General features: G+C 43.3%; 1 protein-coding gene across 1 annotated transcript; it reads left to right on the top strand.

Annotated features, from left to right (window-relative positions):
* The first annotated feature begins 23,096 nt into the window (after positions 1-23,096).
* On the top strand, positions 23,097-59,985 carry LOC121873912 (glutamate receptor ionotropic, delta-2-like). The gene is made up of 10 exons (XM_042377790.1): positions 23,097-23,257; positions 28,660-28,853; positions 32,912-33,040; positions 34,265-34,427; positions 45,324-45,562; positions 46,593-46,777; positions 47,503-47,739; positions 48,006-48,184; positions 48,324-48,486; positions 59,568-59,985. The coding sequence occupies exons 1-10, from the start codon at positions 23,097-23,099 to the stop codon at positions 59,673-59,675; spliced, it is 1,758 nt and encodes a 585-aa protein (XP_042233724.1). The 3' UTR covers positions 59,676-59,985.
* The last annotated feature ends 12,104 nt before the right edge of the window (positions 59,986-72,089 follow it).

The raw sequence follows: 72,089 nt of genomic DNA, 5'->3' as shown, positions 1-72,089 counted from the left end.
GCCCGCCCACCCTGACCGGCCGCCCGCCCGCCCGCCCACCCTGACCGACCCGCCCGCCCACCCTGACCGGCCGCCCGCCCGCCCACCCCTGACCAGCCGCCCGCCCGCCCACCCCGACCGGCCGCCCGCCCGCCCCACCCTGACCGGCCGCCCGCCCGCCCACCCTGACCGGCCGCCGCCCGCCCCCCTGACCGGCCGCCCGCCCACCTGACCGGCCGGCCGCCCGCCCACCCTGACCGGCCGGCCGCCCGCCCACCCCTGACCGGCCGGCCGCCCGCCCACCCTGACCGGCCGGCCGCCCGCCCACCCCTGACCGGCCGGCCGCCCGCCCACCCTGACCGGCCGGCCGCCCGCCCACCCTGACCGACCAGCCCGCCCGCCCACCCTGACCGACCGGCCGCCCGCCCACCCTGACCGACCGGCCGCCCGCCCACCCTGACCGACCGGCCGCCCGCCCACCCTGACCGACCGGCCCCCGCCCACCCCTGACCGACCGGCCGCCCGCCCACCCTGACCGACCGGCCGCCCGCCCACCCTGACCGACCGGCCGCCCGCCCACCCTGACCGCGGCCGCCCGCCCACCCTGACCGACCGGCCGCCCGCCCACCCTGACCGACCGGCCGCCCCGCCCGGCCAGCCACCCGGACCGCCCGCCCGCCCACCCTGACCGTCCGCCCACCTTCACCTCCACCACTACCTTGGCTGCTGGCCCACCCTCACCCACCACCATGCACCCTACCCTTCCACCCTCACCACAGCTCCTCCACCCAACCCACCCACTAACCGCTGGGAAATACCATCTGCCACCCTCTTCACACCTACCACATATGCTGCCACCCTCTTCACACCTGTACCATAGCTGCCACCCTCTTCACCTCTTAACACATATGCTGCCACCCTCTTCACACCCGTACCACATATGCCACCCTCTTCACACCTGTAACACATAAGCTGCCACCCTTTTCACACCTGTACCACTATGCTGCCACCCTCTTCACACCTGCAACACATAAGCTGCCACCCTTTTCACACCTGTACCCAGGGCCGGCGCTACCCACTAGGCAGACTAGGCAATCGCCTGGGGCGCAACATCTGGGGGCGCCACAAATTCAGGGCAAACTTGGATAAAATTAAAATAAAAGGAAAACTGTGGTGGACACTGGTGGAGCCGTGGAGGTCAGAGCAGGATGTTAGAAGGGGGGGGTCAGGAGAGAGGCGAGGGTGAGTTAGACAGTCGACTGTGTTTTCTTTTTAATATTATTCGTTAACCCCGGACTAGCGGGTCAGTGGCGTAGCTAGGTGTGTGCCGCCGGGGCAGCCTTGAGTTTGCCGCCGAGCGCCGCCAGTTGCCGCCCCGTGCCCCACAAAAATACATATTGCACAGTGACTCACTCTTATATATATATATATATATATATATGTATTATAAAATTCAAGTAATTTCAAATGCCCCTATGAGTGATACTGAGCGTTCAAGGTCATCTGAGGAGGGAGGCTGCCTGCTCGTAGCGAGACTGCGGAACTAGGCCTATATGATATTAAATGTAATTTACCGAATTAATAATGATCGATTCGAAGTTAAGGGACTATTGAATTTGAAATTATTATAGATCGTTTAGCAGTCTGAATAATGTTCACGGGTGTCCCAAGGTTAGTTAGGCGGTAAATATATCACGTAGACCTAAGGTAACGCCTTGAGGAGACGCGACGCTGGCTAGGCCCAGTCGGGAAGCATTCACACAGACAAGGCGTTCCGCGCGTCCATCAGAAATAGTCCGTGGCCTGGTCACCTGTGCTGTGCTATTGCAGTATAACAAGTAAGTCTCATTCGATCTCAGACAGGGTTAGATAGGGCGGTGATAAAAGTAAACTAGAGCTAACAGTGAGTTCATTTCAGGGTTCCGTCAGAACCCACTTGATTGGAGTTGATTGGAGTTGACCGGAGTTGATTGGAGTTGACCGGAGTTGACTGCGAGTGACTGCCGTTGATGATTGAGGGTGGCGATTGTCGCCATTGGACCGATCAGTGTAGGCCTGTCACTGTTTAGCGGGGTAGCAAAGGATCTCTTGGTGAGCGAGTGCTCCGACAACTAAAACGACCGCAGGACCAGCATCGGCAGTGGGTGATCATTCTACCACTCGGTGCACAACACCACGTGTCCTCGGTCAGCTAGTGAAACCCTCTTGCTAACAGAGCTAAAGTTTCTCTCAACTGCACAAGGTCTGATTGGCTCACTCTCGTCCTGCCCATGGGCGCACTGGGGAGACACTGAGGGCTATCTGAGTATATTAATGGTCACACACTGAACCGTGAGTCTAGGACTCTAGGAGATACCTAGAGGAACATTTTATCTTCATTATTGCAGGTTGTAGTTAACACCACTCCTCAGACTGATATTATCTTGACGTGTGTAGTTAATATTTCTTAAATAATTTTGATAATATTGTTTTTGAATGTTTGTGCCATTAAGTGGAACCAGAGTGATACTGTGATTGATTCTTTTAATGCATCTGATTGTTCTTCATAATTCTGATCTCAGGTATAACCTTGTTCCCCAGAGTAGTGGTTAAGTTAGGTTAGGAAGTGTGCATCTGTTGAGGTGCTATAATTTTGTTAGTGCCCTTAAGGCCTATTCATTATAGAGTATTTAATTTCTTAAATTTTATTACCATTCCTCAGTGACTGATATTATTTTGTTGAAGACCCTTAAGGCCTATTCATTGTGGAGTATTTAATTTCTTATTTTTTAGTACCATTTCCTAAGTGACTGATATTATTTTGTGAAAGCCTTAAGGCCTGTTCATGTGGGCGACAACATTTCTTAATACTTCAAATTTATTGTTGCCTGTGTTTCTAATAATTTCTATGTCATGTATAACTTTATTCCCCAAGTAGTGTTTAAAGTTTAAGTTAAGAAGATGCGCATATTGGTGTACCATTATTGATTGTGTTTGTAGTGTTGGAGGGAATATAAGTGTCTAAATTTTTACAGTGTGTCTCATTCATCCCAGTCACAAGCGCTATCCTTCCACGAGTCCACGGACAGTTCATTTGTGTAGTAGATTTAAGTGTTCTTGTGCTGGTTCAGGATTTTTCTCAAAGGGCGCTTCCACTGCCTTTACCATCTATTAATTTTAATAAACCCCAAGTCAAGTGAGAAATTAAGTCCAGCAAATTCCGACGGTTACATATATATATATATATATATATATATATATATATATATATATATATATATATATATATATATATATATATATATATATATATATATATATATATTAAATAGTTTGTGTACCATTATAATATTACTGTACTTTCACATACTCAAATATAGTATGCTTTAAATACACAAACATACTTAAACTTTATAAGTTTCCTTAATCCTCAACAGGTTACAGGTTGTGTGTGTGTGTGGGCAGGGGGGCGCACAGCAAGGGTGTAGCTCATGACGTGGCGTGATGATGTGGGTCAGGTGTTAGGTCAGGGCACGACAGGATTAACTTGCCGCCGATACAAAGGATGGATTAACGTCTCCAGTAGCTGCAGATATGGGTGATGAGCAGACCCAATGCCGCCCCAAAAGTGCCGCCCGGGGCAGACCGCCCCCCGCCCCCTAGCTACGCTAGTGACCCGGGTCATATATATATATATATATATATATATATATATATATATATATATATATATATATATATATATATATATATATATATACATATATATATACATATATATACCTTGATAAAATCACACAGGGAAAAGGGGGAAATAATGGAGCACCTTAGCTTTCGTCTTTATTCAAGGCACCTTCAGAGGCAACTTAATTACAAGGACTGAGAGAAGCTTATGTACACAGGATGACCTTGAATAAAGACGAAAGCTATGGTTCTCTATTGTTTCCCTTTGCCTTGTGTGATTTTATCAAGATTTATCTTATCCACGTTTCCGTTGTGGATCTATATTTACAAGAATTAGCCCACCCGGGCATAGGTCAAACGACCCACAACGGGGCCTGGGGGGGCGAAAACATGGGAACAAAAAGAAATTGAATATAGAGAAGAAAAAGGGCATACTGTGTTAATCTTCACCACGAAGATGCCGGAAAACCAGCTTTTAAAAGGGAGACAAATTGTATAAGTATGGAAACACAGAAGAAGGAAGAGCGTTCCACGGTTTGGTTGTGTGAGGAAAGAAGGATGCACTATAACTTGTTATTCTCGTGCGACCGACGTCCACAGAGAAACGGTGGGCACCACTGGTAAGATGTGTGTTACAAGCCCACGGCCTTGCCGGCGGTACACAGGATGCCAAATCCACCGAACATTGACCGTTAAAGTACCTGTAAAAGAGAGAGAGTGAAGCAACATTGCGGCGAAGAGAAAGGGAAGAGAGATTGACGACTAAAGGAGGAGAGTTAATAAAACGAAATGCCTTTGATTCCACCCTATCTAACAGTTGGACAGAATAAGAGCCACCCCAGATATGAGAGCGGTACTCCAAGTTAGGACGAATGACTCCCTTATATACTTCCATGGATCGGTTCTCGTGGAAGCTAGAGATTAGAAAGCAAAGTGGGGGAGGGAAACCAAAAGAGGGAAGTTTAGAAAGCAAAGACGTGCCATACCCTGTCAAATGCTTTGGATATGTCGAGGGCCACGATGAAAGTTTCCCCATAATCCGTAAGAGAGGATGACCAAAGATGGGTGCAATAGGAGAGCAGATCACCAGCAGATGTCGCCTGGCGAAAGCCATACTGGTGATCCGACAAAAGAGAAAGGAGTTCAAGGTGACGGAGAAAATGGGAGTTCAAGATAGTTTCGAAAATCTTAGAGAGAGATGAAGTCAGGGCAATGGGGCGATAGTTAGAGGGATTAGAATGGTCATCCTTCTTCGGGATGGGCTGAACCGAGGCATGCTTCCAAGAAGAAGGAAAAGTTTGGGTTTTGAGGCAGAGGCGAAAGAGGCGAGCAAGCACAGGGGACAGAGCTTCAGTACACTCCCTCACAACACGAGGGGCATTCCGTCCGGTCCATGCGCCTTACTCACATCCAACCTAGATAACACACCAGCAACCCTACGAGTGGAGATTATAGGAAATTGCATAGGTTCAATGGGAGAAGCAGGGGTAGAAGGGATAGAGTGGGAATCGTCTAAGGTGAAGTTAGAGGAGAATAAGGTGCCAAAGAGATTGGCTTTGTCAGGGGGAGAGTTGGCTATAGAGTTATCAGGTCGGAAGAGGGGAGGAAAAGAAGGAGTGCAGAAGTTGTTACAGATTTTTTTGGTTAAGGATCAGAAGGATTTACTAGAGGAAGAATTAGTCAGGACACCGATCTTTTTTTTTATAAAATTCCGCTTGGCCCTACGAAGAATAGCCTTACAACGATTCCTAGAAGTAATGAAAGAGGTGTGGGTAAAAGGAGAAGGAGATAGTTTCATAGCTCGATATGCCCAATCTCTCCCCCTGCAAGCAAGAGAGCAGGAGCGATCAAACCATGATTGTAATGTGAAAGTTTGGTAGAAGATGGGATAAATTCAGTCATACCGCCCTGTATAACCCCCAGCAATGCTGTCATCACATACCGAGGCGTCCCGAGTGGAAAAGCAACATTCATCCCAAGGAAAGTTGGTGAAGAATTCTCGCAAGGATTGTCAGCTTGCCCTCCGATAGTGCCATAGTTAACGTTTAGAGGGGGGTGGGGGAGGTGGTCGTGCCCAGTTTGATTTAATAGAAATAAGGTTGTGATCAGAAGACCCTAAGGGGGCAGAAATTGAGTATGGATAGTGTGAAGGGTTAGAGGTAAAACAAAGATCAAGAATGTTAACCCGTTGATCGTGTCGATCAGGAACGCGTGTAGGGTGTTTGATTATTTGTTCCAAATCATTAAGTTGGGAAAAAGAGAGTGCCTCAGCTCCACCTGGGCCATCCCTTGCAGAGCCAAGCCACTCTCTGTAATGTACATTGAAGTCCCCTAGGTAGAGGATCTCGGTGTTGGGGTGTATGGATAGTAACGACTCATGGCAAGAAGTGAGATAGTGAAAGAGTTCGAAATAATTGGTAGAGTTGGGAAAAGAGTATAGGGGAACAAAGAAAAATAGTCATAATTAGTAGATTTTTATTTTGAGCCAGATGGCATCATAAAGGGAAGATTCAAGATCCGTGAGTCGAGCTATAGGTGTATGTGTGTTGCAGTAGGCGCATACACCTCCCTTAGAACGGAAGGAGGTATAAAGGGTGTAGTTGGAGACTTGAAAAGGTTTGGGTGAAGCTGCTTTGGAGAGTTGAAGTTCAGATAGTAGTAAGAGGTCGGAGGAAGAGGTTAATAGATGACGCTCCACAGAAGGAAAATTGGTTCTCAGGCCGCGAATGTTGTAAAAATCAAGTGTGAAAAAAGCCGATCCTCCAGCAACCGCGGTCCACAGTTTTACCCACCAGTGGGACCCATCCGAGAAGGCCCGGCTTTAAAATTAATATCAACTGACATAGGAGAAAAAAAAAAATATATATATATATATATATATATATATATATATATATATATATATATATATATATATATATATATATATATATATATATATATATATATATATATATATATATATATATATATATATATATATATATATATATATATATATAGAGTATTATGGAAAACTTCAAGCAATGAATCCATTGAGAACTCTTGATACTGTGTACTATTTGATACTGTGTACTATGAGCGCTGTTCAGCTACTTAATAGTGTTCATTGGAAACCGATTTTCCATTGTATTCTGATATTTGACTGGATACTCTTATCACTATGGTTTTCTTCTTCTCGTAAGCAGTATATTAACACATCTTCATCATCCCTCAGCAGCAATGTTGAGCGATATTAATTAATATTCGTCCCACCTTTTTCTAATGAGTGTTCGTTCGAATCAAACTGTATTGTTTTCTGTTTTACTCGGTATGTCCAGGAAGCGTGCAACAGGCTATGGTCCCTTTACCGCGGGTGTGAAGCGTGCAACAGGCTATGGTCCCTTTACCGCGGGTGAAGCGCAACAGGCTATGGTCCCTTTACTGCGGGGTGTGAAGCGTGCAACAGGCTATGGTCCCTTTACTGCGGGTGTGAAGCGTGCAACAGGCTATATGGTCCCTTTACCGCGGGTGTGAAGCGTGCAACGGTTATGGTCCCTTTACCGCGGGTGTGAAGCGTGCAACATGCTATGGTCCCTTACGGCGGGTGTGAAGCTTGCAACAGGCCTGGTCCCTTTACCGCGGGTGTGCAGGCTATGGTCCTTTACCGCGGGTGTGGGCGTGCAACAGGCTATGGTCCGCTTCCGCGGGTGTGAAGCAAACAACAGGCTATGGTCCCTTTACTGCGGGTGCGGCGTGCAACAGGCTATGGTCCCTTTACCGCGTGTGTGAAGTGTTAACCTATGGTCCCTTTACTGCGGGTGTGAAGCGTGCAACAGGCTATGGTCCTTTAATACTGCGAATTGTGAAAGCAACAGGAGCAGCGGCTATGGTCCCTTTACTGCATGGTGTGAAAGCGTGCAACAGGCCTATGGTCCCTTTGCAGGTGTGAAGCGTGCAACAGGCTCAGACCGCTACCGCGGGTGTGGGGCAGCAGGTTATATGGTCCCTTTACGCTGGTGTGAAGCAAGCAACAGGCTGGTCCCTTTACGCCCAGGTGTGAAGCGTGCAACAGGCTATAGTACTACCGCGGTGTATTGAAAACGTGCAACAGCTATGGTCACTACGGGTGGCGTTGTGACGTAACAGGCTATGGTCCTTTACACATGGTGTTTATGGTCGCTACGCGGGTGTGAAGCAAGCAACAGGCTATGGTCCCTTTACCGCGGGTGTGAAGCGTGCAACAGGCTATGGTCCCTTTACCGCGGGTGTATAACGAACTTCTCAACGAAACTGTACATGATGACTGTCCGAAAACGTATTTAGAGTGTGTCAAACTTTCTGAATACTCCACAATAACTTACGAACTATGTAGGGGAGTTAGTGAACATACATTTTGCATAATAATAATAATAATAATGATAATAATAATAATAATAATAATAATAATAATAATAATAATAATTACGAGGAAAACCTCTTTATGATCAATGTAATCTAACAATTTATATTATAAAAGTTGAAAAACATGACCTGTGTATAGTACACAATTTGCGAGGGGGATTTCAAACGCAAATTCTTTCGCGGTATCGTTGTAAAACTATTTCTTACTGTCAATTTATTAAAATTGTGACATTAATAGAATTTGTGGCAGTTACAGTAAGTATGCACAATTCTTATGGCTATTCTGAAATTATATTGACTACACTCAATATTCATTTGATATAAACCGAATTTATATAGCCTGAGAGCATTCATGGGACGACCAATCAGAATTCAAACATTCTCTGACGTCAGAAAACATAGGCGTACCTACGCGTGCGCTTACTGTCCCACTGTTATAAATACTCAAGATTGGCGTGTGAACCATTCTCCCGAGACCGCACCTTCGAAAGGTTACCTCAGTGTGAGTATACTACCTGGAGTGAACTCTTGGGTTGGTTGGTTTTTTTGAAAGGCAATATTTTAGGATATAAGAAATATTCTGCATTATACTAATGATTTATTGTGTGTAAGTGAGATTGTAGAAGAGAAATTCAGGGAAAAAGTGATATCCAGTTATATTGTTGTCGTGCAAGTAGCTCGCTGTAAGTAATATATGATGCAGAGAATTTGGGACTCCGTGTCAACAAAACTAAAGTGACTAAACAATTTTACTTTTGCATTGATTCGATGGATAATCCTCAGAAGCTTTATTACAAGTAAAGTTCTTCGTAGTTACATAAAGAACACTGGAGCATAAAAGTGTATACGCTGCTGAATTTCCAAAAGGTCATGTGGCTCAGTTATAGATTATTTTTGTGTAACAGAACTCCTGGACGGTATAAATGCTATAATTGTTCCTCACCGATAATTGGGCTATTCAAAAATCCTGATTAAATAACATTGTTGTTCAATTTAATTCATATAGCAGAAGGAGAACGTCTTTTTCCCTTTCGCTTAATGACGCTCACTATACCCAACACCTTTTGGTGCACTGTGTTGGCAACACAGTGCACCAAAAGGTTTATCTAAGTAGCGTGCACACAAAAAGACAAAACAATGCGCCTCCACTTACCATTGTGGAAGATTACCCCAGCTAAACCATCACCTGTATAAAAGGAAGAGCGGCATACACTTACTGAAAACCGATACGGAGGTGAGGAGCTGCTTTACACAAGTATCACTGGATGCGAGCAGCCACCTGCCTCAAGATTGGCCCTTTAGCCACCCTGAGGTTAACTGTAGGGTTAATATTTAGGTGATCCACAAACGTTAAAATTACGAATGGTCTCGGTCTTGAAAGACTTGTTTCGGACTTGTCTTTGCCTCGGACTTACTGGTCACAACTACATTACTGCTATGAAACTTTCATAACTAGCATTATACACCCTCCATTTCTATCTCACTATATAGCATCTCATTCACCCGAAATTTCACGACATATAAATAACATTATAGTAATCATTTTCTACTACTCGACAACTACTCGACTGTATCTTATCCTTTATATCTTCACTCTGTCATTCATGTCTCAAATAGATCTAACTGCCTTGTCTCTTCAACGCTCGGTCTACACAAAAAAGCCGATTTTAGACTATTTATCACCATCCAGTGGACATTGTTGGTATCTCGGGAACTTATGCTAAAATTTCTGTTACCTTATCGCATTATCTAGGTACCTTTATAATTATATATATAATTCTTATTTTATAAAAGCAAACAACATAATCTTCATGTTAGTTAAAAGGAAATTAATATGTATACTTATTATACAATTAGAGTTTAATTATTATGAGTACATATTATATCATGCGGAACTTCATGAAAGAAGTAACTGGTAAATACAAATTAAAATGACAGTCTTTTCATATTTACAAAACTGAATAACAGCTTTCAGTTGCTGAAATTGTAAAGTATAATGCTCTTGCTTGACAGTCAACCAAATGGACAGACGAATATCACACAATCCAGTATTGTTAGCTGAGCGAAAATGGATCGTGAAGATGTGGTTGGATGGTATGTCAGCCCGGAGGATTTCCCTAAAAAGCAGAGTCAGCCTCTCCACAGTGTACAGGTGGATCCGTCGATGGAGAGAATACGGCACGGTGGAGACCCAACCATACCGCAGGAGGCTGCCCGGGAACTATCTTACCTACCTGCCATACCTCAATACCAGCATACACTGTTTTCCTTACTCTCACACTCTGATGCAGAAATGGAAATGACAAAAAAAATGGTTTGAATGGTGTTATGTCATGATCTTAATATCAAGCTGTTCGTTATATATATACATATATATATATATATATATATAGGTCAACATCTCACCTCACCAGGATTCGAACCCACAATCTTAAAATTGTGACCAAGAAACGCTACCTCTGGGCCACCAGAACACTAAAAGCATTTCTAGACTCTGTTATATTTCACACAAAGCCTGTTCAACGAGCTTATGGCGCCGTGAACCTCTAATGGGGACCACCCGTTCGAATCCTGGTGGGGTGAGGTGCTTTATTAGGCTAATGAAATATATATATATATACATATATATATACATATATATATATATATATATATATATATATATATATATATATATATATATATATATATATATATATATATATATATATATATATATATATATATATAACGAAGAGGAGAACCAGGGAAAACACAAAAATTTTGACTAAGTTGGGTTTCTTTAATTACTAACGTTTCGGAAAATCATTTTCCATCATCAGATCCTAGAAAACAGACAAAATATTTTACAAAATTACAGGTAATATACAATAAAAACGGAACATTATTATAAAATTTAACTTCCGCAAAATTTTATAAAGAGCATTATAATTTAAAACCAATAAAAATGACGGGAGACCTACGTACAAAGCTAAAATCAGAAGAAAAACAATTTGACTACAATATACTGGCATTACTTTAATTTTGACAAGCCTTTAGGTGAAAAAATAACAACAATTCATAAGAAGCCATATCACAAAATTTGTGATATGGCTTTCTGTGTAGCCATCCAATTAATGGATGGCCTTACTGTATATTGATACAAGGCTTCCTTAATGAGGAGGTCCGTCTCACAGTTGCTCCTCCCAAGAACTGAGAAATCAGACTGCGAAAACGGGTGATCATGTTGGTGGGCGTGGTTACAGATAACTGAATGTGGTGGTTGTGTGATTAACTGGCCCGTTAGGACGGAACGCCCCAAGTGTTCATGGATGCGAGTTATCAAATGTCTTTTTGTTTTACCCATATATGCCGCCCTACAGCATTTAGTCTTTTTTTCTTTTTGATTTTAGCTTTGTACAGTACGTAGGTTCCCCGTCATTTTTATAATAATGTTCCGTTTTTATTGTATATTACCTGTAATTTTGTAAAATATTTTGTCTGTTTTCTAGGATCTGATGATGGAAAATGATTTTCCGAAACGTTAGTAATTAAAGAAACCCAACTTAGTCAAAATGTTTGTGTTTTCCCTGGTTCTCCTCTTCGTTATATATATATATATATATATATATATATATATATATATATATATATATATATATATATATATATATATATATATATATATATATATATATATACACTAGCGGAATCTCCGCCCTCCGGGCGGCTCTTTCGCTAGGCCACGGTAGGACGCCACCCTCCGGGAGGCTCCACATTATTTCCCTGTAGTGCATTAAGGTGTCTGCTTTGATATACTGACTTTGTACTCGTCAAAAGGCATGTTTTCCAGGGCATTTTTAAATGACTGTATATACTTGTTGCGCTCATGCAGCATTTCTTTGATAGATAGGACAATGTCATGTCTGACACCTTGAATGTTGCCACACCTGATAGTAGTCTGCTTTTCATGATCTCCCATGAAGTAGATTTGGAGGAACTTTGCCTGCTCATCTTCCAGTGGTAAGAGGGATCCTACTTTGTGATAGACTTGACCCTGGACTATGAATGTAGGTATGTATCCGTGCTCATGAACTACTCTGGTAGCTCCAAAGGATGTCATCTGGAAGCATGAATTGTACTTCCGTATATTTTTCAAGAAGTCTTTTGACTCTGGTGTTGTTCCCAGCAAGAGAGTCTTCAATGCTTGTGGTGGTTTTACCAAATTTGGCAGTCGTACTTTCCCATGAAAGCATCACAGTCCAGCAGATTCTCCTTTGCACTTTTTTGCACAGCAGTATTCACATTTCATGTTGCCAATGACAACAGAGGGATACTTTTCATATTCTATATATAACACCATCCATCATCACTACAGATCGGTAAAGTAGTTTCCGAGATTCTTGTGCAGACACACAGACAGACAGACTTCTTTGTTTTATATAGATATACATCACCACTACATATAACACCACCCATCATCACTACATATAACACCATCCATCATCACTACATATAACAACATCCATCATCACTACATATAACGCCATCCATCATCACTACATATAACACCATCCATCATCACTACATATAACAACATCCATCATCACTACATATAACGCCATCCATCATCACTACATATAACGCCACCCATCATCACTACATATAACACCATCTATCATCACTACATATAACAACATCCATCATCACTAAATATAACGCCACCCATCATCACTACATATAACACCATCCATCATCACTACATATAACACCATCCATCATCACTACATATAACAACATCCATCATCACTACATATAACGCCACCCATCATCACTACATATAACACCATCCATCATCACTACATATAACAACATCCATCATCACTACATATAATAACATCCATCATCACTACATATAACACCATCCATCATCACTACATATAACACCATCCATCATCACTACATAACAACATCCATCATCACTACATATAACAACATCCATCATCACTACATATAACACCATCCATCATCACTACATATAACAACATCCATCATCACTACATATAACAACATCCATCATCACTACATATAACACCATCCATCATCACTACATATAACAACATCCATCATCACTACATATAACACCACCCATCATCACTACATATAACAACATCCATCATCAATACATATAAACCACCCATCATCACTACATATAACAACATCCATCATCACTACATATAGCACCGTCCATCATCACTACATGTAACACCATCCATCATCACTACATATAACACCATCTATCATCACTACATATAACACCATCCATCATCACTACTTGTACATATAACACCATCCATCATCACTACATATAGCACCGTCCATCATCACTACATGTAACACCATCCATCATCACTACATATAACACCATCCATCATCACTACATATAACACCATCCATCATCACTACATATAACACCATCCATCTACAGATCGGTAAAGTACTTTCTGAGATTCTCGTGCGGAAACACAAACAAACAAACAAACACACAGACATACTTCTTTGTTTTATATAGATAGAGAGAGAGAGAGTATATACATATATACATATATATATATATATATATATATATATATATATATATATATATATATATATATATATATATATATATATATATATATATATATATATATATATATATATATATATATATATATATATATATATATATATATATATATATATATATATATATATATATATATATATATATACACACACAAAGTGGTCCAGGGGAGAAAACCAAAGGGCAGCGGCTGCCTCCTGGCATATTGACCAATATTTGAACAATAAGCGGTCATTCGCAGACTAAGCCAGTCTTCGTATTAATCATTAATCTTCCTCATGAGGTAAAAGAAAATGCATGAGAAGAAGTGGCAATATGTCTAGTGGGTTACCATCTAGCGTTATCCAAGAAAGAATCACTATGTTACTTGATATAACATCTAATAATTTTAAATGCAAATGTTAGTTAATTATAGTCAATTTATGTATAACTGTGTTTTAAGACAATCCATTGCCCATTGCAAGGTATAATATATATTCACCATCATATTAAGAGGACAATCATATAGCACATAATATAATTGACTCTTATTATGACTGTTAGTAGAGTGTCCACCCACCTTCCTTCTTAATCACTGTCTGTGTCTATGTCTATGTCTGTCCGACAGAGCTGACGTGGTACCGGACGAGCTGTGTCTTGTTGTGGAACAGCTCCTACTGGGCATGAGTGTGGGCCAATAAGTTCGGTTGGTGTCCGCTCCCTACAGCTCACCATATTTGCTCATATATTTTCTATGGGGTTCATATCGCACCCCTTGCTGGGTAACTCTAGAATGCTGCAGGTCCTCTCGACCTGCGAACCACTGGCTGCATGGATGGGACAGTGGTCGTAGATAAAGAAGACGGGCCTGAAGGAATGGATAGTTCCGTTCCTGAATTGAGAGGAGGAAAAATTCTGGCAATATATCAATGTATTTTGCAGCAGTAAGCCTCGTCTCAATCCTGATAACGCCACGTATACCGTGGATGGAGAACCACTCTACACGTGTCCGCTGTGTCTCCTCGAAGGTGTTTCTAGGGTCGTATCTGTACGTGAATATAAATTAAATAAATACTTTGCTACTACTGCTTCATTTGGATCTTAAACCGTTCACTTTATATCCACTAGTTCGAATCGAATGAGAAATTAGCCACAGGTTGGTATGCAATATATATATTTTCTCGGTAATGGAAGGCCGAGTACTTTAGTAATCTTTAGTCAAATACAAGTACAGTATCACAATATACAACAAACGTTTGTTATGGCAACAAACTGATATAATAAAATATAAGATATATGTTATTATATTTATCATACTCTAGTTGCGGGATGAAGGGATAATAGCAGAAATATTAATAGGCAAAGTTGAGGGTAGGAGGGCCAGGGGAAGACAAAGACTGGGGGGATGAATTCATTTAAAAACTAGGTGCCCAGAGAGATACAGAACCTCGAGGATTGGTAAAAACAGCCCGGGAACATTTAGAGTGGAGGACTGTGGTCGCCAACCCTCAGATATGAGGACGGTGCTGTGATTATCTTGTATAACTTTGTGGACAATTACTGGACATGTGTCTATTAATATGGTTTAATCTGAAACTATATGATTAACTTATTTAAGAAGTGTATAGTTAAGCAATCTATCAACTTCTGTTCCTGAATGTTATTACTACCAAAATAATGGCTTAGCAGTTCTTTTCTTATTTGGTTTCCACATTTGTATTCTGACGTGGTTACTGCTCTTGAATGTTTTCTCGTCAGTGACCTCGGCTTAAATATAGATGTAATTTCTATGTCGGACAGAATGCGGATAGTGGTTTAAGAATGAGGGTGGGTGGACACACTACTGGTAATCATATAAAAGTAAAATATATATAACCATGCATAAATGATTGCAGTCAGAGACAGGTGGAATGCTTATTTAGTATCGTTAGTCTGGCTACTAGTGCGAAGCTCCTTAGGGGTCATTCCAGGATTTTTACCACGAAGTAAACAAATACAGCGCTGCCCTATCTCACAAAACGCGCCAACAACTGTAGCAGGTGGAAATGTGCGCAACCATGAAGGTGCCACAGTTCATTTTGCTTGAATAACAACGGAATTCCTAAATGTTGGGTATCCTGGCAAATGGATATGGCCAATTGGCTAGGGCCCTGTTTCATAGCAACCTCGATCACTTGACTTAAATCCCCTTGATTCTATTTGTGTATGCTACAGAGATCCCGACTCATGAGGAATTATGGCGCGTGATCCATGTATATCTTGGAAAACTCGAAGTTCCCAAGCTCTTTCATGTCTCTGTGTCTCTGTGTTCACGATATCCGGCTATAGCTTTGAAAACAAAAAGAGTTTAAATTTGGGATTTTTGGTGTGCATGTACCCCAGCAGTTTCCCGAAATTGGGATTTTTGGGAAGGGCCTGAAACATGGAACCCACTCTTTTTTTTAAAAAACGGTGATGGAGTTGTTGGCGGGAGGGGCGGGGGTGGTGCACAAAGGGGAATGATCCCTAACGTAAAGGTAATGGACTAGTAACTGCAGTTAAAGTAGTATAGGTGAGAGTGTAACTGTTGTAGTGTAAAGAGCACAGAGGATATAGTGTAAATCTAAAAATGGTACTGTCGTGTATGTTCAGTAGATTGTACTCTACAAGTTTAAGTAATGATGCTAATTATTGTAGCCTATTATAGGTTTCCAACTAAATCTCTCGCTCTCTTTATATATACGAAGTCCGACCCAAAAATAACGAGACTGACCCTATAACTCGGGAACCAAGAGTGGGAGGGGAGGGACAAACAGATGGTTATTGAACATGTTCTAACCTGTCACAGTGTAACAAGGATCAACTTGATCGCCTCAATCACTACAAGTGGACGCGTGTTGAAGTATCGACGTATAGACGTGTTCTTACGCTCGGTCGGAAAAATTCGGACTGCAAAACAGAGCAACGAGTTAACATCAAGTTTCTCGTTAAACTTAAGAAATCCACGATGGAAACTTTTCAATTATTGACTGAGGCTTACTGTGAAGATCACATGTCTCATGTACGCGTTTTTGAATGGCACAAATGATTTTCGGAAGGCAGAGAAACCGTGAAAGATGATGACCGCCCAGGCCGTCCACGCACAGCAGTTACCGATGACAACATTGAAAAGGGCAAGATGTGATTAGAAAAACCGTAGGTTGGGTGTTCAATCAATAGCTGAGAAAGTTAATTTAGACAGGGAAAGTGTTCGACGCATTCTACCGGAAGAATTGAACGTGACAAAGGTTTGTGCAAAAATGGTTAAAAAAATGCTGTCAGATGAACAATGAGCCAACCCACATCGCTTTGTCTGTGAAGCAGTTTTTAGCCAATTAAACATCACTGTGCTTGAGCACCTACCCTATTCGCCAGACCTGGCTCCCTGCAACTTCCACATCTTACCAAAGATCAAGTCCGTGCTGAAAGGAACCAATATTTTGTCTGTAGAAGGGGTAATACAAAAAACCACGGAGCTCTTCAGAATATGATCTGCGAAATTGCTTTGAACAGTGGCAGCATCGTATGCAGCTGTGTGTCAGCTCAGAAGGGAACTACTTTGAAGGCAATCACAGTTGATTTTCTTAATTTGGTAAATAAAAGAGTTACAGCATCAGTCTCGTTTTTTTTGTCGTACCTCGCGTGTATATATATATATATATATATATATATATATATATATATATATATATATATATATATATATATATATATATATATATATATATATATATATATATATATTTCATGTAAATCCACAATGAAAACGTGGATAAGATAAATCTTGATAAAATCACACGGGAAAATGGAAACAACGGAGTACCTTAGCTTTCGTCTTTATTCAAGACATCTTCAGAGGCAACTATTGCCTCTGAAATATAATATATATACTATATATATATATATATATATATATATATATATATATATATATATATATATATATATATATATATATATATATATATATATATATATATATATATATATACAGAAACTGTATTTTTTTTCACATTGCAGGTGGTGATGGCGTTGTTACTTGGATATCCCATAATTTTGGTTGCTGCCGTTATGATGAACGCTGTACCTGTATTTTGCCAGAAAACTAGCGGATCCGTGGAGCAGATGGGCGTGGATGTGGGTTTTATTTTGGGTCAGGTGGTGGAACAAAACCTCAGAGGATGTCACTGTGTGCTCGTCAACACAGCACCACACTCATATATATCTCTCAGTATAATCAGGTGATCTATATTGTTTTTTTTTCTGTTTCTTATAAATACCAATAATTATAAATATATATATATATATATATATATATATATATATATATATATATATATATATATATATATATATATATATATATATATATATATATATCTTTCATGTAGATCCACAATGGAAAAGTGGCTAAAATAAATTAATCTTGATAAAATCACAGGAAAAAGGGAAACAATGGAGCACCTTTCTTCTTTATTCAAGACATCTTCAGAGGCAACTGAATTACAAAGACTGAGAGAGGATTATGTACACAGGGTGACCTTACAAAACATGTGTTCTGACCTCACTAGGGGAAAGGTCACGGCAGGGTTAGCTCCCGAGGGATAATTATCAGATATGGCCAGTGCTATGTGCTGTCTTGGGTATGAGAGTTTGTTGACCAAACTGGAGTGGTCCATTGAAGAATTGGCGAGGGCCAAGTTAGAAATTGAGAGGGCCACGTTGGAGAACCTGAAATTAAGGAAAGAGCTGGCGAAGTTAAAAGGAGAGGCTGGAGGAGTAAAGCCAGTATCTGACGAAATATCAAGCGAGTGGAAAATTGTGAGTAGTAGGAAGACAAAGCTGGTGGTGAAGAAGCACACGAAGGATACGACAACAACGACAACAACAGCTAAGTGTACCAACCCGTTCAGTCCCTTGATAGACGAATTGGACGTTAGTACAGTCAGGGGCAGGGATGACAAGGAAGGTATAAAAACTTTAATTGTTGGTGACTCACAGGTAAGGTACATGGACAGGGCCTTTTGTGGTAAAAACAAAAATAGGATGAGGGTGTGTTTGCCAGGAGCTGGGGTGGGGGATATAATTGACAGGATGGACAATATCTTGTCTGGTAATGGGAACAAACCCATTATCTGCCTCAGTGCAGGAGGCAATGATATTGGCCGGTGTAGGAGCGAGGAACTTCTTGATAAGTTCAAGGCAGCCATAGATCGTATTAGGACTAAGGGAGGGATCCCTATCATATGCGGTGTCCTGCCTAGAAGGAGAGTTGGCAGTGAATGGTTGTCAAGGGCAGTTGGTGTTAACGACCGTCTTGACAGATATTGCAAGTCAATATCAGTCCCATTCATTGACAACTGGGACAACTTCTATGGCAGAAGGGACCTTTATGCTAGGGATGGGGTGCACCTGTCTAGGGATGGAGTAGCAACCCTGGCTGGGGCTCTAGAGGGGGCAGTTCAAAAGATATAGAAGTCTTTAAACTGCTAAGAGAACATATGGGCACGGGGGTGGAGGAGACTGCAGTGGGAGAGGGTAAACAAGGCGAAAGATTACAGGGAAATAGTGTTAGGAATGATGACAAAACTAAATTAGACAGGGAGTTTAAAACTAAACGCGGTAAGGGGAGGACTCAGAACACGACTAACTTAAATGTATACTACGCGAACAGGAGAAGTATGAGAAACAAAATGGATGATATTAGAGCCTCGGTATGTACCGAAGAAATCGATATAATTGCATTCACTGAAACATGGATCAACCTAGACACACGTGAATTACCAGTCGAATACCAAATTGCGGGTTACAAACTGTTCCATACCGATAGGCAGACCAGGAAAGGAATCGGAGTAGCAATCTATGTTAGGGATAATCTAAAGTGTGAAATAAATACGGAAATAAAAACTGAGAGGAATACAGAAACAATTTGGATAGAATTAAGCGACGGTCGGGAAAAATAAATCACAGGAGTAATATATAGACCCCCCAATCTTGATAGCGTCAATGAGCGACTTATCTGGGATGAAATGCGCAGGGCTTCCACACACAACAAAGTTTGTATAGTAGGCGACTTTAACCTTGGCCAAATAGATTGGACTGACCTTACGGGTAACTCAGAATCAGAGGATTTTCTCGAGACGATCCAAGACTGTTTCCTAAGTCAACATATAACCGAACCCACACGGGGTAATAATATACTGGATTTAGTTCTGTCGAACAGAGAAAACCTCATTAGCAATGTCGAGGTAGATAACGAACTTGCAAACAGCGATCACAAAGAAATTCGATTCCAGATAGATTTTCAGGGCAGACGTAAGGAAAATTCCACTAAAGTACCAGATTTCAGAAGGGCAAACTTTGACAGTTTAAAAAGGCAGCTGAGAGAGGGGGTGTCGCGCTTGGCCGTGAACCTGACAGATGACACCGACCTGATAACGAGATCTGAGATTGCCGAGTTCCACAACAATTTAAATAGTGAGTTACTTAATGCACAAAGGCAGAACATACCATACAAAAAACTCAGACCAGACAACAATGACCCTAAATGGATAAATAATTATTTAAAGAACATCATTGGCCAAAGGAAGGCTATAGGTAGAAGGATAAATCGTGGCGAAATTTACCTCCAGGATTATTATAAGATATTGGCGAGTAGGGTTAAAACCGAGATAAGGAAAGCCAAGAGGAATAATGAGGTAAGGATAGCAAGGGAGGCGAAGACAACCCCCAAAGGATTCTACCAAATGTATCAAACTAAAACACGAGAAAAGATTGGACCAATACGGTCAGACTCCGGCGAGCTCACTGATAACGACGGAGAAATGAGCAATAATTTGAATAAATATTTTTCAACAGTTTTCACCCCCGAAAATTTAAACATGATACCCGAGGCACCGACTCTATTCAGATATAGTGAAGAAAACAAATTAAGTGAGATAGTAGTGACTAGTAACGATGTTAGTAAGCAAATAGACAAACTAAAGCCTAATAAGTCACCTGGTCCTGATGAGATATTTGCCAGAGTATTAAAGGAATGTAAGGAAGAGCTTAGTATGCCCTTAGCAAAGTTGTTTAACATGTCATTAAAAACAGGTGTAGTACCAGAATCCTGGAGGATAGCGAATGTAATACCGATTTTCAAGAAGGGGGATAGATCACTATCCTCTAACTACCGCCCAATCAGTCTAACATCAATAGTAGGCAAAATACTGGAAGCAATCATTTCAAACTCTATTCGAAATCACCTGGAGAAGCACCGATTGATCAATGATTCCCAGCATGGCTTCACAAGCGGACGTTCTTGCCTAACTAATCTATTAACATTCTTTTCATCAGTTTTCGAATCGGTGGACGAGGGGCACAATTATGATGTGGTATATCTCGACTTTAGCAAAGCCTTCGACAGAGTCCCCCACGAAAGACTAATTAGAAAGGTAGAAGCTCATGGCATCAAAGGTGACATCCTTAAATGGATTAGGGCGTGGTTACAGGACAGGAAACAGAAGTGAGCATTAACGGCACTAAGTCCCATTGGAGCAACGTCACAAGTGGAGTTCCCCAAGGCTCAGTACTTGGACCATTATTATTTATTATATACATAAACGACATAGATATCGGCATAGACAGCAACATAAGTAAATTTGCTGATGACACTAAAATAGGACATGTTATCAAATCTGACGAGGACTCGGCAAAACTACAGGAAGATCTAAACAAATTTTTCGAATGGTCTGAAAAATGGCAGATGAAATTCAACGTCGACAAATGTAAAGTACTTAGTATAGGAGATGTAAACAGGGAAACCAGATACCGGATGAACAAAGATGCCATAGAGAAATCCGATTGCGAGAGAGATTTAGGAGTAATGATAAGTAGGAACCTTAAGCCAAGTAAACAATGTGTTTTTGCTCGTAACAAGGCTAATAAAGTACTTGGGTTCATACAAAGGAGTGTTAGTTACAAAACTAGCGAGGTCATCCTAAAACTGTATCTTGCTCTTGTGAGACCACACCTGGATTACGCAGTTCAGTTCTGGTCACCGTATTACAGAATGGATATAGAATCCTTGGAAAGAGTTCAGAGGAGAATGACAAGACTAATCCCGGGCATTAGGAACCTTGAGTATAGAGACAGGTTAAAGCATCTTAATTTGCACTCCCTTGAGAGACGTAGAGCGAGGGGCGACCTGATAGAGGTGTATAAGTGGAAGGCAGGGCTAAACAAAGGGGACATTACAAAGGTACTCAAATTATCCAACCAGGAGCGAACTCGTAACAATGGTTTTAAATTAGACAAATTTAGATTTAGGCGTGAAATAGGTAAACACTGGTTTGGAAACAGAGTAGTGGATGAATGGTACAAGTTACCAAATATCATCATTAACTCGAATACGCTGAATTGCTTCAAACATAGGTTGGATGCTCATATGAGCAATAGGGGTTGGGTGTAAACGGGACTGCCCAGTGTGGGCCAATAGGCCCGCTGCTGTTTCCTCCATGCTTATGTTCTTATGTTCTTATGAGGTCAGGTCAAAAAGCATGACATCCACTAATCCACACACCAATCACCAGAGCAAACATAAGAAGAGCTTATAAGAACGGGCGAGATAATTAAGCTAATGTGCTTTGTCTATGGCCTTGAAACAATGACCCAATGAAATTTTTGACAAGCTTAATTATCATGTCTTAAGTATTACCTCCAAAATTTAAAGAGAGATAAATGGATCCCTTCCATTTCTTGATATGGAATTAAATAGCACAATTACAATATAAGAACGGCATCTGAAAACAGTGCACTGTTCGTTCATATAAGGAACAATAATCATCCCATAGATTGGGAAAACAACTTAGAAGTGTATGAATCATCATGTGTTACAGAAAGACTTCTAGTTGGAGCATGTTTGATAAGAAAAATGAATTCTTTAACCTTACTGAGCGTCAGTACAAAACTGATAATATGTTATACAAATTTATTTGTCAGTGGCCCAAGGTTAAAAATGCTTTGAAAACCTTTGATCTAGATGTATGATAGTTATTTTGTGGGTCCCTTATTTTTGACCTGACGTGACATGACTTGTTATGTCGCCCGTTCTTATAATCTCTTCTTATGTTTGCTGTGTGGTTGGACGTCATGCTTTTTGACCTGACCTCATGTTTTGTAAGGTCACCTTGTGTACATAAGCTCTCTCTCGGTCTTTGTAATTCAGTTGCCTCTGAAGATGTCTTGAATAAAGACGAAAGCTAAGGTGCTCCATTGTTTCCCTTTTCCCTGTGTGATTTTATCAAGATATATATGTATATGTGTGTTTATATGTGTGTGTGTGTGTGTGTGTGTGTGTGTGTGTGTGTGTGTGTGTGTGTGTTTGTGTGAAATCGGTTTTAGCAGAAGTTGAGGATGAATCCATGTTGTCAAGGACGAGGTCGTTGAGGACTATCTATAATAATTTATACTTGTATTCCTTAGACACATGGTCACGGCTGGCGTGGTAGTGGAGGCAGGGTGGGTGTTGTCCCAGGACCAGCTGGCCCAGGACCACCTCCTGCAGGGGTTGTGGGGAGACACCAGAACCACCTGCCGAGGACTCATCCTCGATCTCACCACCAGCAGCAATATTGAGGTCATCCATAGGTAGGGCTTTTAAAGTTGCAAGAAGTTTTCATATCCCATTTTGAAGAAATTTACGGGAGGGGAGAAGTGATAAATGCCAGTGAAGAAATAAGCAAAACATTGAACAACTACTTATCAGTTTTCACAGAAGAAATTCGAGAGGAAATTCCAAAGGTGGAACTGATATTTAGGGGAAAGGAAGAAGATAAATTAAAGAATATCACTATCAGAAGAGAGAATGTTCTTAAGAGGATAAATAAACTAAAGAAGACAAAGTCCCCAGGGCCGGATGAAATTTCCCTCGAGTCTTCAAAAAGTGTAGGGAACAGATTAGCGGACCCCAGGAAAATTTATTTACAAAATCATTAGACACTGGAGTTGTGCCAGACTTGTGGAAACAGGCAAATGTAGTACCCATATTAAAAAAGGGAGACAGAGCATCAGCGTCAAATTACCGGCCGATCAGTTTGACGTCAGTAGTGGGGAAAATTCTTGAATCAATTATAGCAGATAGCATCCGATAGCATCTAGAGAAAAGCAAATTAATCTACGATTTCTCAACATGGGTTTGCAAAGGGAAAATCTTGTCTAACAAATCTGCTGACGTTTTTTAGGAAAGTCTTCGAGGTAGTAGATAATGACGAAAATTACGATAATATTTACTTAGACTTTAGCAAAGCATTTGACAGAGTACTGCATCAGAGGCTTCTGAGAAAAAGACTAATGGTATTGAGGGGAAAGTTTTAAATTGGATAAAATCATGGCTCACCGATAGAACGCAGAGGGTCAGCGTAGATGGTGTTAAATCTGAGTGGGGCCGTGTAACCAGTGGGGTTCCCCAGGGGTCAGTACTAGGCCCGCTCTTGTTCATAATCTACATAAACGATCTAGATACTGGGATCATCAGTGACATAAGCAATTTTGCGGATGACACCAAAATAAGGCGGCAGATTAATTCAGGGCAGGATGCAAATGCATTACAGGAGAATCTAAATAAACTGCAGCGGTGGTCTGAAAAATGGCAAATGAAATTCAACACCAGCAAGTGCAGCGTACTTAATATTGGAAGAACAAATACTGACAATATATACAGCCTTAACAACATCAACCGAGAGAAATCGACTTGTGAAAGAGACCTAGGGGTACTTGTAAGCTCGGACCTATGGCCTAGAAAACACTGCGTTAATGTTCGAAATAAGGCAAACAGAGTATTGGGTTTTATATCTAGAAGTGTAAGTAACAAGAGTGCAGAGGTCTAATTGCAACTATATCTTGCGCTAGTCAGGCTGCACCTCGATTATACGGTTCAGTTCTGGTGCCCTTATTATAGAATGGATATCAATTCACTAGAGTTGGTGAAGCGAAGAATGACGAAAATGATTCCGGGACTTAAAAACCTTCCATATCAGGATAGGTTAAAGAAACTAAACTTGCATTCCCTAGAAAGACAAAGAGTGAGGGGAGATATGATAGAAGTATTTAAGTCAGTGAAAGGAATAAAAAAAGGGGATATCGATAAAGTTCTTATAATATCCGAGCAGGATAGAACTCGGAGCAACGCATTTAAGTTGGATAAGTTTAGGTTTAGGAGGGAGATAGGAAGGAACTGGTTCACAAATAGGGTGGTGGACGAGTGGAACAAGCTTAGCAACTTTGTAGTAAGTGCTGGAACGCTGGAAAGTTTCAAAAGGAGGCTAGATAGATTCATGGATGATAGAGAGTGGTAGTAACTCTCGACAGGAGCTGCCATGCACAGGCCAACCGGCCTATTGCAAACTCGTTATTTTCTTATGTTCTTTTGTTTATATATATATATATATATATATATATATATATATATATATATATATATATATATATATATATATATATATATATATATATATATATATATATATATATATATATATATATATATATGCAAGTAAATCACTGTAGGTGCGTGATGTATATGCTGATAACCACAAGGAAAGAAAACAGTTGCATTTCAGGGGTGAGTACAGACTAGAGCTGTACTCAGTCTGTACTCACCCCTGAAGATGTGAATTACACGAAAGCGCTTGGGAACTTCGTGTTTTCTTTTTCCTTGTGGTTATATATATATATATATATATATATATATATATATATATATATATATATATATATATATATATATATATATATATATATATATATATATATGTGTGTGTGTGTGTGTGTACAAACACTGACCTGCCTCACTAGCCTGAAAGACGTATATATGGACTGTTGAAATGGTAGCCTCCTGTTTTCTAGCTGCAGTCTGTAAAATGTCACTACGACCACTTAGATGGCACGGGCAATCACTGGTGGAGGCTCCTGTTGCTTAAGAACAAGACGAATTAGTAGGCTTTTTTTATAGAAAACAAAGTCTAGGTTTAATTTTGTTACCCTTGTGGTGCCGTAATAGGGTAGTGATCCCTGTTCACACGCAGAGGCCCTTGGTTCAATTTCTAACTTGTGAGTTATTGTTTATAAATGTATATACACACATTTGTGAGTATCATGTATGGGTTGTGTTAGAATTTGCACTTATGACGTTAAAATTAAAGAACATAAGAACATAAGAATGGAGGAAACTGCAGCGGGCTTATTGGCCATTACTGGGCAGTACCGTTTACACCCAACCCCTATTGCTCATATAAGCATCCAACCTATGTTTGAAGCTATTCAGCGTATTCGAGTTAATGATGATATTTGGTAACTTGTTCCATTCATCCACTACTCTGTTTCCAAACCAGTCTTTACCTATTTCACGCCTAAATCTAAATTGTCTAATTTAAAACATTGTTACGAGTTCGCTCCTGGTTGGATAGTTTGAGTACCTTTGTTATGTCCACTTTGTTTAGCCCTGACTTCCACTTATACACCTCTATCAGGTCGCGCCTCGCTCTCCGTCTCTCGAGGGAGTGCAAATTAAGATGCTTTAACCTGTCTCTATACTCAAGGTTCCTAATACCCGGGATTAGTCTTGTCATTCTCCTCTGAATTCTTTCAAATGATTCTATATCCATCCTGTAATACGGTGACCAGAACTGAACTGCGTAATCCAGGTGTGGTCTCACAAGAGCAAGATACAGTTTTAGGATGACCTCGCTAGTCTTGTAACTAACACTCCTTTCTATGAACCCAAGTACTTTATTAGCCTTGTTACGAGCAAAAACACATTGTTTACTTGGCTTAAGGTTCCAACTTATCATTACTCCTAAATCTCTCTCGCAGTCGGATTTCTCTATGGCATCATTGTTCATCTGGTATCTGATTTCCCTGTATACATCTCCTATACTGAGTACTTTACATTTGTCCACGTTGAATTTCATCTGCCAATTTTCAGACCATTCGAATTTTTTTTTTTAGATCTTCCTGTAGTTTTACGGAGTCCTCATCAGATTTAATTACACGTCCTATTTTAGTGTCATCAGCAAATATACTTATGTTGCTGTCTATGCCGATATCTATGCCGTTTATGAATATAATAAATAATACTGGTCCAAGTACTGAGCCTTGGGGAACTCCATTTGTGAAGTTGCTCCAATGGGACTTAGTGCCGTTAATGCTCACTCGCTGTTTCCTGTCCTGTAACCACGCCCTAATCCATTTAAGGATGTTACCTTTGATGCCATGAGCTTCTATCTTTCTAATTAGTTTTTCGTGGGGGATTCTGTCGAAGGCTTTGCTAAAGTCGAGATATACCACATCATAATTGTGCCCTTCATCCATCGATTCGAAAACTGATGAAAAGAATGTTAATAGATTAGTTAGACAAGAACGTCTGCTTGTGAAGCCATGCTGGGAATCATTGATCAATCGGTGCTTCTCCAGGTGATTTCGTATAGAGTTTGAAGTGATTGCTTCCAGTAATTTGCCTACTATTGATGTTAGACTGATTGGGCGGTAGTTAGAGGATAGTGATCTATCCCCCTTCTTGAAAATCGGTATTACATTCGCTATCCTCCAGGATTCTGGTACTACACCTGATTTTAAGGACATGTTAAACAACTTTGCTTAGGGCATACTAAGCTCTTCCTTACATCCCTTTAATACTCTGGCATATCTGTCATCCGGACCAGGTGACTTATTACGCTTTATTTTGTCTATTTGCTTACTAACACTAGTCACTACTATCTCGCATAATTTGTTTTCTTCACTATCTCTGAATAGAGTCGGAGCCTCGGGTATCATGTTTAAATTTTCAGTGGTGAAAACTGTTGAAAAATATTTATTCAAATTATTGCTCATTTCTCCGCCGTTATCAGTGAGCTCGCCGGTATCTGACCGTATTGGTCCAATCTTTTTCCGTGTTTTAGTTTGATACATTTGGTAGAATCCTTTGGGGTTTGTCTTCGCCTCCCTTGCTATCCTTACCTCATTATTTCTCTTGGCTTTCCTTATCTCGGTTTTAACCCTACTCGCCAATATCTTATAATAATCCTGGAGGTAAATTTCGCCACGCTTTATCCTTCTACCTATAGCCTTCCTTTGGCCAATGATGTTCTTTAAATAATTATTTATGCATTTAGGGTCATTGATGTCTGATCTTAGTTTTTTGTATGGTATATTCTGTCTTTGTGCATTAAGTAACTCATTATTTAAATTGTCGTAGAACTCCGCAATCTCAGATCTCGTTATCAGGTCAGAGTCATCTGTCAGGTTCACGGCCAAGCGCGACACCCCCTCTCTCAGCTGCCTCTTTAAACTGTCAAAGTTTGCCCTTCTGAAATCTGGTACTTCAGTGGAATTTTCCTAACGTCTGCCCTGAAAATCTAACTAGAATCTAATTTCTTTGTGATCGCTGTTTGCAAGTTCGTTATCTACCTCGACATTGCTAATGAGGTTTTCTCTGTTCGACAGAACTAAATCGAGTATATTATTACCCCGTGTGGGTTCGGTTATATGTTGACTTAGAAAACAGTCCTGGATCGTCTCGAGAAAATCCTCTGATTCTGAGTTGCCCGTAAGGTCAGTCCAATCTTTTTGGCCAAGGTTAAAGTCGCCTACTATACAGACTTTGTTGTGTACGGAAGCCCTGCGCATTTCATCCCAGATAAGTCGCTCATTGACTCTATCAAGATTGGGAAAAATTGGGAAAAATTAATCACAGGAGTAATTCCTGTGATTAATTTTTCCCTACCGTCGATTAATTCTATCCAAATTGTTTCTGTATTCCTCTCAGTTTTTATTTCCTTATTCATTTCACACTTCAGATTATCCCTAACATAGATTGCTACTCCGCCTCCTTTCCTGGTCTGCCTATCGGTATGGAACAATTTGTAATATTAAAGGTCTAGTAGCTTCTTATTTATTGGTTTTTAATTTTTCTTAATAGTATATGATTCCAAATGTTACTAAAATTCATATTAAACTGGATGGACATGAACATGATAATACAACCGTAATTTCAGGTTGGCTGAGGCAGCAGGATTGAGGAAGATGCCAGATACGCACGTCGTGGTAGTGGGTGAAAAGGCTGGGGTGAAGGGGGTCCTTCTTCACCATAGCCTCCGTAACACCATCCATGTCCTCTACCTGGCCCTCACCCTTCATACCCTACCACGCCTCAGTTTCTCACGTCTCAGGAAGATCATCCCACAAGATGGTCAGTACGTGCGGTGGTGTGAAGTGATAAAGGGAAACAGTGGAGCTTTTGTCTTTATTCAAGACATTTTCAGAGGCAACTGAATTTCAAGGACTGAGAGAGAGGTTATGTACACAGGGTGACTTTACAAAACATGAGGTCTGGTAAAAAACATGACATCCACTTATCCACCAACACCACCGAAAGCTAAGGTGCTAAATTGTTTCCCTTTTTCCTGTGTGATTTTATCAAGATTTATCTTATCCACGTTTCCATTCTGAGGGACCTCACGTGGTGTAGTAATTCCCTGTCTGTATGTGTGTGTGTGTAATAATAATAATAATAATAATAATAATAATAATAATAATAATGATAATGATAATAATAATAATAATAATAATTAACGGTTTATTGAAAGAGCGTGGCAGCCGGAAGGCTGAAAATATAGTTACATAATTGGGGAAAGGGTTTCTTGATTTATAAATAATATATAAGTAACATAAGTGATACAAATATGATATATAACAACTAGGTGGAGAAAAGCTTAAACTACAGGGCATTTCAACATAGTGACAGTGCAAATTGTAAGATTGACTGGGAGTGAATACACTGGTTGATTACGAGTTATTGATCATTTTTACAATGGTTGGGACAGGGCTGTTCTTATAGCGATCAGTTCGTGCTCGTATGGACTGGATGCGGTTGTGGTGTCGAACAGCATTTCTTGGGCGAGGGATCTCAGGTGGTAGTAGGAGCCAGTGTCGAGGATGTTAGAGAAGCATCTCACCAAATTTGCAGATGAGGTCTTGGTGATAGTCAGTGAGAGCCGAGAGGGTCAGTGTGTTGAGAGCTTCTTGATATGTGGAGTAGGAAGGGGAGAGAATAATCTTGCATGCCCTCTTTTGCACTTTTTCTAGGTGTTTACGTTGTGTGGCATTTAGGGATGTAATAGTCCCTGTTTCAACAACATAAAAATTATATAATTGGGTTAATTACATTTGATTTATATACCGATTCACCCCTGTAACTTTCCACTGACTATGAGGTGAGGTGTGCCCATGGGAAACAGCGTCATATTATGCTGAGTTAAGGCATTACTTGCCGGCCTTTCTGGCCACCTAAAGGAGGCATTACGACTCAATCCCTCACACATGAAGGACGTGATTAAACGGTCTATTTACATAGCCCCCGTCCTTCTCTTAACACTCATAGCTATAGTGATTAAGTTACGGTTGATTTACACTCTGGAATTGTATCAACAGCAGTTCCTCAATAAAAGGAGAAACAGACAATTGAGTTTTGCTAAGGTTACGCCGTCTCTTAATTTACTTAAATATCCAGGTTCTAGGCGTAACCAAACAAAAAGTGAAGTAAATTAAAAGAGAATAAAATAAATAAAGTAAACCTTTAAGAATTTAATTGATTAAATATTAACACAATAAAGAGCCTCATAGGCTGTCACAACAAATTGATTCACCATCGAAACTTTTAAGACACAAGTGATACAAAACATTGGATTACGTTAACACTGCATAAACATATAAAAACTATCACTGAAATTAACTAACGTGAAACAACACTGAATTACTTGAATACAACTAAGCAAATACTGATGGACACAAACAGAGACATAAATAGGTACTCACATAGATATACCACATTGGTGGCGACAGAAACAACACAAATAAATTAAGAATAAGTAACAAGTGACGAGTGTCACTCAAAGGATGTGGACTGTATGACAAGAGGACTGAACTAACTCCAGTCAGTTGGTGGGTCCTATATATAAGGTCGGCTCCCGCCACGCGACCCGCCTGTGGGTCGTTTAACGATGCAGATGGTCGTTAGAGAACAAAGAATGCTGGTTACAATACAAAATAAAGAAACAAGATGGGCTTGAACAAATAATGACAGTTAAAACCTTAACAACACAGGGTAAGGTGACTAGAATATATAATAGTAAATTTAACACATCATTACAGGAATAATATGGAACAACATGGGAGCATGTTATATATAAAAAATATATAAAAAATACGACACGGTCGTAACACTACTCTAACCCAATATAATATAAATGTACCGGCCGAGTTAACTTCGACAGAACTTATAGTTAACCGGCTATAACAGGGAGTAAGACAAGGTCGGGGAGGCATACGTGAGCTTGGGAAGTATGAATGTTGAGTAAACACTAAAGAGCTCGGGTGCAGGAACTCCGAGGGACTTGAGTCGGCATAGGAGGTGGAGACGGAAACTGGGGGATTTGACAACTTCAATGACGTGTGGTTTCCAATTTAGTTTGTTGTCTGTGGTGACGCTGAGGAGCTTAGTAGAATCTACAACCTGGAGTGTGTTGGGACCTAAAGTAATGGAAGGGAGTGGGACTACGTCGGAGGAGAAGTTGATGTGCATAACCATGGTCTTAGTATGGTTGATGGTGACGTGGTTGTTGGTGGCCCAGTTTTGGAGAATGTTTAATAAATCCTGAAGGGCGGCATAGTCGGGAGCAGAATTGTTGACGCTGATCCCAATGGAGGAGTCGTCGACATATTTCCAGCGAGCAGGGGTTTCTCTTCGGGCATCATTGATAAGCATAATGATGCATAGTGGTCCCATCTTGGTGCCTTGGGGGACGCCACAGCTGAGTGACTGAAAGGTGGAGACAACCCTTCGGAAGCGTACAGCTTGGCGTCGGTTACTGAGGAAGTCTGTAAGCCATGGTATAAGACTTCTTCGAGACCGGAGGTAGATAGCTTTGTTGATGATTAAATTGTGGTCGACTAGGTTGAATGCCTTAGTGAAGTCAATGAAGGCGACAGCTACAGACGTTTTTCGTTTCTCCAGATGGCGGTATATGTAGTCAAGAAAGCTGACAAGACTGTGAGTAGTGGAGGAAGTTTTCATATTACCAAATTGCTGAGGATCTATGGCTCCTGCAATATCAGCATAAGCCTAGTCACACACAAAACTTTCACAGATTAAGCTGGGTATTTGGAGGATTGTAATGGGTAGTAGCTGATTTAAGGATTGTGTATGTGTGTGTGTGTGTGTGTGTGTGTGTTTTATGCTAAATAGGAATAATTGCCGATTAGCGATAAGTTCTATGTATTTCACCTTTTTGGAAGCTTCTGATTGGCAATAAAGGATCATGCTGGCGGTCGTATAAACACATGTATGTGAAAATTGCATATAAAACCTAAACATTCTAACGTAACGTAACCTAACCTAACCTATTTTTGGTAGAATTTTGCTATTTTATGATAGTAACCGGCGCCTTACATGAAACAGATCTAATTAATTTCTACTGAATAATCCTCCTCTTTTAGCAGTGCTCCAACTACTAGGCCCATTAATCAGACTCTCATTCTGAAATAACAGCTTCGGTAAACAGACCAGAATCATGCTGACAATCCTTTGCTGCCTCCAGTTGACGATGACATTTAATATACACTGTGAGAATACATCCACGGAAACTTTTCATAAAATCGTTTACTCAGGACTTGAAGAAATACCAGCTAATAACAATTAATACTTATTTTATGTACAGTAATCAAGAGTACGATCAATAATACTGCATAGTCGTGTGACCTAACTATTTCAAAAGATTATCTATTTTAATTCCATAATATTTATCCCCATTATTGTTGAGTAGATTAATATCAAAATAGAGGATATACAATGGATTAAATAAAATTAGAGTCACGTTTTTTGTTTCACATTCACACCCTGTACGGTATTTAACGAAGAGAGCGAGAGAGGTCCAGTACAAATTTCACAATTGGAATTTTAACTCAAAACTTCTTGATATAAGTTCATAATATTTTATGATTACAAAATATTAGAAATTACATGGAACCAATATAATTCACATCAAATGCAAAAAATAAAGTAAATATTACCATGTACCTTTCATACACCCTTCCCTTCATAGAAAACCGTTCTCGTACTATGTAAATATATTTATATAGTACTTTGTAATATTTAGTTTACTTTTTGCATTGGAAGTGAATTATATTGGTTCCATGTAATTTCTAATATTTTGTAATCATAAAATATTATGTTGCCGCCATCTCCCCTAGACGTAAGAAGTGAGCGTGTGTGGGTGTACCGGCGGTGTCTCTACTGCAACAACGGGGAGGCGGACGTCCAACTTATCCACCAGTATAACATCAAAACATTCCCTAAGTCTACTGACAACCTATTCCAAGGTAAGGTATCCATGTTTCATCAATCGCTTATAATGTGTATCTAGTGTGTTCGTTTGTGTAAAGAATATGTGAATCTTACAGGAGTTTTACCCAATAATTTTTTAATTACATTTGATTATCACTAAAACAATGTGACTATTCTAATACTAAATGCTCTCCTATCTTATGCTATATAACAATTTAGGTTGGTGCTTGTCAGTGTACAAAAATACATTAATCAGTTATAGCGGACTTTATCCAGATCTTTTAATACTTTTCGTGTGTGCTTAATTTATTAAAAGCATTCCAACATATTAAATTAGGCCTTAAGAATATAGCGAAGCAGCTCCGCTTTACACCCAACCATTATCACTGAAGTGTGTGTCTAAGATAAACTTGAAATTTCCCGTCCACTTGATGCTAAATATAACACGTTGTTCTATCTAACGATTATATGTCATGTCCCGTGGTAATGCGCATTATAACAACATTAAAGTAACAGATGAGGATTATCAATTTCTTAACAGTTGCTTTAATAGTTTAAGACAAGTGGGTTATGTGAGTCGAGAGGGTCGACTTTACATGATACGCATTAAGGTAACCAATTCAAGTGTGAAAAATGTCTCTCGGACATTCATTAAGCTATTCATCGTTATCTAAGATCATAAGAAGTTTCCAAATTTTCGTATATTTTTTTAAATAATGAAGAAAATTATATTAATGAATTGACAACTCAACTACAACCACAGCTGCCACAAGATTCTCACATCAAATTTTCTTCATTATTTAAACAAATATACAAACATTTGGAAACTTCTCATGACCTTAAATAACAATGAATAGTTTATTATTATAAAATGTTACCTTTGGTTTGTTCAATATTTATCCTGACAGTGATACAGCTGAAAATAGATCCCCAATCAATCACCTTTACATACAGCCTTCCTTTACCAAGTATTGCCAGGTAAAATTGTTAACACGTGACCCAGGGTGGAGTCAGTGAATCTTTGGTTGACTGTACATAACTCACTCTCATTTCTTCTACGATAAAGATCTTTCATTATTTTTTCCTATTATCTCCTTACAGTAGCCTTACTACTCCTGCCCTAACTTCATGATACGTTACATATCCCCCCAATGCCCCAGCAAAAACTACATTACAAAATGAAAAGTTGTTCAAGTTGTCTTGAAGTCTTCTGTGTGTACATAACATATCGACATGTGCCCAACACATTGCTTCAACAGAGCAGATACAAAGTTTGATGGGCCACCGACTGTCGATCGTGTCAGTGCCTCACTTTCCATACATGGACTTCGACAGGGACATCGAGCCAGGCAGCATTATCATAGCCAAGGACTCCATAGACACCCGCTTGATCCACACATTTGCAGCCAAACTTAATTTCACGTAAATATCATCACTTATGTGCATGATTTCAGCTCTTTCAAGTGTTATATCAGTATGCTTTATTCCAACAAATTTGTTTATATTTATTAAATTGTTTTTCTTCATTGTACAAATTTAACTTATTGACAAAATCTTGAAAAATAAAAAGTTCAAAGTTGTTCATAATGCACGAAGTCGTTCAACTACCATTGCATAAAATTGTATACATAAAAAAACACATAAAACAAATACGTATACTGTACATATAATGACAGAAATACTTACACACACACACACACAAACACACGCATACACACATACACACACACACCACCAATGTATGTAATAAGTCATTTATGTCCAATGTATATTTTCGGCCTTCGGGCTGCAGAACTTTTTCAATAAACCGAAATTATTATTTTTATTATTATAATTATTATTATTATTATTATTACACATACACACACTACTACTACTACTTTGCTGTTACTTAGAGTCGAGTATGACGATCATCCAGCTAGGAGACAATGATAGGAGCTTTGAAGGATGTCACCTTCGTTGGTGAGTTCTGTGGTATCTAAAGAGGCCGATACGGGACCGGCAAGGTCGTTCACGTATGTTGCACACTTGGAAGGCTACATTTAGTGCGGGAGGGGCGGATGCAGCGTCTTTCCGGCGTTGGCGCTTGTCTGCCTCGGTTTGCAGTTGGGATAATTCGAAAGTATTGACACCGCGTGTGGTGCCCCTCTAAGCGTTACGGTGTGGATTAATCGTCTCTCAGGTGAGGGGGTCGATTTATCACTTTTTCAGATTTGTTTTTAAACTGTCCTTATACCTTTTCATTTGCCCGCCAGCGTTATATTTACTATTTATTAGGTGACTGTAAAGTTCCTGCTTTGGTAACCTAATGTCGTCCATGCGGGTAACATAGCCAGTCCAACGTAGTTGTTCATGGATAATGGTAGCTTGACCTAGCTCAGTACCGACCTGACCTAGCTTGGAGAAGGACGTCGTGCCTTTGCGTACTCGTGTTAGTGATCATAGAAAATGGCCGCCGGGAGCCGTTGTGTTGTGTTGAGTAAGCTGGAGCTGGAACTGGAGCAGTTGAGGAGAGAGGTGGACATTTTGAAGGGGGAGAAAGAAGCCCTCAGGAATGAACTCCTTCAGGTGACAATCCTGCCTAACAGGACACCTACGAATGAGGGTTGGGAGGAGCAGGAGCAGGAGTGGAGAGTAGTTGTCTCCAAGGGGACTAGGGTCAGACTCGGGAAAGCTGACCACGGTGTGGAGTGCCGTAACCATTACCAAATGTTGGAGGAAGCTGGCAAGGAAGAGAACAGGCAGGACGGTGTGGAACCAGGAGAGAAAAGGGCAGTTGTTCAAACCCTGCCCAGTGGTAAGGTCGTGGAAGCTGGGGGCAGCCAGGTGAGGTTCTTTGATAGGACTTTTTGTAAGAGAGATGGGAAACGTAGGACTAGGGTGTGTTTTCCTGGGGCTGGAATAGGGCATGTAGTTGAGAGGATGGATAGGGTCTTGTCAGGGGAGGGTACCAAGCCAGAAGTGTGTCTTAGTGGAGGAGGTGACGACATAGGAAAGGTTAGGAGTGAGGAACTTTTAAGGATGTAAAGGGAGGCGCTGGGGAAGGTTAGAGATAGGGGAGGGATCCCGATAGTATGTGGTGTCTTGCCTAGAGGAGGAATTGGCTGTGAATGGCTGTCCAGGGCAATTGCTATAAATTGCCCACTGAATAAACATTGTGCAAGCAATGGTTGGGCATTCATTAATAACTGGCGATGATTCTATGACAACGACTACCTGTACAGTCATGACGGGTACGCTTATCTTACGCGGGGGTAAAGACGTTGTCTGCTTCCCTGGAACGTGAAGTTGTCACTCCAAAGGAGGGAGGGGGGGGGGTCGGCAGCAGAGAAAGGTCAGGGTAAGTGGGAGACAAAAATTAAGCAGGTCCTGGGGAATAGAATTGGTTACTCAGGACAAGGTGTAAAACAGGAACAGGGAAGGGTAGGTTTAAATGTATACTATACAAACAGTAGGAGCGTTAGAAATAAAATAGACTTGCTGAGAGCGGTTGTATGTACCGAGAATGTAGACGTCATAGCAATCACCGAGACCTGGATGAATCTGGCTAGTAAGAACTTTTTATCTGAGTATCACATAGATGGGTACAAGGACAGGGAAGGTAGGAAGGAGGGAGGGGTCGCACTCTTCGTCAGGGATACATTAAAATGTTGTATTAATAATACAATAAAGGATGAAATAGGAACTGAGTCTGTACGGGTAGAAATTGTAGAAGGAAGAGAAAAAACTAGGGCTAATCCTAGACCTCGAAAGTGGAGTGCCGCAAGGGGACGTCCTGTCCCCACCATTATTCACCATATATACAAGCAACCTACCAGAACCAACACAACATAGCGAACATATCATCTTCGCAGACGACATCACACGAATCATAATACCCTGGGAAGTCAAAAGGCAATGATGGCACTCCATACAGCGCATTCAAAAAAGAACATAAATGATTATGAAAGAAAATGGTTGATCAAAACAAATATTAACAAATTTAAAATCCTACCAATTGCCAAACAAAAGGTCGAACCAATCATCATGGATGAAGAAATATACCTATACGCCAATGAAAGTCCCATATTAGGACTCAAGATACAAAACCCGGATACCAAAGCTTCATTACAGTAAAGAAAAAGTCCTAACTTGGAGTACTGCTCTCTTTATCTGGGGTGGCTCTTCTTCTGTCCAGCTATTAGATAGGTTGGAATCAAAGGCATCTCGTCTTATTAACTCTCCTCCTTTAGTTGATATATAATCTCTTTTCCCTTTCTCTTCACCACAATGTTGCTTCACTCTCGCTGTTTTACAGGTACTTTAACGGGCAATGTTCGGTGGATTTGACATCCTGTGTGCTGCCGGCAAGGCAGTGGGCTCGTAACACACGTCTTGCCCGCGGTGCCCACCGTTTCTCTGTGGATGTCGGTCACACTAGAATATCCCGTTATAGTACCTCCTTCTTTCCTCACACAGCCAAACTGTGGAATGCTCTGCCTTCTTCTGTGTTTCCATGCTCATACAATCTGTCTCACTTCAAAAAGCTGGTTTTCCGGTATCATTTTACTCTTATTGTTTCGCCCCCCAGACCCCGTTGTGGGTCGATGACCTGTGCCCGGGTGGGCTATTCCCCGTAAAAAAAAAAATACGGTGCAAATTTAAAAAAAATAGGTATTCAATAACCTGAATATAAAAAACAAACTGAAACTGTATTCGACACTAATAAAATAAATAATAAGCTACCCGTATTCAGTGACACAAGAATCAAGAACTTACAAACAATACAAAATAAATGTCTACAACTTATATATAACATCAGATATGAACAAAGGATAACAAGCGAAGAACTGCATAAGAGAGCCAATATCGAGGCACTAAATCTAGACATGTACAATAAAGTTAATAGAACGTGGGAACAAGTAGAAGAGTTAGAAGCTGTAACTCACTGGCTCGATAATGAAATGGAAAGAAGAGTGAGAGAACACTCGTGGTTCAGATCCAGCAGAACACGACTAAACAACCCAACACCAATGCCAAGATACAACTAACAACCTCAAAGCAATACAACAGCAAAATAAAACAAAGGATTGAATTCCTAAAAAAAAAAAGTGAGTGACTAACGGACATTATCCTTGGCCTCTCCCTTCCTGCTGTTTTTCCTCCCACCTTTATTAAAGCAACGAGGTCGTCACCTCTTTCTTGAAATACTAGTGACTGCAACGACAAAACATGACCTACTGTAGAGAAAAGTCAAAGGCATGAGAGCTAGAATTTAAATTAGTAGTACAAAAGATCAACAAAGGATTGTAAAATACGGCATATCCAGTTGAGCCCAGATACATTTACACTCCGACGTTCCTTCAAGTTTCCCCCTCATTTACCTCCTCCTAAGACCCCTTGTTAGGTTCTGAATAATAAGTTCTATATACAGGAGAGAACACAAACACCTGTATAGTTTTGTAGGTTCGGTTTACTGGATAAGAGTATGTACACAAAGGGGAGTAGTGCTCTCCTCAGCTAGGCTCCTTGTCAACTGCTATAGACGACGTATGGCAAGTGATACATTAGCAGCTTCCATACGTCGCCAGGCACATTAATTAAGCATGTGGGATATGGTAATAACATTGCCACACGCTGCTAGCTAGGCTGAATAAATAATACATAAATGGAGCACATACATAATATACATACATAATATATAATCCAGCATACATAATATACATCCACCTCCCTCCCCCCTATACGCTCATAGCAAAGTCTTGAGCGGACCTTTTCTTTTGGATCCGTTCTGAGCGTCGAGGGACTTCATCACTGGGAAGGGTATGGGACTCGACACTGGTGGCGGGGCCAGCAGAAGGCATTGTTACGGGGCAGAGAAAACGGCGGTTCCTCCACCACACACGACCACTGGGTAACCGCACCTGGTAGTCCCGTGACCTGCCGAGGCCCATGACTACACCTACTTTGTCCCAACGTAGGGAGGTCGGGTCCTGAACACGGACTTGGGTGCCGACACTCAACCTGGGGAGAGAACGGGCGTGGTCGTTGTAGCGGGCGACGACGTCCTGAACACGTTCGGCGGCTCGGCGATCACAATCCTCTGTCTTGGCCTGCCACTCCTTGGAGAAGGATTGAGGGTGAGCAGGGACACAAGAACGAAGGGGGCGTCCATACAAAACCTGGGCAGGGGAGCGTCCGGTGTAGTTAGGTGTGTTGCGGAGTTCAAGAAGACCCCGGTCGAAGGCCTCGCAGTCAATGTTCCCAGAAGGGGCCACCTTAAGGATGAGGTGCTTCAGGGATTTGACAGCAGCCTCAGCGTGGCCGTTGGACTGCGGGTAATGGGGCGATGACAACACATGCCGGACTCCCCATCGGTCAAGGAACACAGCAAAGTCCCGGCTTGTGAACTGAGGCCCTCCGTCGGTTCGCAGGCGTACAGGAACGCCCACGTCACGGAAGTAGTGGCGGAACTTGCTGATGGTGGCGGCAGACGTCGTGTCATTACCGCACTTGATGACAACCGGCCAACCAGAGAGACGGTCGACGATAACAAGGAAGGACTTTCCTGACACACAGAAAAAGTCGGCCGACACAGACTCAAAGGGGCGGGTGGGGTTGTCGTCACTCATGAAGGGTTCCTGCTGCTGGCTGGGTTGTAATACTTGGCAGGGCTCACACGCACGGACAACATTGGAGATGTCGGAGTTGATGCCGGGCCAGAACACAGTCTGTCGTGCACGTCGTTTGGTGGCCTCAGCTCCACGGTGACTGTCGTGAAGGCGAGCCAAGACGTGGGGACGTGATGCAGCAGGGACAACTACACGTGCTCCGTACAGAACAAGGTCTCCGTCGCAGTAGAGTTCATCGCGGAGTTTCCAATACGGGAGCAGGGTGTTGTGAAGATCGTAGCGGTTGCTAGGAAATCCATTCCTCACACACTCGACAAGTCGGACGTAGGAAGGGTCATCTCGGGCCGCTGTTCGAAGGTCCTCCATTGCCTTGTCGTCATCTGGTGACAGGTCCGAACGAAGGGATTGGACGGCATGGAGAGTGACCACAGTCCTGACGGAAAGAGCGAGGTCGGCGTCGAGCACATGGTCTTCTGGAGTAGGGCGGCTGACAGGAGAGCGGGATAAGGCATCAGGGATGCAGAGCTCCTTACCAGCACGCCACACTGCTGTGAAGATGTACGCCGAGAGCTTCTCTTTCAGACGCTGGAGGCGAGGGTTCTCAACGGCGTCTAGCGTGTAGTGGTTGAGGATCGGGACAAGCGGGCGATGGTCGGTCACTAGGTGAAAGTGTTGCAGGCCTATGAGGTAAAACCTGCACTTGGACATCGCCCAAACCACAGCCAACAGCTCCAACTCAATAGTGGCGTAGCGCGTCTCAGTGTCAGAGAGGAAACGCGAGCCACACTGGACGAGCCGGAACTGCCCTCCACCATGATCCTGCAGTAGGGCGTATCCCACGCCATACAAGCGTGAGGCATCTGTCTGCAGAACTGTCGGCAAGGCTGGGTCAAACGTGGCGAGGACAGGTGGACGAGACAGGGCCTGTTTCACTTGCTGGAAGGCCTTGTCGTGGTCGGGGGTCCACAGGAATGTCCTCTTGGGGCTCATCAGGGGGCGAAGTGGTTGAGCAGCTGCGGAGATGTCCGACGAAAACTCTGCTAACTGGTTGACGAGACCGATGAAGGACCTCAAGTCGGTCAGGTTAGCAGGGGTGGGAAAATCCGTGATGGCGCGGACCTTTTCCGGGTCAGCTGCGATACCATTCCCTGAGAGGGTGTACCCACAAAAGTCAACTGAAGAGCTGGCCAGAACAAACTTGTCGGCATTTAGGGTAATGCCGTGCTTCCGGCACCTGTTGAGTACCTCGTAGATACGGCAGAGGTGATCCATATAATCCTCGTCGTACACGAGTATGTCGTCGACCACTTTCACGCAGTTTGCCAGACCTTGTAGAGCCATATCACCTCGAAGACAGAAAGCGTCTCCTGTAGCGGCGAATCCCATGGGGCCACGGCAATAACTGTAACGTCCATGCGGGGTGATGAAAGTTGTGAGTGGTCGGTCTTCTTCGGCAAGCTCTATCTGCCAGTATCCACACAGGGCGTCCATCGTCGTGAAGAAGCGCGCCTTCGGGTTCACACTGCGTATAGCTGCAAAGGGCGTGGGAGAAGGGTGGGCAGGACGAGACACCTGGCTGTTGAGCTTGGAGAGGTCAGTGGTGATCCGAACACCACCTTTAGGTTTTGCGACGACAACCATCGGGTGACACCATGGAGACGGGTCATCGCCGGTTGGTGCAATAATTTCTTGGGCGGCCATGGAGTCCAGCTCGTTTTTGACCGCCTCGCGGAAGGCCAGGGGAACCAGTCGAGGGGTGTAAATAGCGAAGGGCTTCGCGTCGTCCCTCAGGTGGATCCTCATGGGGGGACCTACCATCTTCTTGAGAGGCTTGGATTCTAGAGCGGACTTGGTCACCAGAACGTCGCTGAATTCCTTCAGGAAGTACTTCCGAGCATCCGAAGGAGAGGTGTCACTGGCAAGAGGCAGGGGTAGGGCGGCAGCAGGGTCGTTGCTGCTCCCTTTTTGCACCCTGTTGGCGTGTTTTACCTCAAGAATAGGTTTGGGGAAGTCCTGGGAGATGATGGCCAACTCTTAACAATGTCTGTAGGACAGCAAAGGAGTCGGGACACCGTTATGCACATCAATCCAGGCTTGACACGACCTGCTGCCAAAGGTGACTTGTGCTTGGAGTGAACCCAGGGCCGGGGTCATCTGTGAACCATCTGCCATAAAGCGGAGATCCTTGGGGGCGGTCCTAGATCACTTGGAGAGAGCCCCAAGCATTGCAAATGCTGGGGACCGATGACTGTAGCATCAGCGCCGGTGTCAGGCAACATCTGAAGACGGGATGACACACCGCCGTAGGTCACAATGACACTGATGTACTGGGGGACTTTGGTCCTGGGACGCGGGGGGGAGCACACATTCCTAATATGGCTCGAGCGTTGTCCAGGGTCGTCATGCTTCTGATGGGAAGACTGTGGGCGGCCCTCTCTGGTGGAAGGGCGCTGAAGCTTCCGCCGACGCTGTCCCTTGGGTTTGTTGGAAGGGCAACACTTGTCATAGTGGCCCAGGCGACCGCACACATTGCACTGGACGCGTTTGGCTGGGCACCATACTGTGAGTGACCAGTGGCCCTTACGGTCACAACTGTTGCAGGTAGACTCAGCAGCTGGACACACCTGCGTTCCGTGCTGCTTACCACAGTTGTTGCAAAATGAACCGGGCGTGGACGTGGTGGGCGAAGGCGTAGGAGCAGACTTCTTGTCCTTCTTGTACCAGGAAACAGCGCGTACAGCTGTAGGGGGAGCACGGATGGCAGAGGTGGCACACCTGGCAGCCTCATGGGAGCGACATATCGTCAACACATCCTGAAGAGAAGAGGAAGAGTCGAGGGAGGTGAGGCGTTGGACAAGTTCCTCGTCCTTAACACCCATCAGGATCACCTGCTTCAACTGGGTCTCCTCGCACTGCTGGTGGTGGCCTAGACATATATCTACCTCTTCCGAGGCTCTCTTAAGACGTACATAAAAGGCATCAAAAGACTCACCCTCCATCTGTTTGCAGCTAAACAATTCCGTCCTGCGCAGAGCTTCATTCTGCTGTCCTTTGATGTGCCGTTGTAGAACGTCCAGTACCTCCTCTACAGACAGCGAAGAGGTTGGGGGTACCTGCAACGTATGTTCTAAGACACGCTGAACTTCCAAGGACAGGCACATACGCAGCTGGATGAGTTGTTTAGGCTGTGACAAACTCTGGAGATCCACCATTGTAGAATAGTCAGTCCACCGTCGCCGCCATTCACGAAAAGTCTGGAAATTCACATCAGGCTTCAAGATGGGCGGTGTTTGAGCTGCTGCTTTAGGTGGGGCTGGGGGGCGTGAAGGAAGCATGGATGAGGTATCTGAACCAGTCAGTACCGAGGCAGTGTTAGAGCCAGGGGCTTGGTTAACAGTGAGGCGAGATATCAAGGCTTCAAACCGTGCACTGTCTTCCAATCTCCGTTGGTGGTCTCGTTCTGCCTCTGCTTGCCTTCTGTGCTCATCCGCCAAACGTCTGTGAGCTTCATCCTCGCGTCTCTCATCTCTCATAAACTTCAGTAAAGCAATTATCTCTGGAGACAACGCTGAATATTGAGGTGAAGGACTGCGCGATGTTGTGGGGGCTGGAGCGTCGTGGCCGGCCTGGTCATCCATCTCTGGGGGACTATCATCCGCTTGACTCATCCAGACGCTGGGTCCACGGCTACGTAAGGCATGAGACATAACTACTTCATCTGTGTACTGTGTCTTAAATCAGTGTTGACCTGTCAGCCCGTCGTATCAACAAGATTTCAGACAAAAAAATTAATTAAATACACAGATAAGTAGGTTATATATATAAAATATATATAAGAAAGCCGCGCGGTCAGCAAGTGTTAGTACATGTATGTGTGTGTGTGTGTCCCGGGCAGGCAGAGCGTCTCGCCTCAGCTGTGAGGGGGGGTGGAGGCGGCGCTGTGAGGGGGGGTTGGAGACAGCGAGGAGCTCAGTCACCCTCTGGAAACGGGCAGAGAAGGGTGCGCTGAACTCTACTCCCCACAAATGCCCAGAACATGCCGTATACCTTGGGAATCCTTTAAAACAAGGTCGCACATGAATGGCACGAAACACACAATGCACTAAGCACTTCACAGAAAATCACTGTCACTGACACTGCTCAAAGTTGCTAAATTCTTCGAGGACGGGTGGCGGTTGGCGGTTGGTTGACACAGGGAAGGAGTCCATAAGCCAGCTTTCCACAAACTTGCACTATCACTCGTAATAATCCAGTAAAACTACGCACTGCGCCATGTTAGGTTCTGAATAATAAGTTCTATATACAGGAGAGAACACAAACACCTGTATAGTTTTGTAGGTTCGGTTTACTGGATAAGAGTATGTACACAAAGGGGAGTAGTGCTCTCCTCAGCTAGGCTCCTTGTCAACTGCTATAGACGACGTATGGCAAGTGATACATTAGCAGCTTCCATACGTCGCCAGGCACATTAATTAAGCATGTGGGATATGGTAATAACATTGCCACACGCTGCTAGCTAGGCTGAATAAATAATACATAAATGGAGCACATACATAATATACATACATAATATATAATCCAGCATACATAATATACATACACCCCTCCCCTGCCTCCCTCCCAAAACCTCCAATGTACTTCCAACCCCCTAACCCTCCCACCCAACAACACGTCAAGTCCCTCTCTCTCCTCCCTCCTGTTAGCTACTGTGTGGTTCAAGTTTGTGATCCTTTCCTAGTGAATGCTTGGTGGAAGTCAGTGGTGTTTATGCTGACCTTCCAATTAGATAATAAGTGCACTTTTTAATGTCTTGTACCATTTCATTGATATTGATACTGAATCAGTTTATTTAGCCAGAAAAATACAGATACAGAGTCGATAATAATAACACTATTGACATGGCTGAGCCAATTGAGAGCCGGAGCTCTGGCCCCTGATTTATACTGTATATTTATCTCAAAGAAGTATTATGTACCATTTAGTATCATCTGGAATAGTACACATAACATGGTGTTAGTAAGAACATAGCAGAATATTACCACTATTATCACTTGGTTTTTCTTTATTCTATTCTATTATTTTTTACATTTATATTATAAATATATACATATTTTACAGTGGAGTTGATATACATTGATACGATAAGGGAGGGAAGCAATACAACATTAAGGTGAAACTAGAGGACAGAAACTGTCAATATCATGTCATGACGGCAAATATATAATTATTGCATTGGTTATTTCTCTCTATCTTCATGACAATATATGATATAATGGTTCTGCTAGTACAATAAAAGTAGGAATATAAGGGAAGTATTACAAAAATATTAATACTTAGACGACAAACATTTTTAAGAAATGTAAATAAGGTAGATTTAATTTGGCGTTTCCTCTGCCCTTTCTTCCAGGATTGTTTAATGCACAATTGTGAACACTTAAAGATTATCTCGCGCAGTTTTAACTGATGTCTACCCTACTTAAAAAGCTAAGCATAGCAATATCTCTGTTGTCCAGCTCTGTGTCTTTTGGGATAAGTTTGGGCGAGACCGGTGTTGTGATAGGCGACACACGCACACACACACACACACACACACACACACACACACACACACACACACACACACACACACACAGGCAGTTTCCTTGCAAATAAGTCTCATAAGATAAATGGGACTTCTTTTACTCCTTTCGCATTTACTACAAAACAGTTTCGAACATCGGGCTGAGCCTGAACTTACTTGGGGTCTTGAGAAGAACGGAACTTTCAACGGTATGATTGGTCAGCTTCAACGAGAAGAGACGGACTTCTGCACCATAGCTGGTCCTACACCAGAACGCCTGAAAGTTGTAGATTACCTGAGGGGATATCCCTCAGACCCGATGACTGTGACGTCTCTGAAGCCTTCGCTGCTGCCTCAACATCTCTCATTAATAAGACCTTTTGAAGGTTTGTACAACATACAATAGATGACAATATGAGAACACTTATCATATACCACCAGATGGTCAGACTAAAATCTTAAGGACGGAAGAAAATGAACAGTTAGAACTCTTAAGATGTCAGAATTAAATATATGAAAAAATAGTCCATATAGAGAAAGGTTCTTTGTAAAGTTGTATAAAGATATGGAAGCAGATGTTACACCTTTGCTGTATTATAGTGCATCAAGCTGGCTCTCCCGAGCAAAATAATCATCTTCTTTAATGACAATAATAAGAGTGATGTAAATTTATTATATGATGAATACTTTAATCAGTAATTTGCATATTTAGAAAATTTTGAAAATTTAAAATTTAATATGGAGCTGATCGCTGTATACATCTGATCGCTTTACATATGCAGTTTCCATATACTCCTACCGCTAACACTGTCTTAAGATTAATATCATCTGATCAAGAACACTTACGGTAGCTTGTTACGACAGGCACTTAATTTAGAATATCTGCCTAAACTTTGGTTGTATGTCACATAGACGTTTTCCATTTTTTCACACAATGACACCAACCCTCTTCTAACTAGTGTATAAGTATAATTGTGCAAAGCGGGAATTTATGGTGTTCATATCAAGAAGACGAAGTTGATAGCAGAAATGGAACTACGAGTCAATATTTCGTCATGACTGCTATTCGGAAAACTTTGTGCCAGAAGGTAAGGTCAAACAACAAACTAATACAACTCGGTGATTTGTTTCACAATTTGATTTTTTAAAATTGTTTTTGTACGATTTTCTTAGTTTTTAAGAAGATTAACAGTTGATGAAAGCTTTAATTTGAATGTTATAACAAAACACATACGAAATTTAAATGTAAAAATAATTTTCCTTTTGGTATTTCACTAAACCAATACCATCTTTACTAAGGTATTAGGATCTTGGTAGTAAACAATCCGTTTCGATGTCTCTGAGATTTGCGTACTAAGAATTCTATTGACTGTAACTATATAACTCTATTAGTAATCATAATCTTCTTCATTCCAGGAGAACTGTGGGGGGCACTGCTGGCAAGCGTGGTAGCGTGGGGGGTACTCATGTGGCTGATGCAGAGAGCATGGCAGTGGGTGGTAAGAGGTCGAGGCGTTAAGTTCAGTACTGCCCTCCTGTACGGCTGGGGGGCCCTCCTGGAGCAGCCGCCTCCCAACCCTTCTGTCAGCGACTCAGGACGAGTAATACATTATATTTCGCACTAATTAGGGAGAATAGCCGAATGAGCCTTAATAACATAACTGAAGCTTTCGGCAAACAAGAATTTTTTTGTATTTAAGACGTCATTTACCATTATAAGACAGCCAAAGTATAAGTAAACAACTAAAGCAAGTTAGTTAAGGTTAGGCTAGGTTTCTACGAAAATTTTTATTTATTTATTAAAATTATGTACTTGGCCGTTTATGGTCAAGCATAATTAAAAAAACAGAAGTCATACACACACAAACATATATATATATATATATATATATATATATATATATATATATATATATATATATATATATATATATATATATATATATATATATATATATATATATATATATTGAAAGTATACACCCCAGTCCACACTCAAGGTACAGATGACAGCGTCATCACCCTACTATCATAACCCTCCCATGCATATATCCCAAATTATGTACGCATTAACATTCATCTATTAATTATATAATGTCCTTAATTTACTCGTTTCTTAAGCATAACGTGAAATTGATCACAAGAACATTATGTGATTATTTATCCTGTACGTGTAGCTCTTAAGGGTGTGGTGGCTCATCTGGCCATCACCTTCAGTAAGCAATTGCCTTAATAATGATTATGTGATCAACTTAATATCAACACACTACATGAAAGTTCTTGTAATAATGTAAATCTCTTTCCATAATCTTCACTGTATTCATAGCTGTTGGTGGGTTGGTGGCTGGTGTTCTGTCTGGTCATCACCACGGGCTTCCGTTCATCATTGATCGCTCACTTGACAGTCCAGGGTAAGACGGTGCCCATAGAAAGCTTCGAGGACCTAGTGAAGCTAAACAACTGGAAGTGGGGCACTGAGCCCTGGCTACTTAAAGGCGTACCCTATGATTATTTCTCAAAGCACACCGACCCAGTCGTACAGACGATATTTAAGCATATGGAGGTTAGCCTTTGTCACATAATTGCACGTTTATTGTATGAGAGGATTTACTATTACCATACACATGTCACACACCAGTGCATATAAATCACTGAATACATTCACGAGCAATTATTCACGAATTTTTCAGAACACAATATCTGGAAGTGAACACTGAAAATCTTACCTCCTTTTCCGATAAGTCCACCCTTATAGGCTATCATTGTATATGAAGATATATTATCAACTGTTGTGTAATATAAGGTTCCAAAGAAGTTTATATTTTGCAGAAAGTATCGGCTGAGGAGGGGCTGCAGAAAGTAAAAGCTGGCGGCTACTCTTTAATTGACTGGGAGAATTACCTCTCCATCGTCATAGCTTCCTACTACACTGATGACCGTGGCAACACGCCCTTCTATATCAGTAAGCAGGGCATCTCCATAATGGCTGCATTTGGGTGGGGCTTTAGGTGAGTCGCATGTATTATTCATTAAGATGAGGGAATAAAAACATCGCCTTCGTGTTAAGATTCTAATAATGTATATTACTGTTATATGTTATGTGCACTATTTAATGCTAACTTAAAAAGTTGTACTTCAATTTTCTAGGAAAGGTGCACCATTCTATCGACGTTTTAGTCAGCTGATGTTTCGATTGGAAGATGCAGGAGTTATAAACCACTGGACTAAGGAGGTGATAGCCATGCGTGTGAAGGAGAACAGGGCTGCTGCACACTTGGTAATTCAGGAATTCCTCGGGGATATGACACAGGTGAATGAGACTAGTTACAAGGAAAGCTTAGTTTCACAATGAAGGGGAGAACCAGGGAAAACACAAACATCTTGACTAAGTTGGGTTTCTTTCATCACTTACGTTTTGGGAAAATCATTTTCCATCATCTGAGCCGAGAAAACAAACAAAATTACAGGTTATATACAAGAGAAACGAAACATTATTGTAAAATTTTCCTTCTGCAAATTTTTAAAAGAGAATTATAATTTAAAACCAATAAAAATGACGGGAGACCTACGTACAAAACTAAAATCAGAAGAAACTAAAACAAACAGAGGTTATTACCTTAATTGGGTCGAGCCTTAGTGTGAAAAACACAACAATGCACAGGAACCCATATCACCAAACTTGTGATATGGTTTCCTGTGAAGCCATCCATATTATCAGTATAGGAAAATATAACACTTGTCCTAATATGAGCTCACAATAACCCAATAAATAGTCAAGACCCGTGCACGTCCCTGTATACACCGGGCGTCACAACAAATAGTGATATGACCTCACCAGCGAAGGAGTTGCTTAGGTCAAGGGTCTCCCCTCTCTGTGTTTAAGCCCAGTCTCCTCCCGTAAAAAACACGAACTTGGACGGATCCTTACCTCAGCAGCCTCTCAGCAAATATATTCATAAAAATAGTTTAGTGGATTGAAACTTCACAAAATAATCAGTAAATATCATAACGGCCTGACATCATCAAAGCCCAATCAACATGCACATACAAAAGACCTAATTTATGTGAGAACCGAGGAACCACTCATGACTTGTCAGGGGAGGAGGGGGGCTCAACAACTGATTCCTTATACTTTACTCCTGAGTTCATAAGCCGTACGTGCTTCCTCCACCGTACTCGTAACCGTGTTCGACGACACTGGCCCAGAATATACCATTACAGTAAAATTACACCACATGTATTACAACTCCACGTCCAGGGTGTAAGATCAACCATTAGGGTCATCGACCTCACACCAGGACTTGGGTAAACAAACGGTGTACCTCCAATTCAGCCCATCTTGAATAACCAACTCGGCCCACACATTTCTAACTCGGTCCACCTTGCACACTTCAAACAAGTAGCTGACTAGAGTTTCACTGAAACACGAAGCGTGTTCTTTTCTTATCACTATCTAAACCCTACTGGCCAATACCTTATAATAATCTCGGAGGTAAACGTCACGATTTATTCTCCAACCTATAGCCTTCCTTCGGCCAATATTATTCTTTAAATAACTATTTATCCATTTGGGGTCATTGTTATTTGGTCTAAGTTATATGTATGGTATGATCTGACTTTGTGCATTAAGTAACTCATTATTTAAATTGTTATAGAACTCGTAAACATCAGATCTGTGATCAGGTTATCCTCAACCGTCGAGATTGCTACCAACTCTGTTTGTAGGGTGGAGTAGTCATTAGAAAGTCTCCATAGGAGGGTCTGACCTTGGGTGTAGAAGGCCGCTCCGGATCTATGATGTTTTGGGTCCACCGAGCCAGTTCGTCTGTGAAGTATGATGCTGCATCAGCCGGTGTCTCGGTGGCTATGACTTCCTGGGGTATTCTTTTGAGGTCCTCCTTCTGGAGGTTGGCTTTGCTATCACCTAGTTCTGTGATTTTGAATGTGGCTGGTAGAGGGCTCCATGGTGGTGGACCTACATAATCTCTGTCTCGTATGCCATGGATGTTCTTGACGAGTGTTTCTGCTTGCAGGTGCCCGATGACCTCGCTTGCCTCGTGCGACCAGGAGGCCCCTCGCACTCTGTGGTGGAGGTGGAGGGAGGCACTGATTCGCGTTTTGGCAGCTGTGGGCTTATCTGTTCTACAGATTTTGGCGAGGAGACCGGCTGTCACCTGCTTGACTCGTACTGCCAGGGGTGGTAGTTCAGTTTCCATTTGCAAATTGCAAATGCTGGTCTACATGGTTCATCCAAGCATGGTCCTGAGAGCATTATTTTGGATAACTTCTACCTTAGCTATCTGGTCTTCTCTCAGTCCAATGAGCGCTGGAGCACTGTAATCTACCAGTGATCTGATGGCGGCCGTGTAGTACGCTTTGAGCACGTGTATGTTCGCTCCTGCGGTTGTGCTGGTGAGCGACCTCATTATATTGTGTCTGCTCTTCAACCTGTGCCTGAAATACTCGAGTTGCGGCTTGAAAGTGAGTTTCTGGTCGAACCAGATTCCAAGACACTGGTGGGTGTTGGTCCAGACTGCCGGCGTGTTTTGTATGGAGAGCATCTTGTCTGGTGTGTCTGTGCAGATGGCCATCGCTTTCGACTTGGCTGGATTTATCTTGAGTCCAAGTCTGTTGCACTCCTCTTCTATAAGTTGGAGTGGGTGTTGCGTGTTGACTAGTCTGTTTGCTCCTCTTACTATGAGCTGTAAGTCGTCTGCATAGCAAAGGAGCTTGGCTGTTTTTCTGAAAGGTAGTCTAACTAGATTTTCCATCAGGACATTGAACAGCGTTGGACTGAAAATGCCTCCTTGTGGGGTTCCGTTTTCGTGGACCCTGTATCTTGATGTTGCCCCCGGAAAGCGTCCTTTGTTCTCTATTTGTGTAAGGTAGTTCTGGATCAACCCCAGCAACCTTCCTTTGACGCCTTTTTCGCGAGCGTCGTTATAATGGCCAGTGGATTTGCGAGTTCGAAGGCCTTCTCCAGGTCGAGGAAAGACCACCAAAGCTGGTTTATTGTCCACTGTGCTGAGTATCTCGGCGATGTTGTTGCCTGTGTCGGTGTTCTCGGTGTAAGCAAAAATGTGAGGGTGTGGGCTGCCTACTTTCCACTTGAGTCTGTTGAGAGCCATTCTTTCTCCCGTCTTCGCTATGCAGCTGAGAAGGGAGATGGGTTCGGTTTGTCTGGTTCTCTGGGCTTCGGAATGGGCTGTATATCTGCCTTCTTCCATTCCGGTGGAAGTCTTTGTGCTGTCCACGAAGCATTGATGACTTGTAGCAAGGCCTCGTGCCCGGCTTCTCCGGCATGGGAAAGCATGGAGTAGGTTATCCTGTCGGCCCCTGGTGCTGTGTCCTTGCTTCGTTTTATCGACTTCTGGAGTTCTTGCTGGTTGAAGGTCTGTCGGTGTCATCTTCACTGTTGCAGGCCTCTTCGATCATCTGGAGTCTGGTCTGTCGCAGACGCCGTTGTGTCTCCTCCGCATGTCTCGGGAGGTTTTTCGTTGCTGCTCGGTCAGAGAACAGTTTTGCAAGTCTCTCGGCTTCCTCTTCTGGGTTGGGATGGGTTGGTGGTGGTGGTGTTGCCTTCCCAGATGCCCTTCGGATCTGGGCCCACATTTTGCCGAGGGAGGTGTGCTCGTTCAGTTCGGAGCACCACTTGAGCCAGCTTTGTGCTTTTGATTTCTTCCTTCTCTTCCCTGGTATCCTTGACTATGACTTGCAGGAGATGTCTGTTTGTTTCCGTGGGATGTCTTCTGTAGTTTCTTCGGGCCATGTTCACTCTGTGGTTGAGTTCTTTCACCCTAGGACAGTAGTACCAGTAATCCTTGTACTGTCTTGATGTGGGTTTTGTTTTTGGAATAGCCTCTTCTGCCGCTCGCCTCGACCAATTGTTGGTGGAGGGTTGTCTCGTCCACGGGTGCACCACCGGCCGGCTGTGATTTGGCGCGCCACTTAGCCAGGTGTTTCCTATAGAGTCCCCAGTCCGCCTTTTGGGTATTGTATCTCCATCTTGGGGGGGTGGAGTGGGGAGTTTGTTCACCTTCAGTGTTGTTAGGGTGGCAAAGTGGTCGCTGGTCAGCGTGGGGTGTAGCTGCCAGGAGGCCGAAGGCTGTAGTGCACTGGAGACTAAGATTATATCCAGCCTTCCTCCCCTAATGTGGGTGAGCTCTCCGGTGTTCAGGAGGCAGATCTCGTGTGTGTCTTGAAAGGTGGTGTATAGGTGTAGGCCGTCTTTATTTATGGGGCTTACCGAGCTTAGGAAGGGATGATGTGCATTGAAATCCCCTCCCATGAGTGTGGCGTGGTCAGCGGCTGAAGCGAATAATTGAGTCACCTCCAGTAAGCCTCTTGGGTTCTTGTAGATGTTGCGGACAGTTATTTCCCATTCTTGGAGGGTTACTTTGACGGCCTGTGTCTCAATGTTTTCCCCACATGGCAAATGCTGCATGACCTCGGAGGAGGGTATGCTCGACTTGACCAAGATCATGCATCCTCTTGTCGACGCCTGAGTGAAATGCCTCCAGTATGTCTTGTAGCCACTGAATTTGAAACAGTTGTGTTCTTGTAGGAGTGTTTCTTGAAGTAGTATATTGTCAAGCTTGACCTTGGCTGCTGCTTCTTGCAGGAGGTGTTTTTTGTTTTTGATGCCTTAGTGTTTTCCACCACTGTTTCATCGGGGACTTCTGGTGGTCCTCGATTGATATGTTCAGGTCTGATTCCGACTGGATCAGGTTCATATCTTCTTGTTCTGTGGTGGTTTTGCCTTCTGGGCCGTGGTTTGATTCATGAGAACTGAAACGCCCAGTTTCTTTCTGGGAGCTGACGGTATCTTTGGTTCCCTGGTGGCCTTTTCCGGTGTAGAGTGTACCTCGGCTGTCACTCGTGTGGGGGCCGGTATGGTGTCTTCCACTGTGGTAGCTGGAGCTGTGGCGACTTGCCCGAGGACGCTTCCCATGAGTATGTGGAGCTGTGTAGGCTGAATCTTGTGGCCCAGTAGTCCGGCTAGGCCCTCCGCGAAGGTTGTCAGTACCTTAGCTAGGTCTGATAAGTGTATCATTCCTTCTGGTGCCTTGTCTGCTGCGTTGTCTGCTGCTTGGTGGCTGAGGTGTGGCCGTAGTGAGGGTGTTGACCGGAGGAGGTTGGCTTTGTTGTTTTGGCCTTTGGGTTCCCCACACGAAGGTTGGTGGGGCCTGGGACCCTCTTTGTCCTCTCGGAGCATCCAGGGTTCCAGGCGTGGTGGTTGCCCCCACAGTTGGCACAGTTGGGGGCAATTTTTTCCTCATTCTTCAACTTGGTGAGGCAGGAATGTGTGCCGTGCTTCTGCGTGCAGACGGCACAGATTTCCTTGTACATGCACCTCGTCTGATGGTGCCCGTATTTCTGGCATCTGAAGCACCACAGGGGCTCCGGAACGGAGGGCCTCATTTCGTAGATCCCCCAGGTTTTGAGGTCTATGGTGCTGGGGGGATCGACCGTAGTGCGTTATGAGCACTTGTTTTGTGGTGGCCGTCTTGTCGGACGGGGGAGAGCATCTCTCGGCTTTCAGGATCTTCGGATGGTTCTCCAGGGGTTCGACGGGTAGCTCCTTTGGGCATCGGAGGACTACCGACTTCATCAGTTTCTGGGCGGGGTCCAGCTTGGTTGATGCAACGGTGATGGTATTTTTCAGGTAAGTGCTGAGGGTGGTGGCGGAGTCCTTGTCTTTGGGGTAAATGATCATCTCCCTCTTTTGGTTGGGCCGCACTGAGAAATTGGCCAGTGGATTTAGTTTTTCGATCTCTGTGATGGCGGCATATGTCGTTTTCGTGTCCGTTTTCGAGATCCAGAATTTTGGCAGTGACGTTGGGGGTGAGCTGGTGGTGGTGATGGGTGCCTTTTGGGCAGCTTGACGGATTTCGTTTCCCGAAAATGCACGTCGGCGATTTTTTGTTTTCTACCTTCGTCCAGTTGTCGTCCTCAGTGGCAGTGGTGGTGTTGTTGGTGGCGGTGGCAGTGGTGTGGATGGCGTTATTCTTGGTTTTCAGGGCCTCGTGGAAGGCCCGCAGCTGGTTCGCTTTCTCTGTGAGGAGCCTGTCGTGGTTCGGGTCGTCGGGTTGGCGGTTCAGGCGGGAGTCGCGGTTAGGAGGGCGTGCGCACTCCATAACCGGTGGTTAAGTGGTGTTTTCTTCTTCTTTGGAGGTTTTTCTGTTGTTCGGAGCCTACCTATTCCGGTTGAGTAAGTAGCAGAAGAATTTCAACACTCCCCACAGGCACTTGATGGCCGGGTGGTCGTAGAGTGGTTACTGAGCTTCTCTCCGGGAGCGCCGTTTGGAGAAACCTACTTCCTAGTGTATGTGACTGCTCACTTATAGACGTGAGCTAAGTGTGCCTATTGGGTAAGGATGGGGATTGCTACCCTCTTTCCAGGTGGACCCGCACGATCACGGTTTTCCTGGAAAGACTCGGCTGGGATGGGTTCTTGCTCCAACCCCTTTCGTGTTCACAATCTCCTGGGAGGGAGGTGAACAGTTACAGGGGGGGGGGGGACCGCAGGACGAATACACTTTTGAGGGTGCAGGTCCCTAGGCCAGAGCGAAAAAAGGAAAAATAGTAGTAGAAGGAAAAGAGCTCAAACCACGTCGGGAATGTCACGCTATAGCTGCTCTCCAGCTGGAGTGTGGGTCACTCACACCACCAGTTAGGAGGGCAAACTAATGCTCGATAAGCCGAAAACGCTCATGAGATGTTGTCGACGATGTCAGTGGCGGACGGTCCGGTCAGGAAAGTTGGCCAACAATGGCAGCAGAGAGAGGGCGGTCTTCACAGCTCCGGGTCCGGCAGTCGAGTGCAACACGCTGCAACACAACACAACAAGTCCATCATAATTCACACGGACTCGGAAACGGCCATGCAGGCGCTGCAACACAGTCAACCAAGAGACAACGTCCAAATCATAACCTCGATCCTCACACAGCTACAGGACTTCCAAAGACAAAATCACCCAGTCGTCTTACACTGGGTTCCCAGTCATGTTGGGATCGGGGGAAATGACATGGCAGACGAAGCAGCCAAGGCAGCCACACGTTCTAGAAGCGTACACATTCAAGTTCCAGCAAGCGTGCAACAGATCAAGAACCACCTCAGAAAGACAACCAAGCTCCACATCCAAAAGAGCTTCCTTGACGCATTCAACGCTGATTCCCAATGAGCCAAATGGTACTTGGCGGCTACAAAAGAGGAACCACCATTCGCAGACAAGAAAACACCAAGACAAACCCAAGTTAGCCTTCATCGACTACGACTAGGGTACAAGTGCTCCAGGCAGACGATCGGAAATGTCGTCAGGGAATGCACCTACTGTCAGGAGTCAGCGGCCAACCCACTGGAACACTATCTCCTCGACTGCGAAGTCACACAAAGTCTCCGAAACAGAATTCGAAACTTCCAAGAAGAACACAACACCAGCGGCCACTCTTACCCGAAAAGCCCAAACAAACCACATTCACCACCTTCTCCGGGTCATCACACGATACCCACCACCCAGATAGCTTAGGAAGTATCCTCCCCCAGCAAGTGCGGACCCCAGTTCGGGGGGCGCGCCACTCCGAAACTGATCACGTCCAAGAGTGGGGGTTGGTGGTAAGCGTTCACTGACCGAGGGTCCGCTCACACTTGCAACCTACAGTATCCTTTCATATCTGCAGGTAGGACAACCTCCAATCCCAAATCCGGTCTGGCTGCTCCAGGAGCTCCAGCCGGAACCACCAAACGGGCCGCCTACAGGCAAAGGCCCGTGTCGGACTACGGTCCGATAATCTCAACGACAACAACACTCAACCGTCATATTTTGTGAGGGTGTCGTCGTCAGATCTCCAGGTAAAGTGATCTTAATTGTGAACTAAATATAAAATATATATATATATATATATATATATATATATATATATATATATATATATATATATATATATATATATATATATATATATATATATATATATATATATATATATATATATATATATACACATATATATATATATATATATATAAGAAAAAATATCACCTCTTGCACATATGTACACTAATATATCAATAAGATAAAATGCAAAAATGTGTAAACTTTTACTTCTACTTTTTAGTCAGAATTCGTTAATCTAAGTGGTCCGAGTTGGTTATTCGAGATGGTCCGAGTTGGTTATTCGAGATGGTCCGAGTTGGTTATTCGAGATGGTCCGAGTTGGTTATTCGAGATGGTCCGAGTTGGTATTTGATGGTCCGAGTTGGATGTGGGTCGAGTTGGACTGTAACCAAACAAACCACATACACCCATAGTCGAAGAGAGATGAAGGCACCTAGTAGAAGAATCATCACCGATACTCACCCGGTCTTCAGTAGCAGTACTCTACTCACTAGCACCATGGGAATCCCTGTCTCCTATAGCCCATCAATATTTTCATTCACTCATGCTGCATTCACGGGCAGGGTTTATGCTGTTTACTGTACGCGAGAGGGAGAGTGACAGAGGTAATCCTGCCCAGTTATGTCAAATCACCGCGCAACCAGGTGTACTTGACCCCAGTCTGAAATGAGATTTAGTTTCCCTCACTTTTTGCGATTGTTTCCCATACATTGTATACACTCCTTAGCTGTGGTGTAGTGTAGTGTGTGTCTATACGCCAATCTCAGCGGTTTCCTACAATCATGCGTGGCACGCGTCTGTATTCTGGGAGATCCGGGTAAAACAGGATTGCCCATATGGCTGCGTGCTTTAGCGTGGAACCCAGTGAATCACGTCCAATATAATCCCAGCCGGGAGCATGGAAACCTTGGTCCCGCCAAGCAGTCACCACCAAGTCGGCTACAATAAGAACTGGAATACTCCAACCATTAACCACTGTGATTTCCCTTCCCCTTCCTATCTAACCACTGTATGCAGTTGAATGGAACTTACTTGTGAGTACGGTTGACATCGCCCACAAGTTTTGTGGCCACGTGAGGCATTTTATAGACGCAGAGGATCATGACACCCCTACCTGCCACTGACGAGAGACAGAGAGTAACTCGTTCGTACCTTCAAGCATGCCTCCCTCTCTCAGGAACTACTTAACTTTCTATTTAGATCTTAAAATATTCCCTGATTGTCCTTCATTTCTTTTTAGAGAAAGACTAGCACTATTTTAATATTTGTGCACATCTTGAATTCAGGACACGAACGTCTTCCACTGCTTTCCAGTAATTATTTTAGTTACTCGTGAAGCGCATGATGTCATTCTTCTCATATTTTAATTATTTACTAAGGACACATGTATTATTTTTTTCAAATGGCAAATAATCCAATATAACTTTGGTTAATATTATAGCTGGCTTTTAACTTCATCAACAGTGTATGAATTAGTTTGACAAAATACATTTCGTAGGCCTCATGGCGTCAGTTCCCGACTACCCCGCTTATGTCGCCCACTTATGTTTCCCTGTTTGTTAATCAGTAATTTTCTTTCTAAATTTCAGAATATCATACAAACACATAAAGCTATTGTTCGCCGAGCACCAAGCGGGGAGTCGGCAACTAAGTGAACAGATGAAGCTCATGAGGCATAGGAAACGTATTTTGTCAAATTAATTCATACACTGTTGACGAAGCTAAAAGCCAGCAATAATATTAACAAAGTTATCTTGAGTAATTTTTCATTTGAAAATATGTTACGTGTATCCTTAGATAATTGAAACATGAGAATAATGTCAGCATGCACTCACGAATTATAGTTATTAACACAATTACGGGAAAACCTCGGAGGACATTCGTGTCCGGAATTAAAAACGTAAATAAATATTAGAATAGCGTTAGTCTTTCCCCCAAAAGAAGTAAAAGACAATCAGGAGATATTTTAAAAATAAATTAGTTCTGTGGGCGATTGGCATCTGCCACAGGCAGAAGTGTCCTCACCTGTTGCGCAGATAGAACGCCACACCTGGCGATGTAGGCGATGTCAACCGTTACTCACAAGTAAGTCCAATCCAATCGCAAATATTGTTTAGATAGGACGGGAAAGGGAAACCACAGTGGTTAATGGGTGGATTATTCCAGGTCTTAGTGGAGCCGACTTGGTGGTTGTGGTGGTGGTAGACTGGGCTACAGCACATGGTGGTAGACTGCTTAATGGAACTACGGCATGGAGGCTAGTGACTGGACTATTCACGGGGTCCTACACTGAAGCATGCAGACATACGGATAACCTGTTTTCACCCGGATCTTCCATGGATATAGAGAGATGCGTGCCACACAAGCATGTAGGAAAACCACTGAGATTGGCACAAAGCTGACACTACACTACACCACAGCTAAGGAGTGTACTGTATACAATATATGGGGAACTGTTGCATAAAATGAGGGAAACTAGATCTGTCTTCTGACTGGGGTAAGGTACACCAGGTTGTAAGGTGATCTGACTTAACTGGCCAGGATTACCTCCTCACGTATAGTTAATGGGAGAGAAAAACTGCTCCTGGGTGCAGCATAAGTGAATTGAATTATTGATGGCTCTGGGAGACAGGAATTCCCATGGTGCTAGTGAATACTGTATACCCACCGAGTATCGGTGCTGATTCTTCTATTAGGTACCTTCACCTCTCATCAACTATGGGTGTATGTGGTTTGTCTAACCAAGTCCTGGTGTGAGGTCGACGACCCTGATGGTTGATCTTACACTCTGGACGTGGGAGTACTTTTTAAAGCACTGTAATGGTGTATTTTGGGGCAGTGTCGTTGAGCACGGTTACGGGTATGGTGGAGGAAGCACTCATGACTTATGAACTCAAGAGTAACTAATAAGAATCAGTTGGTTAGCTGCTCCCGACGAGACATGAGTAGTTTCCCGTTTCTTACATAATCTTGAGTCTTATGTATGTGCGTGATAATTAGGCTCTGATGATACCAGGCCATTATGACTGATCCAGGTTTATATGCAGGTTATCATTTGCCATCCATGATCGTTGTAAAGTATATCTAATCTCTTATTCTAAGACTTACAACTCTCTTATACAGCTTCAGCTATCAGAGGATGAGTTTAATTCCATTACAAGACAAGCAAATAAATTTTTGATGATCCTATAACAAAAGATATTCTTGTACTATTTACTCTTCATTTACTTGATGTTAATAATGTGGAAAATCTCAAACAGACCTAACTAATAATTTCCTAGTGATTAATATTATTTAGTGGGGTTTTGAGACCACTATACTATACATACACATATATATACATGTATATACATATACATGTATATACATATATATATATATATATATATATATATATATATATATATATATATATATATATATATATATATATATATATATATATATATACTTAACAAGTATTATTACTAATGGTTACCACACAATTTCGACAGGATGGAAGGAAAGAAATGTCCTTGGGGCTGCACCACCTACAAGGTGCATTCTATCTTCTCTTTTTGGGCATTGGCATCGCCTTCCTCATTCTTCTGGGGGGAAATTAACCCAATAACGCTCCCAGTACAGTAGCAACTCATGCTGACAGGCGGTGCAGGAAGGAATACGTCAACCATCCTAGTTCTACTTGTGAGCAGGGCGGTGCCCTTCTGAGAGCCGAGTTAGTGAAGGTCAAGGACGAAAACTTTAAATTAAAGGAAGTGATAGCGAGGATGAAGGAGGAAGACACGAGACAAGGAAAGTCCGTGTCTGACAAAAACTCAGGTGAATGGAAGGAAGTGAAAAGAAAAACGACCAAACTGGTGGTGAGAAAAGACACATAAGAACATAAGAAGAACATAAGAAAATAAGGTTGGCAGCTCCTGTCGAGAGTTACTACCACTCTCTATCATCCATGAATCTATCTAGCCTCCTTTTAAAACTGTCCAGCTTCCCATCACTTCTACAAAGTTGCTAAGCTTGTTCCACTCGTCCACCACCCTATTTGTGAACCAGTTTCTTACTATTTCCCTCCTAACCCTAAACTTATTCAACTTAAATCCATTGCTACAAGTCCTATCCTGCTCGGATATTATGAGAACTTTATCTATATCGCCTTTATTGATTCCTTTCACCCACTTAAATACTTCTATCATATCTCCCCGCACTCTTCGTCTTTCTAGGGAATACAAGTTTAGTTTCTTTAACCTATCTTGATATGGAAGGTTTCTAAGCCCAGGAATTATTTTCGTCATTCTTCGCTGCACCGACTCCAGTGAATTGATATCCATTCTATAATAAGGGCACCAGAACTGAACCGCATACTCAAGGTGCAGCCTGACTAGCGCAAGACATAGTTGCTATAAGACCTCTGCACTGCTTTCGATTCAGTGGATGATTTGGTATATCTTGACTTTCGCAAAGCCTTCGACAGGTGTCCCCACGAAAACTAATAAGAAAAGTTGAGGGTCGTGGCATTGGAGGAGATATTCTAAAATGGATTAGGGCGTGGTTAAAGGACAAGAAACAGAGAGTGAGCATTACCGGCACGAAATCCGATTGGAGTATCGTCACACGTCACAAGGCTCAGTACTTGGACCATTATTATTTATTATAGACATAAACGGAATAGGTATCGGCGTTGACAGCAACATAAGTAAATTTGCTGATGATACTAAAATAGGACGTGTAATTAAATCTGATGAGGCCTCCGTAAAACTACAGGAAGATCTAAAAAAAAAAATTCGAATGATCTGAAAAATGGCAGCTGAAATTCAATGTGGACAAATGTAAAGTACTTAGTCGATGAGATGTAAACAGAGAAACCAGATATCAGATGAGAACGATGTTAAGGAGAAATCCGAATAGGAGAAAGATTTAGGAGTAATGATAAGTAGGAATCTAAATCCAAATAAACAATGTGTATTTGCTCGAAATAAGGCTAACAATGTACTTGGGTTCATAGAAAGGAGTGTTAGTTACAAGACTAGAGAGGTCATCCTAAAAATTATATCTTCTGCTTGTGAGACCTCACTTGGATTACGCAGTTCAATAATCTGGTCACCGTATTACAGAATGGATATAGAATCCCAGGAAAGAATTTAGAGGAGAATGACAAGACTAATCCCGGGCATAAGGAACCTTGAGTACAGAGACAGATTAAAGTATCTTAATTTGCACTCCCTCGAGAGACGTAGAGTGAAAGGCGATATGACAGAGGTTTATAAATGGATGTCGGGGCTAAACAAAGGGTAAATTACAAAGGTACTCAAACTGTCCAACCAGGAGCGAACTCGTAACGATGGTTTTAAATTAGACAAATTTATATTTATGCGCGAAATAGGTAAACATTGGTTTGAAATTAGAGTAGTGGACGAGTGGAACAAGTTACCAAACATCATCATTAACTTGAATACTGTACACTGGATAGCTTCAAACATAGGTTGGATGGATATATGAGCAATAGGGGTTGGGTGTAAATGGGACTGATTAGTAAGGGCCAATAGGCCCGCTGTAGTTTCCTCCATTCTTATATTCTTATGTTCATTGCCATCCAATTAATGTGTAACAGGGTAAGGACAATAATGCACGCATGTAACCAAGTAAGCAAATGCTCTAAGCGCTATACAGTTGCTCACACGTCGTAATATGCTTAGTGAGAAAACTAAGTCCTTCTTCAGTCTGTGTTCTAAATGTTCCTCGTTTTATAGATTCATAAAGTTTTTCTCTGATAAGCTGGGAGTGCACACGACAATGTAATGTTAATCCTTGCAGCCTTCCACCAAGCTCCACTATTGCTGTACACAGTTTTATTCATCAATTATAAACACATCCACCTCCATATATTTTAAATGTATTTCTTAAAAAAGTGATTTACCATTAAAAAATTATTCTTCTAAAATCTCAAACTAGAACATTAACATAACATATTTTTTTTATAATGAAGCTGATTGTGATGGTGTGTCAACAGTCCAGTGAATAATGTCTTTTGGCAAATTGTTGGATTATTAGTTGTAAATAATTGAATGTGTTATTTACCAGGACTAGGCATATTTAAGTAATTTTGTAGTCAATGGGTAATACTGTATATCACATTTACTGTTACTGTGTTACATGCAAAGTAGTTGAAATGTTTACACCACTGATGATTATAATAAAGGATTGGTTGTTTGGTGGGCGATAATTAATGATTGCCAGTTGGCCTGTACATGGTAGCTCCTGTCGAGAGTTATTACCACTCTCTATCATCCATGAATCTATCTAGCCTCCTTTTGAAACTTTCCAGAGTTCCCGCACTTACTACAAAGTTGCTAAGCTTGTTCCACTCGTCCACCACCCTATTTGTGAACCAGTTCCTTCCTATCTCCCTCCTAAACCTAAACTTATCCAACTTGAATCCGTTGCTCCGAGTCCTATCCTGCTCGGATATTATAAGAACTTTATCTATATCCCCTTTATTGATTCCTTTCACCTACTTAAATACTTCCATCATATCTCCCCGCACTCTTCGTCTTTCTAGGGAATGCAAGTTAAGTTTCTTTAACATATCCTGATATGGAAGGTTTCTAAGACCCGGAATCATTTTTGTCATTCTTCGCTGCACCGACCCTAGTGAATTTATATCCATTCTATAATAGGGGCACCAGAACTGAACCGCATAATCGAGGTGCAGCCTGACTATAGCAAGATATAGTTGCAATAAGACCTCTGCACTCTTATTACTTACACTTCTAGAAATAAAACCCAATACTCTGTTTGCCTTATTTCGAACATTAACGCACTGTTTTCTAGGCCGTAGGTCCGGGCTTACAAGTACCCCTAGGTCTCTTTCACAAGTCGACTTCTCTAGGTTGATGTTGTTAAGGCTTAGAAATACAACTTTTTTTCTACCTATAAGAATTTTAAAGTCATTAATTTATTATAATCTTGTTTGTATCTGGGGTTAGATCAGTTGGCAGCCGCATCCACTAATTTAAACTCTGCTAAGTATTAAAGAAAGTTAAGAGTATAAAAAGCAAATAAAGAAATTTAATCTGTACTTAATCTAACATCGATAATTAATATATTTTTTATTCACTGAGGAACTATTTGAAATTTGATAAGACTTTATTGTCTTGACTTGTGTCATTATTCTTTTATTATTATAGAAGAAAGTTGGAAGAGAACAATTACTCTAATTCACCTCAATTTGAATAATATCTTGGATAAATTAAGCAAAAGTTTGTGTTATTTTCTTTTCATATTTATCATCCCCTCAATATACGTGTATTTTTACGATCTACATGATCGCTTATTAACAGTTCAAAAACTATCGTTAACCGACAAATATCGATTCCACAGAGAGTGAGCATTAACGGCACTAAGTCCCATTGGAGCAACGTCACAAATGGGGTTCCCCAAGGCTCAGTACTTGGACCATTATTATTTATGATATACATAAACGACATAGATATCGGCATAGACAGCAACATAAGTAAATTTGCTGATGACACTAAAATAGGACGTGTTATTAAATCTGACGCGGACTTGGCAAAACTACAGGAAGATCTAAACAAATTTGTCGAATGGTCTGAAAAATGGCAGATGAAATTCAACATCGACAAATGTAAAGTACTCAGTATAGGAGATGTAAACAGGGAAACCAGATACCAGATGAACAACGATGCCATAGAGAAATCCGACTGCGAGAGAGATTTAGGAGTAATGATAAGTAGGAACCTTAAACCAAGTAAACAATGTGTTTTTGCTCGTAACAAGGCTAATAAAGTACTTGGGTTCATACAAAGGAGTGTCAGTTACAAGACTAGCGAGGTCATCCTAAAACTGTATCTTGCTCTTGTGAGACCACACCTGGACTACGCAGTTCAGTTCTGGTCACCGTATTACAGAATGGATATAGAATCCTTGGAAAGAATTCAGAGGAGAATGACAAGACTAATCCAGGGCATTAGGAACTTTGAGTATAGAGACAGGTTAAAGCATCTTAATTTGCACTCCCTCGAGAGACGTAGAGCGAGGGGCGACCTGATAGAGGTGAATAAGTGGAAGGCAGGGCTAAACAAAGGGGACATTACAAAGGAACTCAAACTATCCAACCAGGAGCGAACTCGTAACAATGGTTTTAAATTAGATAAATTTAGATTTAGGCGTGTAATAGGTAAACACTGGTTCGGAAACAGAGTAATGGATGAATGGAACAAGTTACCAAATATCATCATTAACTCGAATACGCTGAATAGCTTCAAACATAGGTTGGATGCTTATATGAGCAATAGGGGTTGGGTATAAACGGGACTGCCCAGTATGGGCCAATAGGCCCGCTGCAGTTTCCTCCATTCTTATGTTCTTATATATATATATATATATATATATATATATATATATATATATATATATATATATATATATATATATATATATATATATATATATATATATATATATATATATATATATATATGCTGATAACCACAAGGAGAGAAGAAAACACGTGTTTTCTTCTTTCCTTGTGGTTATCAGACAAGGTTCTTCAAACTCCAGAGCACGAGCAGTAGATATATTCAATAAGTTGTACAAGACTTGGCGTGATAGCCGACCGATACAGAAGTGGGCACAAGGGACCCCGGGCCGTATGTAGGCCGAGGCTGATCTGAGAGAAGTTGTCTAGCTGGGCAAGGAGAGTTGCTAGACATCACTAGGACAATAAATGAGGTCCTCTAATTACTCGACTAGCGCGGTACAGACATAGTATATCGGGACATAGTAAGTGAACATAGGCATTAGACATAAGCATAGATATCAGACATGGTATAATAATATGTAGCAATACAGACATGTGAATAAATGGTACAATGAATGGTAACGGAGTCCTGCCGTCAGGCGTGTTCACATATCTTGGTACCCACACATCTATACACCTCCCTCCCCCTTTACGCTCGTAGTGCAATCTCGAGCGGCTACGGACTCTTTTTCCATGAGTCGGGGGGAGCCGCGAGGGACGATGGGGGGATCAACTGACGACCTTCGTTCCTGGTCTGGGCAAGGGGACACAGGGGACGGGGAGGAGGGTTCGTCACTAGAGGATGGCACTGGGCGGAGATGGCGTCTGTTTCGCCACCACACACGACCACTGGGGAGGCGGACTTGGTACGAACGAGACTCGCCACGGCCCATGACGACCCCGACCTTGTCCCAGCGGTGTGACGTCGGGTCCTGGATTCGTACTTGCTGGCCGACGGTCAACCTGGGAAGGGGGCGGGCGTGGGCGTCATAGTGGCTTGTCACTTGGGCCATCCGGGCAGCCTCACGGCGGTCACACTCGTCCGCCTTGATCTGCCATTCATCTAAGAAGGACTGGGGGTGGGCAGGCACACAAGTACGAAGGGGGCGGCCATACAACACCTGGGCAGGAGAGCGTCCGGCAGGGGTAGGGGTGTTACGGAGTTCTAGTAGGCCCCTGTCGAACTCCTCGCAGTCCAGGTTCCCCGTTGGTGCTGTCTTGAGGATGAGGTATTTTACGGACTTTACCGCTGCCTCGGCGTGGCCATTCGCCTGCGGGTAATGAGGGGAGGTGACGATGTGGTGGACGCCCCAGCGTTCGGCGAAGCTCTTGAACTCGTGGCTATTGAACGGGGGCCCACCGTCGGTTCGGAGGCGGAGAGGCACTCCGACTTCCCGGAAGAAGCAACAAAACATCCGGATGACCCTGGAAGAGGTGGTGTCCCGACCACAGGGAACTACCACGGGCCATCCAGAGAGCCTGTCGGCGACCACCAGGAAAGACTTTCCGGCCACATTAAAGAAGTCGGCGGACACGGACTCAAAGGGCCGCTTTGGGAGGTCATTGCACAGGTACGGCTCTTGTTGCTGGCTGGGCTGGAGTTGCTGGCAAGGCTCACAGGCCTCAACCGTGCTCTTAATATCGGCGTCAATACCAGGCCAGAAGACGGTCTGACGGGCTCTGCGCCTGGTGGCTTCAACGCCGCGGTGGCTGTCATGGAGGCGGGATAAGGTGCGCCGGCGGAGGGCAGCGGGAACGACGATCCTGGGGCCGTACAACACCAGCTCTCCGTCCGCATAGAGGCTATCCCTTAGCTTCCAGAAGGGGAGGGCGGAGGCGTGAATGTCGTAGCGGTTGGTGGGGAATCCAGCGGAGACGTAGTCGAGGAGTTGGACGTATGCCGGGTCTTGAGCGGCGGCGATGCGAAGCTCCTGGAGAGTCCTATCGTCTTCGATGGGGGGCGTCGTCGTCGTCTTGTCAGCAAGAGAAGTGGCTGTGTGTGTCACTAAAGACCGAACGTGAGCCGCGGCCGTGGTACAGTCGACTTCATCTTCAGGTGTGGGGCGACTAACAGGGGCTCGGGAGAGGGCGTCTGGTATGCACAGAAGCTTCCCGGCGCGCCACACAGCTGTAAAGACGTAAGGGGCGGTCTTCTCTTTGAGACGTTGGAGGCGAGGATTTTCGATGGCGTCCAACGTGTAGTGATTGAGGATGGGTATGAGCGGGCGATGGTCCGTCATGAGGGTGAAATGCCCGAGGCCGGACAGGTAAAGGCGGCACTTGGCCATAGCCCAGGCAACTGCCAGCATCTCTAGTTCGATGGTTGTGTATCTGGTCTCCGTGTCCGTCAGAAACCTGGAGCCACACTGAACTAAGCGCAGTCTACCCTGGCCGTGATCTTGAAGGAGGGCATATCCGAGGCCGTATAGACGGGAGGCGTCGGTCTGGAGGACCACTGGTAAGGACGGGTCGAAGGGTGCCAAGACTGGTGGTGACAGCAACGCCTTCTTAACATTCCTGAACGCTAGGTCGTGGTCAGGAGTCCAGAGGAAAGAGCGCGTGGGGCTCATGAGGGGGCGTAGAGGTTAGGCTGATGTGGCGAGTTTAGGGGAGAAGTCTGCCAGCTGATTTACCAGGCCCATAAACGAGCGGAGGTCGGTCAGGTTCGCTGGAGTAGGGAATTCCCTGATGGCCTTGACCTTCTCCCCATCAGCTGAGATCCCCTCTGGCGAGATGTTGTAGCCGCAGTAGTTAACTTGGGAGGCGGCGACCACAAATTTATCTTTATTCAGGGTGATACCATGGGCATGGCATCTTGTGAGCATCAGATGAACTCGGTTCAAGTGGGCCGGGAGATCATCGTCGAAGAGCAGGATGTCATCTACGACCTTCACGCAGTTGGTGACACCCTGCAGGGCCATATCCCCACGGAGGCAGTACGCATCCCCCGTTGCTGCGAAGCCCATGGGTCCGCGGCAGTGTTGGAAGCGGCCGTGGGGCGTGATGAATGTAGTGAGGTGGCGATCTTCTTCCGCCAGGTCGACTTGCCAGTACCCATGTAGTGCATCCGCCGTGGTAAAGAACTTTGCAGACGGGGTGACGCTGCGGACTGCTTGAATGGGCGTAGGCGATGGATGGGCGGGACGGGAGACCTGCGAGTTGAGATGGGTGAGGTCCACTGTGATGCGAACACCTACAGGCTTGGGTGCCAAGACCATAGGGTGGCACCACTCGGAGGGCTCCTCACCGGCGTGTCTGATGATCCCCTGCTGCACCAGAGAATCGAGCTCCGCCTTCACCTTGTCCCGTATGGCAAAGGGGATAGGCCTGGGTGTGTGGATGGCGAAAGGCGTCGCGCCAGGCTTGAGGTGGATTCTCATCGGGGGGCCTGTCATCTTCTTGAGCGGCGTCTTCTGGAGGTCGGACTTGGAGACAAGGACGTCGCTGAACTGACGAAAAAAGAACTCCCGGGCGGCAGCAGGTGTGGTCATGGCTGAAACAGGTATCTCTGCACACTTGTTGAGGTGTGTCACGGCGAGGATGGGCTTTGGGAACTCGGATGAGACGATGGCCAAGTCCTGACAATGGCCACATGACAAGAGAGGGGTTTGGATGCCCTCGTGGACGTGGACTGTGGCAAGGCAAGACTTGGGACCGAGCTGTAATGTTGCCTTGAAGCACCCCAAAGCTGGAGACATCGGGGACCCGTCCGCTGTGAGCACGTCGTTCCTGGCTGTGGGTGACAGGCTACTCCTGGGGATGTTGAGGACGTCCAGGTGTGTTGGTCCAATCACCGTGATGTCCGCGCCCGTGTCAGGTATCATCAGGAGGTTGCAAGAGTTGGTGCCGTAGGACAGACGAACATTGACGGGCTTGGGGGACCTGTCACTCGAGGCATCATCCACGCGTAGGCATCCTTTGTTGTTCTTGGGAGACGGTGAAGAGACATTTTGACCTGGGGATGGAGGCTTCTTGGTGGACCCGCAACACTTGGCGAAGTGTCCTTGCTTGTTGCAAGCGTTGCACGAGACCTTGTTGGCGGGACATCGAGGTGTGCGGGGCCAATGGCCTTGAAACCCGCAGTTTCGACATGTACTATCAGCCGCAGGGCACTTTCCTGGACCGTGCTGGCGCTGACAGCTTCTGCAGGATTCGGGAGAAAAAACTGGTGACCGTGACGGGGGCTGTGGAGAGGACGCCGTCTGCATCTGGCGTTGATTCCTCTTGTAGGTGGAGACGGCGTGAACTTGAGATGGCGATGAGTGTATAGCTGAGGCAGCCTCTCTTGTGGCCTCATACGACCTGCAACGGGTGACGAAGTCGGTGAGGGGAGAGGCGGCGTCGAGGGTGAGGAGTTTCTGAAGCAGGTCCTCGTCACGTACACCCATCAGCAAGATCATCTTGAGCTGGATCTCAGCACAGGTTACAGGATCGCCTGTACATAGGTCCACCTCGGCTGCTAGGTCCTTAAGTCGTGCATAGAAGTCTGAGAATGATTCCCCAGAGGCTTGTTTGCAGGATAGCAGTTCCCTACGACGCAAAGCTTCATTGCGGAGGCCACGGAAATGACTCTGCAAGGCGTCTAAGACCTCTTTCACTGACATGGAGGAGTCAGGGGGAATGGCTAGCGTGTGCTCTAGGAGGCGTTGAACATCGAGGGAGATGCACGATCTTAATTGGATGAGTTGTTTATGAGGGGGCATTCGGTTGAGGTCAGACATGACAGCAAAGTCTTCGAAACGACGTCGCCATTGACGGTATACTTGATATGTTGCATCAGATTGAAGAGGTGGGGGGCTGGTAACTGAAGACTTGCTGTGCAGGGGTGTGCTCGAGACGGCAGGCGGTGGAGGAGGCACGGAGAGGTCGACGAGAGTTGAGACTGGAACAGGTGGTTGAGAAGGCACTGAGGCATACCCAAGGAGGATAGGTGACGTGTGAGGAGGCGTTGTCTGAAGGATAGATGAAGAGGCTGAAGCTGGCGAATTGGTTGTGGCAGCTGGTGAAGTCGTCCTCGTTGCCAGCAATTCAAATAGTCCCAGGAGTTTGTGGTTATCAGCTTGGTGTTGTTGTTGAAGTTGAAGACGGTAAGCTGATTCCTCTGACTGTCTTGACAATTCCTCTTGACGTCGTTTTTCCTCCTCTAATTGACGTCTTTGGGCTTCCTTCTCTTGGGAAACTTGTAGGAAGTGAATTAACTGACGTATATCCTGGCTCCCATCCTTAGAATTTGGCGCGCCCGGCGTGTGAGGCGTCGTCTTCCTCATAATCCTCATATAAATTTCCCAGCAAATCGTCGTGGTCAGACATCTCGTGTTTGTTATGGTTGCGATGGGAAAGACAAGGAGAATAAGGTGAAGTGCTATGTTTTCGTCAATGTACTTGCTTAAGTGCAGGAACTGGCGGGCAAGTAAAAGAGTACTGACTGTAATATTTGTGAAGAGAGGGGAGACGGCTGGCAGCGGTGTATCCCTCCGGGCGCCCGGGCGGGGCTGGTGGTGACTCAGTGTAGGGAAGTCAGTGGCTTGCGGGCCTGTGCGGACGGGGGGTGTATGCCAGAGGTGCTGTCTTGGAGACTGGGCTGAAGGCGTTTCTGCTACCTGTAGGGCCGCAGAGACATAGCAAACAGACATGAAAGGCACTGCACTTCACTTGGGGCACTTCACAAGGTCACAAAGCACTTTAAATCCAGGGGCACTGTGGAGTATATCTTCTGGGCGGGAAACGGACTAGGCCGGCTTTTGCAACTTGTGAACTGTCGTGTTGGAGCTACTCAACTGCGCCATGTGGTGGAATGCAATCCTAGACAAGGTTCTTCAAACTCCAGAGCACGAGCAGTAGATATATTCAATAAGTTGTACAAGACTTGGCGTGATAGCCGACCGATACAGAAGCGGGCACAAGGGACCCGGGCCGTATGTAGGCCGAGGCTGATCTGAGAGAAGTTGTCTAGCTGGGCAAGGAGAGTTGCTAGACATCACTAGGACAATAAATGAGGTCCTCTAATTACTCGACTAGCGCGGTACAGACATAGTATATCGGGACATAGTAAGTGAACATAGGCATTAGACATAAGCAAAGATATCAGACATGGTATAATAATATGTAGCAATACAGACATGTGAATAAATGGTACAATGAATGGTAACGGAGTCCTGCCGTCAGGCGTGTTCACATATCTTGGTACCCACACATCTATACAATATATATATTTATTTATTTATTTTATTTTATTTTTTATTTTTTTTTACAGGCATAATAATAATAATAAAGGACCATAAAGAAATACAAAAATGATAAAAATATCAATGGTGAGAAACGATATATGTACTGTATTTTGTGTTGTCAACATTCATCTGGGCAGTGAGGTGGAGGATGCATGTGGCAGTTACTCCCGACCCTCGTCCTTCCAGTTGCTCGCGTCGGCTCCTGGCCAGACTTACTGTCGCCACACACGCCACTCTCACTTTGACGTGGATGTCTCGTCTCTGTTGAATTGACTTGCTTGTTTTTGTCTTTTATGCTCACATTTTTTAGTGCCCTCACCGATTCTCCCAGTATTAACGAACTCTGCTGGAACTGTCGTTAGGACAGGCCACAAAGGGGTGTGAGCTGGGCGGTGAGTTTAGCTGATAGGGTAGAGTTGGCTCCCTCTTTTTGGGGGGTCCTGTTGCAAAACCAGAGCCACCAACCTACGACCCCCGCTGGGGTTGAGGGGGGGGAGGGGTTCTACGGCACTGGTCCTAGGGCAACAAGTAACTAGGTAGGGTAGTAAGCCTTCATTGTCAATTTATTGATATAAAGACGAGACAGAGAGACGTAACCGATGGAAGGAAAATGCCACAAGAGGCCTCGGAAGGAAAACAACATCTCCGACATAGACATTATGTCCCCAGCAATCCACCCCGTGGAAGAACCACCTACCTTAGCGATTCCGACTATGATGAAGTACAAGATTCCCACAGAAAGCGAATTCAACCATGCATAAGAGGTAGTGTAGCACTGGAACTAAAATACAATAACATCAAGTTCAGTGTGAAGCCCAATCTAGTTGAAGACCTGATACTCTCCCCCCAAGACCACAACACAGCCAAGATCCTCAGCGAGGTCACCAATCTCAACGGGAAGACGGTAAAGATAATGCCATTAGACCCCGAGGAGAAAACAACCAGAATGGTCCTACTACGATATCCTCTGGAACTACCTGTAGAAGTCATCATAAAACATCCAAACGTGACCAAGGAAGAGCGTTGTGTTACGAGTCAGGCCGCACCTCGATTGTCAGGCCGCACCTCGATTTGTCAGGCCGCACCTCGATTATGCGGTCCAGTTCTGGTGCCCCTATTATAGAATGGCTATAAATTCACTAGGGTCGGTGCAGCGAAGAATGACAAAAATGATTCCGGGACTTAGAAACCTTCCATATCAGGATAGGTTAAAGAAACTTAACTTGCATTCCCTAGAAAGACGAAGAGTGCGGGGAGATATGATAGAAGTATTTAAGTGGGTGAAAGGAATCAATAAAGGGGATATAGATAAAGTTCTTATAATATCCGAGCAGGATAGGACTCGGAGCAACGGATTCAAGTTGGATAAGTTTAGGTTTCGGAGGGAGATAGGAAGAAACTGGTTCACAAATAGGGTGGTGGACGAGTGGAACAAGCTTAGCAACTTTGTAGTAAGTGCGGGAACTCTGGAAAGT

The sequence above is a fragment of the Homarus americanus genome, unplaced genomic scaffold (genome assembly GCF_018991925.1).
Source record: "Homarus americanus isolate GMGI-L3 unplaced genomic scaffold, GMGI_Hamer_2.0 scaffold25827, whole genome shotgun sequence".
Taxonomy (NCBI): Eukaryota; Metazoa; Arthropoda; class Malacostraca; order Decapoda; family Nephropidae; genus Homarus; species Homarus americanus.
The sequence above is the reverse complement of the archived record's forward strand: the minus strand, read 5'-3'. Positions and strand labels throughout refer to the sequence as shown.

Excerpts from the sequence above, each read along its gene's own strand:
- LOC121873912 (XM_042377790.1), top strand. The coding sequence starts at position 23,097 with ATGGTCACGGCTGGCGTGGTAGTGGAGGCAGGGTGGGTGTTGTCCCAG. Across the intron at positions 46,778-47,502 it reads CTGTCAGCGACTCAGGACGA|CTGTTGGTGGGTTGGTGGCT; the intron begins GTAATACATTAT and ends CTGTATTCATAG. Across the intron at positions 48,487-59,567 it reads TCCTCGGGGATATGACACAG|GATGGAAGGAAAGAAATGTC; the intron begins GTGAATGAGACT and ends CAATTTCGACAG.